The sequence below is a fragment of the Oncorhynchus kisutch genome, linkage group LG3 (genome assembly GCF_002021735.2).
Source record: "Oncorhynchus kisutch isolate 150728-3 linkage group LG3, Okis_V2, whole genome shotgun sequence".
In the NCBI taxonomy this organism is placed as follows: domain Eukaryota; kingdom Metazoa; phylum Chordata; class Actinopteri; order Salmoniformes; family Salmonidae; genus Oncorhynchus; species Oncorhynchus kisutch.
The window spans coordinates 68,147,125-68,209,287 of record NC_034176.2 but is presented as its reverse complement, the minus strand read 5'-3'; the positions used below and the strand labels follow the sequence as shown (position 1 = coordinate 68,209,287).

At 42.4% G+C, this 62,163-nt stretch overlaps 3 protein-coding genes and 1 long non-coding RNA gene across 5 annotated transcripts in view; 1 reads left to right on the top strand and 3 right to left on the bottom strand.

Moving 5' to 3' along the window:
- Positions 1-1,562: 1,562 nt before the first annotated feature.
- Positions 1,563-19,009, bottom strand: LOC116359552 (uncharacterized). The gene is made up of 3 exons (XR_004206697.1): positions 18,188-19,009; positions 5,182-5,294; positions 1,563-2,609 (listed from the first exon to the last, which is right to left on the bottom strand). It is a non-coding gene; the product is annotated as an uncharacterized LOC116359552 (long non-coding RNA).
- Positions 19,010-19,109: 100 nt separating this feature from the next.
- LOC109880924 (forkhead box protein F1) lies at positions 19,110-22,973 on the top strand. The gene is made up of 2 exons (XM_020473103.2): positions 19,110-20,434; positions 21,764-22,973. Exons 1-2 carry the CDS (start codon positions 19,462-19,464, stop codon positions 21,925-21,927), a joined length of 1,137 nt encoding a protein of 378 aa, XP_020328692.1. The 5' UTR covers positions 19,110-19,461; the 3' UTR covers positions 21,928-22,973.
- A 2,693-nt stretch (positions 22,974-25,666) lies between these two features.
- Positions 25,667-34,635, bottom strand: LOC109880927 (methenyltetrahydrofolate synthase domain-containing protein). Of its 2 annotated transcripts, none has more exons than XM_031812342.1 (8): positions 34,397-34,635; positions 34,140-34,243; positions 29,812-29,925; positions 29,529-29,642; positions 28,449-28,539; positions 28,217-28,329; positions 27,959-28,084; positions 25,667-26,974 (listed from the first exon to the last, which is right to left on the bottom strand). In XM_031812342.1, the coding sequence occupies exons 1-8, from the start codon at positions 34,422-34,424 to the stop codon at positions 26,057-26,059; spliced, it is 1,608 nt and encodes a 535-aa protein (XP_031668202.1). In that variant the 5' UTR covers positions 34,425-34,635; the 3' UTR covers positions 25,667-26,056. The 2 variants fall into 2 exon arrangements, with proteins under 2 accessions (XP_031668202.1, XP_031668212.1); XM_031812352.1 differs by lacking the exon at positions 29,812-29,925 and adding an exon at positions 29,982-30,095 and having other exon boundaries at positions 34,397-34,596.
- Positions 34,636-55,925: 21,290 nt separating this feature from the next.
- LOC109880928 (dynein regulatory complex subunit 4) overlaps positions 55,926-62,163 on the bottom strand; it is an 8,953-nt gene continuing 2,715 nt past the window's right edge. The window contains exons 3-11 of the mRNA XM_020473108.2: positions 61,232-61,429; positions 60,928-61,134; positions 60,729-60,783; positions 60,405-60,610; positions 59,889-60,056; positions 59,542-59,628; positions 57,980-58,189; positions 56,513-56,578; positions 55,926-56,300 (exon numbers count right to left, since the gene is read on the bottom strand). Of these exons, the coding sequence (XP_020328697.1) occupies positions 56,151-56,300; positions 56,513-56,578; positions 57,980-58,189; positions 59,542-59,628; positions 59,889-60,056; positions 60,405-60,610; positions 60,729-60,783; positions 60,928-61,134; positions 61,232-61,429 (1,347 nt within the window). The 3' untranslated portion in view covers positions 55,926-56,150. The remainder of the gene's footprint in view (positions 56,301-56,512; positions 56,579-57,979; positions 58,190-59,541; positions 59,629-59,888; positions 60,057-60,404; positions 60,611-60,728; positions 60,784-60,927; positions 61,135-61,231; positions 61,430-62,163) is intronic.

Sequence of the window (62,163 nt, the reverse complement as noted above, 5' to 3'; positions counted from 1 at the left end):
CAACCAGGCAAAAGCCCATGGTGGTATTTTAAAACATATGCATGTATGTTTTCTTATTCATATATTTTCAGTTATGTATTTTGCTTGTTCGGAGTTCACAAAATACAAACCTAAACTGAAATGAACAATAATTTGTGTTCAAATGAGTAATTACCTGTAAATGATTCACTTTATTTAGTACACAGTGTACATAAAAAAAGGCCAGTACTTTTCTGAGGGAATGCATTAATGATGTTATCTATAATTCCATATCACCAAATCTCTTTTTATGAAACCAACTCCTAGTCTGCCTGCCCACCTGCAATCTTCCCCACCTGTGGTACTTCAAGATATCACTCATTATAGTGGTTCGGAATTAGCAAGAATATTCTTTACCTCTTATCCCAGATGTTTATCCTCAACACCCTCCTCTCTCATTGGCTCGTTAAAAGTCATGTGATTAAGCAGTGTGATGCACCTACACCGACGATCCTACATGAAACATCTGCCACTTGACTGATTCCTGCATCAAATCAGCCATAGCAACAGAATGAGCTGGGGCTTTTAAAAGAGCCATTTTGTCCTAATACATGGCCCATTGCCAAATGGCCAATCATCAAATGAACCCTGCCTCCAGAAGAGAAACCTGGCAGGGACCTTGTGAATAGTGCCACAGTGCTCTCTCTGCTTTCTCCCTGTCTCCAGTCAGGACACACTCGGCATGTCCGCTATGGCACCACTGTGTTTACCTTTGGGGTATACAGACAGACGTAGGCCAGCCGGACAGGCAGAGCTTCAGGCCATAGCTGCCAACCTGGGTGAGAACAGGAGACCCAGGCTGCTGCCTCACAGAATATGGAGGGGGTTTTCCTACATAATATGTTGTAAACATTCCCTTGGGGAAAATAATGTTGTAACATTTCTAAGATAGAAGATTAAAATAGGTTTGGGCTTCGTGAAACGACTAGTGAAATAAAGAGCTACCATTACAGGGCAGTATTCCCTGTTGTTACTGTATGGATATAATATGTCATCGTGGTTGCATTTGTCTTCTCTCACAGAGACCCAAGTGTAGCCATAAACTCAGTGGTGGACAGACACACATTCTCCTGGTCACTAAGGTCCACTGTGGAAAAGAATACAAATATAAACACACTGTCTAACACATACACACACACACACACATTCAAAAAACACCAAACGATATGTTTTTTTACAGGACTCAAAAAATAAACACTTATCCCAAGTCTTTAATTATAATGAACTGTGGTGAGCCTGATTACTTAATAATATGGTGATGAACACAACTATCAATCAAACCGCCCGACAGCCCTTAGAATTCAGGAGAGACTGTCCAAAATAAGAGCTGCTGACTCTCTCATTGTGGCCGTGTGTGTGTGTGCGTGTGTGTGTGTGTGTGTGTGTGTGAGTGTGTGTGTGTGTGTGTGTGTGTGTGTGTGTGTGTGTGTGTGTGTGTGTGTGTGTGTGTGTGTGTGTGTGTGTGTGTGTGTGTGTGGAGACACTGGTCAGTGATGATGTTCTCCTCTCCAATATAAGGATGAAAGAAAGTAAAGGAGGATGGATTGTCAGCTCGGAGCACATATTTATTTACAGAGTAAAACTAACAGGGGCACTTGCTCAAAAACAACAATTGTGCAATCACACAAGCCCACGGTGTGGAAGGCTACAGTGTGATGGTAGGCCAGGACATTGTATTTTAATCACAGGCGTTGGCCACAGTTCCATACTCATTCCAGTTTCAACAGTTTCAAGAGCTCAATGTAAGTTCAAGATTTAAAAAACGATGTATTTGGGAGTGAAGATTTCTCCTTCAAAGTGTATTACAAGGGATTTTCCAGATATAATCTATATCTTGGAGTCAGAAATGTATTGCAATAAATTATTATTAAACAGAAAAATCACATACACATAATTTATGATTGTTGCACGAGACAAAGGAAAATACTAAATCTCTCCAAATTTCATTGGGCATAGCAAAAAAACTAAAATGACTGCAACACACAACAGAGAATTATGACAAAAATAATACAGGTTTGGTCTATTAGCAACATATTACACAGTGATAGCAAAAATAAGTTGTATCCACATACTGCAGTACACGGATCATTTCACTCAATGAGTTGGGGTACGAATCAGACTTCAATTACAGAATTACACTATTAATCTCATACCTTATGTTTTCATACAGTGCGCTATATTGTAGACTTACTCCCTGTTTTGGCTGATCTGTAGCTAGTCTCCCTACAGTAGTGAATAGGTTAAATAAACCCAGTGTAACGGTACAAGAGGTCAGTCACAGTGAGATGAATCAGGGCTCTGCTCTAATACTGCTGCTATTCTCTCTCACTTTGACACTTTTAGAAGACCGTGCCTTATTTCCTTCCTTGCGTGACTCCAGAAGGTAAACACACTGCTGGAGTGACTCATTACAATTCCTCACGTCGATGACCTGATACAAACACAGTCAGGGGTCAACTAGGAGGATTATGAGACGTTACAAGGTACAGTAAGCCCCCCCCCCCCAGTTGCGTTCTGGGCCCTGACACCCTCTGTTCTTCAAGGAATTCACGGCTTCCTGTGGCCAAACCCACACGCCTGCCCACTCCAGCCTACAGAGATAGAGAGAGAAAAACAGAACGTTAGAAAAAAATTGACATTTGGGGTGATGGATCACCCTCTTCGCCAGGCCACTCTTCGGCGAAACGGAAAGAATGCTGTCCTGATGAGCGTGTATCTCTTTTCTGCCCAGAGCTCCAGGGCCTGACGAGAGGGAGGGAGCAGCCGGAGGCGAGGAGGGGCATCTCTGGGCTCGGGTTCGACCGTCTGCGTGGCGTAAATGAGCTTCATCCTGTTTCATGTAGTGGTGAATTGATTTACGAGTAGTGAAAAGCCTGTTTACCACCACCTGCCAAGTTGCCATTTTGGGCGATTGGCTCTTTTGTAAAAAGGGATCTGGGAGACAGGCCTGATCAGCACTTTGCCCTCTGCTAAGCCCAGTGTTAGAGGGAGAGGAGGTGGAGATGGTAGTGGAGGGGGTTGTAGTGTTGGTGGTGGTGGTGGGGGGGGGGGGGTGATATGCTGCTGTTAGCAACTTCCCTTCAAAGGCCCCTATCTGAAAAAGGGCCAAACACAATCTAGCATCAATCTCTGTGCTGTCACCCTGCACTCTGCTGCCTTTCCAGCACCATTGTTATAGAGCAGACCAACGGAAAGAGGCCGGGAGCAGGTGGAAATAAAAAGCCCTTTGACGACTGGAGGGGAAAGATTCCTCCTGAGATCCTCACGACATTTACACAAGCCCCAGGGAGCAGGGACTGGCTGTCCACGCCAGTCTGGATACACACACACCGATTCATAGGTCTGGACAAACACACACACACAGCGACAGATATACTGTACTGTCCCAATTTCAGCCGCAAAACCTGTCTGCTTCACACTTTTCAACACCGTCTGATCTACTGCTCTCAACCAAAGCATTCATCACTGTTACCGTTGCAGGGTGTTGCAAAGTATCACGTGTTACTAAGCAAAGTTATATTTCAGACCTTCAGTTAACTGGATATACTCAGAATCATTCTGACATGCCTGTGCTGTGCCAAAATATTCACCACATTGTCTTTGCTGTGGTGAGAGGGAACAGTCTTTTAGAATGTATGTAGAATACCCCACACTGCTGCACAGATTCTTGAAGGTCTTTCAGTAGCAGTGGTCTAAGAACTCCCAGTGTTCCACGTGGTCTCAGTGACCTCTCTGGAGACCTTGACAGTATATACTGTTTATTCCTCACAGATAGTGGAAGGCACTTTGTTGTGGGCAGAAATTAGAGACTGTGAAGTCCTCTTCATGAAAGTCGTGGTATAACACACTCAGACATTCATCCACACGCAGGCAGCCAGCCAGTCCAGACTGCATTACTTCACTCAGGGGAAATTAAAGATGTAAGTTTTAGCAGAATTTGCCTCTCCCCCTGACTCCCCTTTTCTGACTCCAACCTCATCCCTCTCTCATCCCAATGCATCCCTCTCACCTCACCACTCTGTCTTTCTTGCGTATCCCCCTCTCTTCTGTTCCAGCTTCACCCTCCTCTCCCCTACCGCATCCTTCTCCTCCAATCGGGATCATGGGCTCAGGTCTGGCGGGATCCCCGTCACATGATGCCAGTGAAGTGTGATGCTTCGCTGGGACCCCCCTCTGTTCAGGAAATGCTCTTGGCCTTTTTCCCCACCCTAGCCTTCTGCTGTGTTACCATTCCAAAGCATTCCTGACTGATTCCGACCACTGCTGGGCCATGGGTTCCCACAGACAAGGAGGATCTGCTCCCCAACTCAAACAGTGGAGTGGAGGCAGGGGTATCATGTTGTGGGCTGCCAAGCCCGTTTATGGTAGAATAGAGAGGCCTAAGCTCCACAATAGGCAATTACCATCCCCACTTAGCCCACACCCCACAAACCACCTCCCCATAGTTTCAATTTGTGGTTTGTATGTAGGTGGGTTCTGCTCTCAGGGCGGATTAAATATAGCCGGGGACCATTTCAGAGGAAAACCGTAAGGGACTGACTTGGATTCGGGACTTGCATTGCAGAACGACGTCTCCTATTGTTGTGCACTGTTTGGGAATTCTTAATAGCTTTTTCCGAAGCGGCTCGCCACAGGAAAATCCCCCTTCAGAATGGGAGAGAGAGAGAGAGATGGTGGGCTGTGAGTAAACACGCATCATATAAATCTGAGTACGCTTCAATCAAAGTCCCATCAGCAACTATCAAAGCCTCTGTAACTAACCTGTAACCAGAGCTGGCTGTGGCCTGACTTCCCTCCCTCTCTCTGTTATGTCCTACTCTGACCGTTTCTTCTGGTTGAGTTCTCCCTGCTGATATATTCCCTGGCATCTGTAACAAACTGCCCTAGACTGGCCCTGTGTTGTGTGTGAGGCTGAGGGAAGGGAGACACCGAAGGAGGTTGCACACACAGTGACATTACCCATTCACTCTCTGCCCTGTGTGGGGCAGGCTGGGAGGCCTCCAGCAGCAATATAGTATAGAGCAGAGTAGAAGCATGCGGTGTAGAGCAGTGCAGGACTAAGCAGGGCGGTGGTGAGAGGGGAAAATGGTCCTCTCATAGCGGTTTCTCTGGTATTCCGCTGGAGGAGAGATTACATCCATACTCAATCTTTTCGATCCGTACCTCTCAATTATCATTAGCACTGTCTGACAGACGCAATCCCCCGGTGGAGGTCTGGTTGTCATAGGAACTGTTGCCATCACTGGAAAACCCTCTCTCTCATCCATCACAGAGGGCTGAAATGGGAAAAAGAAGAGTTGTGTTGGTTATATGAGCAAACTTTTAATAAACTGTACATGATACAGATATGATAAGAAACAGGGTTGTGAATTCATAAAAAATTCAAGCAAAAAAAGAAAATCTCCTCTCCTTTGGTGAGGCGATCAGGCAGCATGTGACCAAAGAGGAACCAGAGGTAGGCGATTGTCAGATAGAGGATTTCAGTAGCTTTCATTTAAATAAACTAGTATAGGATAAGGGACGCTTGATAAATCCCAGTGTCGTTTCATACAGTTGAACTGTTCTGTGGTTCATCAAAGACATTAAAGAAAGGTGTGTATTACATTAGCTTGAGGGCTATTGAGGATGATTATAATTTAGTTCAATGACTATGTCCTTTTAGACTGATTTTAAATGACCAAAATGGTCTGTTATAGTGGATGAGTCAGAAGAGATGCAGCTCTGGTAGAAAACATGGGCATCAATAGGGGGTTATAGCTGAGAGGTAATCAGACATTAGGCAGCACTCTGGTTTGGTTCAGCGCTATTTAGCTCTAGGAATGGCACACTAAGTTAATAATAGCATGCAGAAAATAATAAATGCCTTGTCAGATGTCTCACTGTTAAACGATCTTGATTAAAGCATGCAACTACTGTCCTGACTTGGCAATATTGTAAGGCAGACATAAGTAGAAAATAAACATTTGAAAAAATATATATGAAAAACGTTAAACATCAATGGGGACTAATGTCCTTTAATTACTTAGGCGACTATATCAGGTATAGTTTACAGATCGAGAAACTGGAGATAAACAAGAGTTGACAAAAACACTTGAAAATAAGTGCAATAATATACAAAACCCTACCACAATAGGAAAAAAATCCACAATGAAAAAATTGAAACGTTTCTGGTGTTTTTCTTTATCATAATGAGCTTCAAAAAGTCTCAAATTAAAAAAGAATAAGGACTAAAAGAATAAGGACTAAAAGAATAAGGACTAAAAGAATAAGGACTAAAAGAATAAGGACTAAAAGAATAAGGACTAAAAGAATAAGGACTAAAAGAATAAGGACTAAAAGAATAAGGACTAAAAGAATAAGGACTAAAAGAATAAGGACTAAAAGAATAAGGACTAAATTGTTGTTTTAGTGACCTTCTCCTTCCTTATGACGATTACATATTTGTTGTTTGTCTTATTTTGTCCTATAAACATGCTGTCAGTCTGTGGCTAAAACGTCAATCGCAGATATTTGACATGTTGGAACATTTTCCTTCTCGCAATGACCACATTTGGACAGTTTTGAGTTTGTAAAACTTCTGGAACTGACAACTCTTCAACACTCGTGTCCTTCAGTCATGTCGAATAATGTTGTGGTAGTGTAAGCCGAGTTTGTGTGATCAAAAAATAAGCCAGAAGGAATTTTACATATGCCTGTATTCATATTTTTATTCCCTTGAAAGCCGAAATTCCCTCTGAAAATACGGCTGTCAAAAATGATTCAAAGTTCAGAGAACATGAGGACTATGTTACGAATAAAATACGCAGTTGAAGCCTATTGAGAGGAATAAGTGGAGCGGTTTACGGATTGACAATACCTCAGGGACAGTTGGGTGAGGGTTGTTGTTTGGTTGGCGCGCCAAACTTTCCTGGGAAGCCCGGGGTTCTCACACAGCACCATCGCTGCGCGCACAAAATGACTCATCTCGTGTATTTGGGGTTTGCGGGTTCTCTATATTTAAGGATAACAATACAGAGTTTACTGTAGCTTAACGAGCATAAAAAGGAAATAAATTGCCAGTCTCAAATGAACCAAAACATTACGGATCTAAACAAACTGTGCGACTGAGTTCCAGGGGCTATTTAAAGAACGCATAGGGTGGTATATCTTCATGTAGCCTATTTTTAAAAATGTAAGAGTTCTTGTTTTGGTTTTAGTTTCTGGGTGATAATTAATCGAAAAGCCGGTTAATATTCTCTCTCATATTGATAATCATACGAATAGGCCTACCTAACTCACTCACACAAATCATAGGCTATAAACAAATACAATTAACATGATTAGCTATCAATTGTCGTGCAGAACAAACAAAATGTCAACCAGCTATAAAAAAATTAAAAAATAAATATGTTTTTAAAGATGATTAACTTTTCATTATCATGCAGGTTAACCTGCATTGAATGGGAATCATGTTTTGTTTGATAAAATGTAATATGACAATGCATATTTAATTATTGCATTATACAGTTAGTTATCCAAGAGACACTTCAGGTGAATGCAGCTGAAACGGCGAAATATACGTTGATAAGGAAAATGTCAGCACTGAACAGCGCATGAGGGCGAATGAGTGTCCAAAGCAAATCCAAAATCCAATGTCTCTCAATCATCAACAACAAATAACCACGCCTACAGAATACAAGGCCACAAATACTGAACGAATGTATTTTCCATCTCTCGAATACTGAAGTTTCAATTACATTTTGACTTCTAAAACGGGTCATACATTCTCCATTTTATGCGTCTGATCACAAAAACAATCCGTTGCATTTACTGATCAGTTAACTAAAGGTCCATTATCACAAGTTAATTATAATTCATGTCAGTAGCCTCAGTCAATAGTTCAAATAAATTGACAAATAGAGCTTTCATATAAATCTGTAAATGCAAGATTTTTCTATATGAGAATTTGCCCAGACACCGAACACACAACAGTGCATCATGAAATCCCTGTTTTTGTTCAAGACATGAATGATCAATGGACATGTCACACGCTGTAGTAAGCCACCATGGAGAATCCTCGTCTTGGACTCTTTTTGCATGTTAAGTCTTCTAAACAACGACATGGAGAGCAAGGCGAGATTATAGGATCATGACTGAAGTGTGTCAGATACGGGATGAATATGTACCCAATTGAACTGAAAGGGTCTGTTGTGTGCCATGTGCTTATTGGCTCCCTAATTCTAATCAGAAAAAAAATGTGTAGGGCCTTCTATCAACCAATCCCCATCTGCATGAACCAGTAACATCTTACAAATAAAATAGGTCCTGCTCATAGGCTAAATGGCAAGCGTATCGATATCTGAATACCTTTATCACCGACAACTTCACTAAGAAGATAATGCTATGGAATTAACAGAAAGCTGAAATGGCCTGAAACATCCCACTGGCCACACCACGTTATTTCAAAGTGGAAATGTGGGTAATTTATCGTTGAGATGTTGATCAATGAGATTTCAACTGTTATTCGCCCACTCAAAAAGACAGCCAGAAGTTTGTTGATTTCCCAATGTGTTATCACTATGCTTTAACCTATCTAAAAGCACAACCAAATTCTAAACGTCAAAACAATTTAAGATTTTTTTATTTAGTTGTCATCTAAATGTCGAGAGTTATAAGGTTATATGTTCAGTAATATGTCTCAGAGATAGAAAATTGGCTTTAAAGTTCTGAAACCTCATTGGTTTGAATGGTGTAAGCAATATTTTTTTCATCTAGTATTCTTTTGAACTTAACAACATGCATTGGGGGTATTTAAAGTACTATATAATTAGAGAACAGAACAAGGCTATGACAATCACTACATTTAGACAAAAATGCAGATAGAACCTTATCGTCCCAAGCTCTCCATGTGTTATCATTGCAGTTTCAACCATTTAAAATCACAACAGTTCAAATGGGAATACAATGTCATTTTTGTATTTATACAACTGCTTAAATCGTTATCATTGTGCTTCATCTAATAGCACAACCGAATGACCTGGATTGTATTTGAGATTACATTAAAAGTGCATAGTGCAAGTGATCAATGCTGTTTGAGATTTCGCACAGATATTTATATTGTGAAGTTCTCCACAGACCTGGGATCGTTTCATGCTATGAACATGCACGCTTTCTATGATTCCATAATAAGGACTTTTAGAGTTACAGTAACCTCAAAATGTGGCCATGGATGTGTTACCCATTTTAAGGTTGAATAAAAAATGTTAAATTAGTTTGTAAGATGGCCTTCATTTTAGGCTATTGACCATCTTACACAAGTCATATTGAATTGTATTAGGTTGGCAAGCAACCAAATATCAACATTTATAGGAGACATATATAATGCTGGGATAGCTTCAATTGAGACACTGGCTTAATCATATTCTTTCACTTTTATTTCAGTTGGAGATGTGAATTCAACAAAAGTGATATTGAATTGTGTTTGGTTGTCAACACAACTAGCTTAGATTTTTGGTTGAAATGGAGACGTGAATCCAACATATTCATTATTAACTTGAAGATTAAATTTGACATCAACCAAAGGCTTAAATCCTAGGCCTATTTATTGTCTATTTTTTGTGTTGAATTGAAACAATAGCTATTGATGACTTCACAAATGCAATATAGGCCTAAATAGTTTCATTGATGATGTATTATTTATAGAGTATGGTTACATTTCATTTGCTCTAATTACACCTCAGAAGGACTTCAATAGCAACAGTTTATATATTTAGTTAAGATATCTCTCAATAGCCATTCTCACTATAGCACATTGGTAGTAGTCAGTGGAAAATATCAAAGCTAAGCTGGGTTTGGTTAAAACACTGGATGGGAGATCTAATAGATCGCTGTAGACAGATCATCTCTCCTGTAGGAGGTGCTGCTCTAATAGATCGCTGTAGACAGATCATCTCTCCTGTAGGAGGTGCTGCTCTAATAGATCGCTGTAGACAGATCATCTCTCCTGTAGGAGGTGCTGCTCTAATAGATCGCTGTAGACAGATCATCTCTCCTGTAGGAGGTGCTGCTCTAATAGATCGCTGTAGACAGATCATCTCTCCTGTAGGAGGTGCTGCTCTAATAGATCGCTGTAGACAGATCATCTCTCCTGTAGGAGGTGCTGCTCTAATAGATCGCTGTAGACAGATCATCTCTCCTGTAGGAGGTGCTGCTCTAATAGATCGCTGTAGACAGATCATCTCTCCTGTAGGAGGTGCTGCTCTAATAGATCGCTGTAGACAGATCATCTCTCCTGTAGGAGGTGCTGCTCTAATAGGTCGCTGTAGACAGATCATCTCTCCTGTAGGAGGTGCTGCCCAGCCTATTGTTTTCTCTTTTTTTTCTGATGGTGGATATAATGGTGAAGATCTGTTGTTGTTCCAAAAGGTACAAATTCAACATAGACAAACCTTGTATAAAATATGTTGAAAATTGGTTACCATTATGACAATTATAGTAACCTGGTACCCCCTGTAAATAGCCACGTTATTGTTATGTTATTGTGTTACTTTGATAATTTTTTTACTTTATTTAGTAAATATTTTCTTTACTCTTCTTGAACTGGTTGGTTAAGGGCTTGTAAGTAAACATTTCACGGTAAGGTCTACACTTGTTGTATTTGGGGCATGTGACAAATAAAGTTAGATTTTTTTTTAAATTTGAATTATGTGGTTAAACTTTCAATCTCAAATCAACTGTTTATGATAATGACTTTTTGCAAATCCAATGTATTTTCCAGGTAGAGTCAATGTCACAATATGTTGACAAATGACTTTGAAATAAAGTTGACTCAACCAGTTTGTGTCCAGTGGGATATGGTGAATTCGTTTTCTTCGTGATAGATGTGTGCGCGTCCTGTTGTAGCCTATATACCGTGGGTAGTGTCCTCGGTATCGTGGGACACTGGAGTTACCGCGCCAAAAGGACTCCCCTCTCCCTCTTCTTCACTCACACCCGCGCGCGCCTTGGAGGCCCAGCGGAGAGATCTTGCCAAGTAAATTAAAAAGTCGTAGAACGCGATTCTATAGTGCTGTTGATTGCATGAAAGGGTGGGGCCCCTCAACTATACCGTTCAGATCAATGTAGAGGCCCAATGAGCGCAATCAGCGGTCTGCTAGCAATCCAGTCCTTTCTCATTCACATAAACACCACTTGAACAAAAATATACACGGCCACCTACCGCGCCAGAGAAAGTGATGAGGGGGGTGCACACACCTCGACATTATACTGTTTTCAATTAAAACGACAACGCTAGATGGCCTAAGCGACGCACGAGACAGAGATATCTAGTTTCAGACCATTGGAAATTGAAATCTGCAGTAATGTATATACTGATGATGCATTGTTCCGAAAATAGCCAAGAGTGTAAAAGGGAATCAACATTGAGTATATTTTACAAACATTGTTTGTAAAATATACTCATGTGTATATTTCATATTGTGCTTTGTAGATAAGACTAGTACTGAAAGGACAAATTGTTGTTGATATTACAACGATTTTCTTACATTTGGCTAGTCATAAAACAAAAGGAAAACAACTAATTATGCATACCTTTGGTGATTTCGTTGTTGGTTTTCAAATGGTACATTAACAAATAGGCTACACATGTGGGCACGGAACGTGTGAATTAGTATTTTCATTGTAATGTATCAAGATATCTGCACTCGTTCTTGAAAAACGAAATCCTTATAGGCCTTGGCCAAATGGTGCATTGTATAATGATTGTTCCCAGCACATGCCTATTAAAACAAAGACAACATTTTCAATTGTTGAACTGTTTTCCATACAGTGCATTACAGCAACATAATGTGCATGTTATACGTACCCTCCACGTATCCTGCTGGTATTGTCCACTGGATGCTCCTGTACGTAATTAGGCTACATAACGCCATTGCCTGACTGAGCTCATATGTGCATATTTTTCCTCTCTTTGTTACCATGTTTCCCTTTAACTACTCATTAAGAAATATATCGCATGTAAAAATAGGACAAAAGTATATATACCCATAGGCCTACATATTTGGCAATATGGATAGCCAGGTTTAAAACATGAATTTGCCTTGGCATTCTCACAGGACGCCCTGAGTTACTTAACATGCACAATATGTGAATTATTATAAATATAACAAATATGTGTATTATTTCATGTAAGATATAATATGTTGGTTTCAGGATTTCAGAATACAATTTTACCAAACTATTACTTCCATTTTTGTTCAAATTTAGATCTTATATTCATTTAATAACCTTTATTTACTCAGAACAATTTTGAGAATGATATATCTACATTTAGCGGCGCCTTCAGAAAGTATTCACAGCTTCCCTTGTTCCACATTTTGTTGTGTTACAGACTGAATTAAAAAAATATATAAATCGATATTTTTGGTTTGTTACTGGCCTATAGACACACACACAATACCCCATAACATCAAAGTGGAATTATGTTTTTGGACATTCTTTTAAATTATCGAAACATGAAAATGTAATGTCTTGAGTCAATAAGTATTCAACCCCTTTGTTATGGCAAGTCTAAATAAGTTCAACAGTAAAAATGTGCTTAACAAGTCACAAGTTGCATGGACTCTGTGTGCAATAATAGTGTTTAACATGATTTTGACTACCTCATCGCTGCACCCCACAGATACAAATATCTATAATGCCCCTCAGACGAGCAGTGAATTTCAAACACAGATTCAACCACAAAGACCAGGGCGGCTTACAAAGAAGATTGGTAGATGGGTAAAAAAATAATTACAAGTTGAATGGTGTATTAATACACCCAGTCACCAGAAAGATACAGGTGTCCTTCATAACTCAGTTGCCGGAGAGGTAGGAAACCGCTCAGGGATTTCACCATGAGGCCAATGGGGATTTTAAAACAGTTACAGAGTTTAATGTCTGTGACAGGAGAAAACTGAGGATGGATCAACAACATTGTAGCTACTCTACAATACTAACCTAATTGACAGAGTGAAAAGAAGGAAGCCTGTACAGAATAAAAAATCTTCCAAAACATGTATTCTGTTTGCAACAAGGCACTAAAGTAATACTGCAAAAAATGTGCTTAACTTTATGTCCGGAATATAGTGTTATGTTCAGGGAAAATACAATACAACACATTACTGAGTACCACTCTCCATATTTGCCAGCATATTGGTGGCAGAATCATGGTATGGTTGTCATTGTTAAGGACTGGGCAGTTTTTCAGGATAACAAAATAAACAGAATGGAGCTAAGCACAGGACAATAACCTAAATCACAAGGCCAAATCTACACTAGAGCTGCTTACCAAGACAGTGAATGTTCCTAAGTGGCCAAGTTACAGTTTTGACATCGGGTTTTTCTTTGTTTTGACTATTTTCTACATTGTCAAATAATAGTAAATGTTTAAACACACCTACTCTTTCAAGGGTTTTTCTTTATTTTACTACTTTTCTACATTGTAGAATAATAGTGAAGACATCAAAACTATGAAATAACACATATGGAATCATGTAGTAACAAATAAAAAATATATTTGAGATTTTTCAAAGTAGCCACCTTGATGACAGCTTTGCACACTCTTGGCATTCTCTCAACCAGCTTCATGAGGTAGTCATCTGGAATGCATTTCAATTAACAGATGTGCCTTGTTAAAAGTTAATTTGTGTAATTTTGTTCCTTCTTAATAATGTGTTTGAGCCAATCAGTTGTGTTGTGACAAGGTAGGGGTGGTATACAGAAGATTTCCTTATTTGGTAAAAGACCAAGTCCATATTATGGCAAGAACAGCTCAAATAATCAAAGAGAAATTACACTCCATCATTACTTTAAAACATGAAGGTCAGTCAATTTGGAACACTTCAAGAACTTTGTGCAGTCGCAAAAAAAAATCAAGTGCTATGATGAAACTGGCTCTCATGAGGACCGCCACAGGAAAGGAAGATCCAGAGTTACCTCTCTGCTGCAGAGGATAAATTCACTAGAGTTAACTGCACCTCAGATTGCAGCCCAAATAAATGCTTCACAGAGTTCAAGTAAGAGACACATCTCAACATCAACTGTTCAGAGGAGACAGTGTGAATCAGGCCTTCATGGTCAAATTGCTGAAAATAAACCACTACTAAAGGAGAGTGATGGAGTGCTGCATAAGATGACCTGGCCTCCACACTCACCCAACCTCAACCCAATTGAGATGGTTTGGGATGAGTTGGACAGCAGAGTGAAGGAAAAGCAGCCAACAAGTGCTCGGCATATGTGGGAACTCCTTCAAGACTGTTGAAAAAGCATTCTAGGTAAAGCTGTTTGAGAGAATGCCAAGAGTGTGCAAAGCTGTCATCAAGGCAAAGGGTGGCTACTTTGAAGAATCTAAAATATATTTTGATTTATTTAACACTTTTGGGGCCTACTACATATGTGTTATTTCATAGTTTGATGTCTTCACTATTACTCTACAATGTAGAAAATAGTAAAAAATAATTAAAAACCCTTGAATGAGTAGGTGTCCAAAATTTTGACTGGTACTGTATGTGAATATTTATTTTTACAAATGTTTGAATTTTTCTTCCACTTTGACAGAGTATTTTGTGTAGATCGTTGACAAAAAAATACAATTACATCAATTTTTATCTAACTTCGTAACAACAAAATGTGGAAAAAGTCATGGGGTGTGAATAATGACATTTGCATAGTACTAGCATTATGGGCTTTACATTAGGTTATTTTGTGTGATCACGTTGGTTAATTTACCAAGATGCAGGAGCCCATAGCCCAGCCCAGCCCAGAAATGGGTAAAATAAGAGAAAGGACAGAACTGCAAACCGTAATTGATATTCTGCAGTAAATCATTGAATAATAATATTTAGGCATGGCACAACTACACCATAATATTTTTTTGCAACATTATCCTATATTTAGCATCAAAACAAATGCATCTCTTGACTTTTAGAAAATGCTTTACTAAGTAAACAAGCATAATTCCAAATCATGCACTCAAGGTTCTCTTCTAAAATCCTGAGGCGTGCAAAGAAGCGACTTCAAGTGCATCCAGATCCAATGAACTTGCGGCTCTAAGGTGCAGTTATACATTTGATCGATCAATTGTCACAAAGCTCTCCAAACAACTCTGCTGCAGCCTTTTGGTGACCCTCTCCGTCTCCACTCCAACACTGAAGCGGGTAACACACTGATTTCTCAGTGTCGAGACCTTCATTTCAGTTTCTAAACAAACTCAGGACTAATATTGTTTATCAATTATATATTCCCAAATGGCCTATAAGACTAATTACAACAGTAGTTTGTTAAACGTCCAGTAGCTTATACAGTTTTTTTTTTTTTTGTTCTGGAGTCTCATTTTCCCATCACCAAGTTTTCTGAATGGTAAGGGCAGCTGCAAAAAAATAAAAAATATAAAGTTTAAACAAATCATCTTTATATATAAAAAAAAATGGGTAACAAAGTATGTGACATACTGAGGTTTCTCTCTTATAGCATTGTCGAGGAATCACCTCACAGTCACATTAACTAAAGACAGTAGCAGTTCTAATGTATAACTGGGTGAGTCTTGGACAAGCTATGATAGGCTATATGATATAAATTTAAGTAGGCTAATTCAAGGTTTAGGCTGAATTACAATCTCCCTCGCAGTAAATGCAAGATAGACTCCGAATGTGTCACCGTACGGTGCCCAGCTTCAGCAATATGCCTATTACCGTTGATCGAAATGTCCAGGCACAGAGTGTTGTAGTTGTATAACAAAGGTTGCTAAAATAAAGGCCATGTGTCTAAAACGTGTGATTGGGTGTGTGCATGTACAGAAAAACAATCTAAACCGCCCTCAACAATATAATGCATCATTACGTCCATGTAAAATAAACAAATAAAATATTAAGTTCATGTAAAATAAAAAACAAATGGGCCTTTGGGTCAGATTTCGTCGATTGGATAACAATGAGACCATTTGGAGAGGCTCTCTGTTGAGACAAAAACGCATACTGCTGGGTTGGCCGAATGATGTGGAATTCCTCCACCTAAGTGGTCGAACATTCCTGAGGATGCAACGCTGTCAAATATTTCATTGGAGGACGTCATGGAAAAAGTACATGAAATAAACTACGAGGGGCAAGTGGTGACCTCGGATTGCCGTAAAATGCCGACAAACACAATCCTCCAACAGTGACATTACAAGCGTAAATCTATAACATTGGAGTTAACCCTTTCCTCACGCTTTACAATACTTCCATGTAATCATTAGGCTGCCTAACATGGGTAAGGCGGTAAAGCATGTTATCTAAGAAACATATATTCCATAGAAGACAATGGCCAATGAAACTTCAGCCAATGTTCTATAATAACTTAATTATGCAATGTACTATGGAAAGAAATCAATAGAATTTAGAGGACACCATAACTCGTTAAAAACCACGCAGTAACAATAATTTGACTGACGGAAAATAGTCTATAATATCAACTGAGAGTCCAGAGGGACCCTTAATAATTATGCGTAGCTGTCAACAGCTTTTTACGGAGGGGTTTAACAACGCGCCAGTCATCGGCGCGTCCCCCTTCAAAGATCAATGGAGCAACTCGCGTCCCACTGGTTTGGGTAAACATTTAGGGATCAATTAGCCGTGGACATTAGTTTTTCAAAGTGCATGTCAAAGATGAGTGGCGGGGTTAAAGTGTGTGAGAGGGCCATTCGGCGTGGGGACGGGCACGACGTGTTGAAACAAGGCGTGATTCTCGGAATGAAGTCATCAACGGTAATTAAATGCAGGGGGAAAGAGAGGACGCAAGCGTTCCTGCCCCCTCTCTCTCTGCGCGCTGGGTGGTCCGCTCCGCTGATAAATGCGTGGGCCTCATTCCAAGCGAGCGCCCGGTGTAGGAACCGGTTAAAACAATACTACTACCTATGTACATTTCTTTACCTAGGTTCCAAACTCACCCGGCAACAGCAAATATCCCCATTGTACCTCTCGCATGCCCTGTGTAGTTTACAGCGGAGATTTTAATATGTTCTTATTTTCCTTTGGCAAAAACGTCACGAAGGAACCAAGCCAACAACGGCATTTACGGCGGTTTGTTGGAACACAGGCTGTCCTTCAAATACATGTAGGCCTGTACACGCTTCAGAACATCATCTTACGGTTTAATAGATAGGCCACATCAAAATGACCTGATTTTAGTTTTCGAAGTTTGATAAAAAATGAGTAGGCCTACATAGCCTACAATATTCTCCTGTAGACGCATATTTGCAGGAAAACTACATTTAATTGTAGAATATTTTAATTCCAAAGACTGTTCAAAAATCTTAGTAGCCTGTATAACAGTAGCCTGTATAACCTACTTTTATGACACCCAAAATGTATTAAGACATTTAGTATTTACAATTTGCCAAATTGTCTGTGACTGAATTGCGTTATTGCATATCCAATGTGTGCATTAATTACAGGATATCAATAGCATATAATAAAATTGTCTAACAACCCGGCAAACCAAAACAGCAGAACCACCACGAGCCAGCCCTGAGAGTGTACCCGCGCACCAGGAGCGCCTGAGTAAGGGTTGAGGGGCTGAGGGCCTGTGCGCTCTCCGGGGAACAATGAACAGTCTGCTGTCAACAGATTTAGTCTATGGACCGGCGGCTCTCCACTACACACGTACATATATCCTACCGGTTTAAGGCTTAAATTAATAGCCAAAAACTGGTTACATTTAGAATGGTGGATGAGGTGCAATGAAGGCTTGAAGACCTATAGTAAAAAGTGCTGCTTAAAACAATACATTTTCTAAACGTAGCCTAATTACTTATTTTCTTATTCACATTTTTTAAATGATAAGCCTACAAATTATGAGCCTAAGACAGTTCTTTGTTCATAAGGAATGCCCTTCGAACTTTTCAAAAAGGAAAATAAAGTAGACCTATGTGCTACATCGCTTAACTTTGTAACTCAGATGATATTTGTTACTATTTTTCTGTGACACTATAGTCTGGTTAGACTGCCCACCACATTACAATCAAATGACTAATTAGAGCATCATACGGCGTCCAATCTTATTCGCACTTCTAACTGCACAACAGGTCTAGTAAATCTTGATTGGAACTAAATTGAGACGACGGCCCGCAGCCATATCGCTGTCTTGTTTTAACTGACAAAAGTTTAAAGTGACTTACCTTGATTCGAGCACCATTCTGAGGGGAGAGAGTTTGGTGGGCGTCGATCTGAAGTCCTCATCCGAGTTTCAGTGCACATTATTCGGCTAGGCTCAGGGCGCTCTTACCCTCAGTTCTACTGTGTGAACATAATAATTATACATGATAGAAATCCCTTTCTGCATTTACGTTGAAAAGTCCTATCCATACACAAGGAGCTGTCTAAAACGGACATAATGCATCAGATTGAGTATGAGCTGATCTAGAGAGTCTTTTTGCTTGATTTTTTATTTAAAGAAGGCCAGGGAAAATGTTTACATTTTGCTGTATAAACATCCTGCCCATGTTCCTGTCTATCTTTTAAAGAAATCAGCAGCGTGGTCTTGAATAGAGACATTTTCTTTAAAATAAGCGTATTTTAAGCAACATTTTAAATATACTTCACACTTTAATAAGTCAAAGTCAGTGAAATGTGCTATGGTGAGGTTGGCCTGCTGTATCTGGCAAGTGGAAAACCCGTTTTATATATCACGGTGGTTGTGCATACAAGCTTACTAAAAACATACATTTTCAAAAAAATGTTTTGAAGAAATATATTTGAAGATAACATGTCCCAACGTTGCAAAGTTCAAGCATAGGCCTCTGTAGCCTGTTGTATTAGGCTACCATTTATATTCTGAAAAACACATATTCTAGTTGGCTATGTCCTATATTTGAAAATAAGTCCTGTTTCACGCCATTCGTTTTTTTTTAAATGATAATTTTCTGTTCAATAAAATGTAAATTTTGAGTGTTAAGAAAGACCCTCTTCTCTGATTCTGAGTTGGAAAAAAACTGCTCCCAGACAAACTAAAGCCAGGCAGATGTGTGTGAGTGGGAGGGGACTGGGCGGGCCCGGTGCGCCAATGACGTCCTGATGGTCAAGCGCTCGAGCTAGCAAGGCGCTGATGGCAACGGATAAGTAAAAGGCGAGCTCCTCCGGACGCACGAGAACACACCGACTGAAGTTGAAGTAGCTCCCGTCTCTCCCCTATTTCAATTTGGACAATCGCTACGGATTTCAGGGTTCACATTGGCTAAGGAATTTAGGCACCAAAAGGAAGAGCGCATTAACGCACGGTTTACAGAAATCCAGCTTTGCATTTGACCGTGCGTAGTTCCACAGCATCGAGATTATTGGTAACCATCTTAATCTTTTCTTTGATTATTTATACGAAGTTTCTAGTACTACTTCAAAACGAGGACGTGGATATTTTTGTCAAACTTTTTTTGCCATTGCGCTGATAGTCTAACTAATGACGGCAGAGGTCCAGCAGCCCCCAGCGCAGACTCCTGCCCAGAGCAGCCCGATGTCTGCCCCGGAGAAGCCCCATGGACAGACCACTGTGATGGAGACCGCCTCCTCCACCACCAAAACCAAAAAGACCAACGCGGGGATCCGCCGTCCGGAGAAACCCCCCTACTCTTACATTGCGCTGATAGTCATGGCTATCCAGAGCTCTCCCACCAAACGCCTGACGCTCAGTGAAATTTACCAGTTCCTCCAGAGCCGCTTCCCGTTTTTCAGAGGCTCTTACCAAGGATGGAAGAATTCCGTGCGTCACAACTTGTCCCTGAATGAGTGCTTCATAAAGCTGCCCAAGGGGCTCGGGCGGCCAGGGAAGGGCCACTACTGGACTATCGACCCAGCCAGTGAGTTCATGTTCGAGGAGGGATCCTTCCGCAGGAGGCCGCGGGGCTTCAGGCGTAAATGCCAGGCGCTGAAGCCCATGTACAGCATGATGAACGGCCTGGGATTCAACCACCTCCCCGAGTCCTATAATTTCCAGGGGAGCGGCGGGGGCCTGTCCTGTCCGCCCAACGGCTTGTCTTTGGACAGCGGAATTGGGATGATGAATGGACACTTGGCAGGCAACATGGAGGGGATGGGTCTGGCCGGGCACTCCATGTCCCACTTGTCGGCCAACAGTGGACATTCCTACATGGGAAGCTGCACAGGATCCACGGGGGGCGAGTACCCCCACCACGACAATTCAGGCTCGCCCCTCCTCACCAGCGGGGGAGTGATGGAGCCGCATCCCGTCTACTCAAGCTCGGCCTGGGCTCAAGCGCCTTCATCCTCTCTGAATAACGGAGGTTCTTACATCAAGCAGCAGCCACTGTCTCCCTGCAACCCCGGGGCGAACCCGCTGCAGCCCAGTTTACCCACGCATTCCCTAGACCAATATAATCTTCATCAGAACGGACACAGTAACACGGATTTGCAAGGTAAACTAACATCGCCAAATGATTACGCATGCCTTTTACAGTCAGTCATACCCAATAGCCTAAAGTATGTGCAAAATAAACACTAGGCCTATTCTATAGCTCACTATTTCCTTTGAACCAAATCAAAACCGTTTAATTTAAATTACAAACGAGGCAGCCTTCGCCTACTGCAATCAGTGCAGTGGGCAAAGATATGAACTGGGCATGCTCTGTGCATTTGTTTTCACATAGGCCTACAACAACTCCATTATGCCACAGTTTTTGGCGGATAATATTGGTTAGAATTGATGGTTCTGTTATCTTGGAAATTAGGAAATGGACGCAAGAAACCATGGTCTAATTATCCAGTAAGGAGGTTAAGTAATTCAGTTTCCTGTCCTCATTTAACTGGCCAAGGAGTGGGACAACTAACAAACAGCCGGTTTAACCCTCACTCTGTTTTCCTAATAAATTCCTGGAGGTGGTTTCAGGAAGCACTCGGACGGCACGTCTTCTGGGACTTGTGTTTAGAATGGTGCCAATCTAGAGACAAAAACAACAAGCGCGAGCCGGAGCCAGCCAACTCAAGTCCCGGAGGCACAGGGTCCTCCGGGATTCGCGTGCAAACAGGCCACTGTCAATTAGAACTATCCCACCCTCGAGCTCTCCAGACGGTTCTCAGCCTCAACAGTTCTATACGACAGCCCCAATCAGCGGGGTAGACAGACCGGGGTTTTCACAAATTAAATGAAAGATTGTCTACCCAAATTACAATTAATTGTTCCCGAAAGGCAATTTAGGACGAATTTAGCCTCTTCAACCATATTCTGAAAAGATTTAGGTAATACTAGTCCTACTTCAATCGATTTTTATATCATAGTATAGTAATATTACAATAATATAGGCTAAATAATACGATGCACAATATTACAATTCACCCTATAAATAACAAATTAGTCCAACATCAAAAAGCTCAGAAGTCACTTTTGAAAATAGGTATTTTTTCCCCCTTTTTTGTATTTGTATTTTTTACATTTTCTTTCTATAGACAAAGGTAAATGTGTGTTATTATTATGGATAATTTAGGGCTATATGCAATCACCCAGTGGCAATACTAGTTTATTATTTTTCCTTGTACCCACAAATAAGTACTTTTTAAACTAATTTGCTACCACCTTTTCTTTAAAATGCTGGCCTATATCCTTCTCGACTTATGGTTCTTAATAGCCCATTCAAAAAGACAACCATACTGTTTTTGGCAATTGACAGCAACACATTCACATTGGGTTGGCATGCTATATGGCATAAGATGAACTAATATATTCTTTACTCTTGTATCTGTATTCTTAGGTATTCCACGGTACCATTCCCAGTCTCCCAGTATGTGTGACCGGAAGGAGTTCGTCTTCTCCTTCAACGCGATGACGTCCTCAACGATGCATTCGCCCAGCAGCAGTTCCTACTATCATCACCAACAGGTCGCCTATCAGGACATCAAGCCCTGCGTCATGTGACAGCACTTACAGTGAATAACGGACATCACTGACTTGAGCCACTAAAGCCAAAGCGGCTGCAAGGCTGAGACGAGGAAGCAACCCAACCCTTGGAGGTAGGAGAGAAGGCAGGCCCTGGAGCGCTGTAAGAGAAGCAACAGTAACGCCAGAGAACCCATAAACTAAACAACTTTTCACACAAAAAAAAGGATTTGGTACAGAGACATAAATACGTGCAAATGCAGATTTAGTTCAACTTCAATGTTTATCTGTGTCAGAAACCAAAAAGGGTGTGGAAATACCACAGAACAACCTTGTGGTGTAGGCCTAAGCTGTGGGCTATTTTCAAGAAATGTCTGTGTGCCACACAAGAGGTAAAGCAGAGACCGGTTGACACTCACCTCATGCATCTCAACCCCAGCTGCCGCTTGGTACTATAACTCTGCAGGCGGATGACTACCACTTGAGAATATTTTACAATGTACAATAATGTGTATTATTTTTGTTATGCATTCAAACGATATACTGCGGGGACAATTTCATTGGTAATTTATCCGGGTTAGGCTACTCGGCTCCATCGAAATGATAGTTAGATTTTTATTAGATTTTCTGAGCCGTTTGGACTAAGCTATTAGGCTACACCACGCATTACACATTTTTAAATCAACAACAAGACGATCTGAATTAAGGAAAGATGAAGGCACTTTTTAAATAGTAAAGCGCAACTTCTTATTTATTCTGTGCATATTTTTAAATGTACACTTATAGCCACAATATTGAAGTATGCTTTATTGGCAATATTTGCCATGACGCGTTCTTATTTGTTTTAAAACGGAAATTGAAGATATAGATGTAAGCACTGTTAGTTACATGTCTATTTAGGATAAGTTACATGTCTATTTAGGTGTATATATCCGTGTAGACACCCGTTATTTTTCAGCACTGTATAAATTGTAAATGATGTTATGCTGAGTATTGGCATACTCGAGTGTCTTTAGATTAGTCTGTATATTACTACACACGATTTGTAAAATTAAACGTATTGGCATGCAGTTTGTTTAACTGGCTGAAATACCTATACAATTATTTCGACATTTGTCGAATGTTCTTTTTTTCCCCCATGATAAAAAACAAAACAATTATACATGCAGATACAGTTCAGTCTATTCTACTGTGTGGTGCAACAGGGAGGCCTTTACATATTTTTGGGGGGTGTTCTATTTAAGGTGTCATAACACAGTCCTTAATATTCAAATATTCTGGTCATCAACCAAATGTTTTCATGTGAAAATAGGCCACACACATTTAGGAATTGATTCGGGTTTAGACAAGAATAGGCCTATAGGTGAACACATCATGCATTAGTATATGCTACATCCATAGCCTAATGACGCTCATGTTAAAGGAATTAGCTAAAAACACAATAGCCTATGGTTGGATATAAAACAAGACATATTTGTTGGAGGTCGAAAACTCCTGCCCAATGTATAACTGTGTAATCGGAGTGTATGTTGCAATTAACCCTTAACAAATCAAAGCCAGCAGTTACGGGGGAGGGCGAATTCGCCTCGGAATCGGTTTCAAAGAGAGGGAGGAAAACGCGTGCCTACCGCCGAGAACCATTTATCCCACTCTTATAAAAGGCACAACGGGCTCGCAGACTACCTTTTCTCAAATACCGCATTCTGGATGGGAGGTTGTTTTTACTGGAATATAGTAGGCTGTAGAAAGTTTAGCCAATGCTAAATAACATTTAAATGGGAGTTTTTATTTTGATGTGTGGGTTGTCTTTTTTCAACCTTGAGATTATGGGCTTATTCTCATTACGTTATCTGGTTTGCAATTATTATAATTTTTTAAAAGTATCAACATGCTTGTAGGCCTTGCCCCCCCCCTCCCCCCCCAAAAAGACATAGCGAATCACACAAGGCTTAAATCAGTAAAGTAAAGACAACTAAAATAATATAGGCATAAGCACTTCTCGTGCATTATAAGACAGCACGGTCTTATTTCCATTTTTGAATCTAAAGGCTGGACTGCAGAAGAGCCGGCCAGGCTTGGAGCGACTGTTAAAAATATTAACATTTACGATCTGAAATGATGCCATTTTTACACGAAAACATGTTGATGCAATCTTTCAATTTGTTACTTTGGAAATGTCATATTGGACAGAATGTAGGCCTGTTTCAGCGCCGAATCTAACTTTAAATCGGCATGCTTCATTTGACTTAAATGGGTAATTTATGCACAAATCCATTATACGCAAATAGATAGAAGTGCACTGAATTCCCAAGCTATAAAGAGCACTTCAACACTATACTAGAACTAGTTAAGTAAAACATATTCGAATTAAACAATACAACAAATGTTGCATTCACTATCAAAACGTTTTGACTAATATTGAAATACTGCCTGTTCAAATGTACCGTTTAAACTATTAGTGTAAGAAAAAAGATTTAGACCTACTCATTCTAGAAGAAGCCCTTTTTTAAATATATGTCTGAAAAATGCCTCCAATAGTAAAGGAACAAAGTAAATCACACAATTATTATATTTGGCATTTCAACTGTCACTTCAACTTGATGTTAGTGTTTTTATTATATTAAAGTAACCACTTTAGCTGCACTATAACGTTTTTACCTACAAGAACAAATACAGTAATACAACTTAAGTGTTTTGGAAGTGAAGTATTGTTATAATTGCTTATTCTCAGTGATATTCTCACATTGGGCCCCATGCCCTGCTGTGTATATGTTAGAGTTTCTGTGTGTGACTATGTATGTATGGAGCTGTGTTATCTCACGAGGAGGTGACCACTCTCTGAACTCCAGTGGAATTCCCTTGTATGAGCACACAGGGGCAGCAGGCCCAGTCGCTCCACACTGCAGCGGAGGGACCACACATTAGCATGCTGATGACGTGAGCCGGGGCGCAGCACCTCTATGGGGCTGCGATTCCTGCTGGGGCTCCACAGCTGTTCCCCGGCCTGGGCTGGATGACAGCTCCATAAAAAGCCTGCCTGGGTTCTGGTCTGGAGAAGCAGGCATGCTATGTGCTTGTCCCTCAGCCTGAGTCTAAACTACTCTGAACTGTAGGACACCTATTTGGCCATGCCGAGCACTAGCACAGCAGCTATAAGTCACTGTGTTAGGCCAACCAGATGCACACAGGTCGTCACAGGGTTAGGGCACTGCAGGTAGCTGCAGATAGAACCTCAAACTCTGACCAAGCTAGGTTCAAACATCTAAGCCATCAGACATGTCATGCCAGCCATAATGTTTACCTGCTGGGGTTAGACAACATATCTTTAGCAATAAATAGCTCAGAGGTTAGCACATCCAGTATACTACAGCTAGTCCTCTTAACCCCTGCTCCCCACATACCACCCTCAGACAGACTAATTGGACGTGTCAGGCCCTCTGGTAGGCTATACCATGTGTAATGCCACAAGCTACCCACTAGCAAGAGGAGTGCTGAAAAACAGTTCAATACTGACAAGACATAAACATGGTCCTATGAGAGGCTTGGACACTTGATGAAGGGTTAACACACCAGCTCACCATCCATCTTAGTATACTATTTTCCTAATCCGTTTTATCTTTAGGTTCATATTTTCCCCAGATTGTTCGTCAGTAGGATAACTTACAATGGGAACACACAGTACTGACAGACTAGCGGTGTGTGGTGTGTACACAGGTCATCATTTGACAGTCATAGGTTGATCAGTCCTGGGTTTTGAGTTATAAAGAAGACAAAATGGTTAAAACTATGAACTCAAAGTATGGTTTATTTAGTACACAAAATATCCTGTGAATTCCGATGGCATTACATGTAGGGCATTAAACATTGCCCCTGCACAAAGAGACTAACAGGGAAACCTCCAACCTCTCCTTCCTTTGTGACTGACAGACAGGCCTGCCAGTGTGGATGAAACTTCCGTATAAGAACATTTCAAACGTAAATAGGGTTACGTGTTATCAATACCAACACTAAAAACCATAACGACAAACCAAACTCTGCTTAAGGCATTAAACATATTTTCACACTTCACATTGGTACAGTGAAGGTATCATCCTTCCCTTTCATGAAACACAGCCTTTTCTTTCTGCTGGCTTGGCTTCTGTACAGAGATGGACATAGAAGCAGGCAGTTACTCGTTATGGTTGAGCTCCTGCTTGGGGGAATCTGCCTCTGGTTCACTCGTACTCTCTCTACTTTCTCTAGCTGTATTTTGGGGGCCTGTATTTGGTCTGGGCCTCCGGTTGCTTGGACCTGGCCTCCTGCCTCCCCTCTGGCTCTTGGCCAGCTCAGCCTGCAGGTCGTGGCCGTTCAGGGAGAGCCCCTCCAGGGCAGCCAGGGCCTGGTCTGCAGCCTGGGGGTCTAAGTAGTCCAGGAAGGCCCGGTGCTGAGCACCCTGCCACGTGAGACGGATGGGGGCTGCCTCCCTCTCCCGGAGAGCAGTCTTCAGCTCGCTGACACGCAGCCCGGCAGGGATGCCCCCCAGGTACACTGTGGTCACAGTCAGGGGGGGCCTGCGCTCACGGGGCTCGCCACCTTCCTCCCTGCCCTCTTGCCTGACCCCATCCCTGTCCACCTCTCTTCCCCTCCCCCTGGCCCCCTCCCGGCCTCCTCCTCTGCCTCTTCCCCTACTTCCATCTCTGCCCCCCTCACGGAAGCCCCCATTGCGGAATCCCCTGACCCTCCTACCCCCCTCTCTGCCTCCCTCCTGGCCTCCCTCCCCGTCACCATCCCTACCCCCCTCTCTGTCCCCCTCCCTCCTCACTCTTGGTGGGCGTCGTCTGGGTTTCTGCTCAGTCTCCTCTCTGGACTCCCCGTTGGGGTCCCTCTCAGAGTCCTCTTGGGTGTCCCGTCTAGGCCTGCGCCTGGGCTCACGCCGGGGTCTATCACCCTCTGACCTGGGCTCTCTGTCCCTCCGGGGCTCCCTCCTGGCCCTCTCCCTGGGCGGCGGGGGAGGGTGGGTCCCCAGGGTCACGTCCTTCCCTTGCTCCTCCTCCAAGGCCCGGAGCTTCTTCAGCACGGGGATCTTCTCCAGCATCTCAGCGTTCAGCTGCAGGTATACAACAGGACAGGCTCAGGGCTGCTCAAGGTCATATCACAGCAGGGCTGCTCAAGGTCAGCAAAGGCACTGGGTTAAGGGCAGCCCAGCTCTGGGTCATGCCAAGAAGAATGGAGTTTAGTAAAGTGATGGGGTATAAACAATCAAGAAAGCTGATGTTTGGTGCCTGCTCATGCTGTTTTAGGTGACCATGCAAATGTTCAGTGCATGCTAGATTCCACGACTAGACTACTCAACAAACCTCAAAGGGCACAACAACCAACACAACAGTACTCCATAACAACACATCCATGCTTACAGTACATGAATGCAGAGGAAACAGACTGACAGAGTCTTCAGGAGCGCTGATAACCTCTCTGACCGTATCATCTTTATTGTGGGGGGATATTCCACTTCCCTAGTAAGCTATATAAAGACAGCTCTCTGATTTCCCAGGGCAGAGTGTGTCTGCTATAAGGCTTTGATGGCGACTGCTCCTGTACAGGATATAATGTGCTATTGTTTTTACCTTGGCCCCGGTGCCCTCTCTTTAACTGGGCCTTGCACAGCCAGGCTGGCCCAGTGGAGAGGCCTTTGATGAACAGACATGGCCTTCCTGTCTACGAGGTCAGCATGGGTCCTCAGGACGGGCATGGTTGTCTTAAGGGACCCCAGAGGTAGTGTGCGTGTGTGTGTGTGTGTGTAATGGGTATACTTCTATGGGAAGGTGACCAAACAAAACTCAAGCAACACGGTTTGAGGTGCAGCCAAAAGTCACTGGAAAACTACAGAAGATGGGCACAACATTGGCCTCATTTTAAAAACTGTTTTCTAGCTCAAATCATTGAGGTTTCAGCCACTCAGCAACTAATAGCAGTCGTATGAGTAAAACCAGCAGCTGTAGCTAGCAGCAGAAACAGTAGTTTGAACAACTGCATAGGCAATGGAATGAATCATATTGAACGACAGTAAACTGGGTGAGATTTAGTGTTGTACCTTAGTCCAGATGATGCCCTGGGGCTTGGGGCGTTGGCAGTCTGTCTTGATGACTCTGGTCGGGGTGAGGATGTAGTCCACAGTGATGTCATGGCTCTCAATCAGATCCTCTGGGATGTCAACAACCTGCAGAAATACACAGACATCAAGCACAGATACACATGGCAAAATAATAGGAATCTGGAGCATGAAGCAACACTTATTCAGGTTAAAATCAAACACAGTGTGTGACTTCATGTTGTGGGATAACAGGCTAACCTGGCAGTCATGGACGATGGTAACCACCACAGTGGATTCCGTCACAGCCCCCATGCAGAGCATCATGGCATACTCCATGTCAGCAAAGCCCTCTCCTTTACCTATCCGGTAACCTGAGGAGAAAGGAGAGATGAGATTAATCCTAACAGTATGGGTGTTGGTGCTGAGCCGGAACATTCCTGGACCAGGGTAGGTGTCCACTGCCCATAGAGTTCTTTCTGCGGGCTCTCACCTTTCTCAGACACGGCCACAGAGCCAACCACCAGAAGATCCACCTGAACCTTGGAATCCAGGCCCACAGGGACGCTGAACTCCTTCACTCCCTGGTGAAGAAACAAAGAAAAGGAAAAAGAAAAGGAAGACAGAAAAAGGAAGAAAGAAAAGGTGAGAACAGGTGCACCAGATCACAGGAAACATTGGATTCAAACATTTTACGTTTGAAACCCGACACTCCAACTAGTCTGGGAACAAAGAATTTGATCTTCTATGGTGGATTCACCAAGTTGTATAGAGTGACAGCGTGTTCATGGGGATAATGAATGGGAAGTGATGAATGAAGGAGGTAAAGTGAGATGTTGAATCCATGTGCACTGGGGCTGGATGGAGAGGGATATGTTAGGCGGCGTCGGGGTGGGTGTTGGGGGTGAAGTAGTGTTGAGCGATTAGTGCTTTTTGAGGTTTGTTCAGTTTATTACTTCAATTCTTTATAAACATGAAATGCACTACGCATTACGTGCGTTGAATGCTGTAACAGAACACAACTACTAAAAGTCCCATGATGGTAGGGACTGCTTTTCACTTATTGACATGACTTTACTTTAATATTGCAGCTGTGTGTCCATTTGTTTTATTTGATGACTTTATTATTAAATTCCAAGTCATCATCTCATCTCTATAGAGCTGCTGCCTATGCTGTCTGACAAAATCATTATCTCAGCAGGTCTTCCAAGTAAATAAAGCACAAAGCAACTGCTCTCTATGTATCCCTTCTTGGTCGCGCATTCTTCTCTCTCTTACATAGCAGGCATAAAAGAATCAGACCGGAAAAGTAGACGCACAATGGATTATGTTCATAGTTAAATACAATCAAGTTCTGTACTAAACTATGTTGGAAACTACAACGTTGCACAGTTTGGGCTGGATCTGATTTATCTCTAGAGAAACTGCAGTGCAATGAGCTCACAGAAGAAAAAAACAGGACAAAATTTTATTCAAATAATTGAACTGAAGTCAATTAGTTGTTTAAAAAAAGATTAAAAAAAGAAAACATGTAATTGAATTGCTCAGCACTAGTGAGAAGGGACTGACTCGCCTGCGAGGTGGAGCACACTCTCAGTTCTTCTTTGCTTGCTCCCTCAGGCGGGACAATCTTATTGAAGAGTCCTGTGCGAAGGCGAGGGGTCGGCACCAGCAGGGTTTTCCTCGCCTAGAAGCCAGAGTTTAGTAAGATAAGAGAATATAAACCATAGACAGATGAGTAAAGGGCATCTAATACAAATAACCTAATTGCAGCACTCCATGGTTATGATCTGGTGATGAGACAACACTACTGAACCAATGGCCCAGGCTCATGGCGGCCTGTGACCCAGGGCTACCTGCAGCACGGCCAGCCTCGCCCCCTCCAGCGGCTTGTCAGGGTCCACCTTCACCTCGTCAGTCTCATTGAATACCTGCAGCTCCGACACCTTGGCGCAGGCAGTGTGGGCACCCTGGGGGCAGAAAGGGGGAGAGGGGGTAAGGAGAGAGGATGTGAGTGCACACTTACATCCAGGGTGATGTAGCGTGCCTGCTGCTGGGGTCGGTCTGGGTTCACTTTGACCGTCTGGCTGGACTTGAACTCCTGCAGGGCTGAGAGACGGTCACAGGCCGGGACCGCACCCTGACCGCATAGACAACCACATACAGCAAGACAAGCACGCATCCACACACACACACAAAGGATAAGGGGTTCAAAAGCATGTGTGTCAAAAATAGGTTTTCTGAAAATAGAGATTTTACCACAGGTCAAAGACAAAAGGTACTATGATAGCTACAAGCTTACAATATGACATATCTAATAAGGTAGTTAGGCTAGCTATAGCCTGAAGAACCCAAGTTGAATTGCATAGAATTCTACTTCGGCAGAAATGAGCGTTTGCATCAGGAAATCTTCCTCTCACAACTCTACATACCGGTTGTCTGTGTGGTTGGTCCTTTGCAGGTAGGAATGTGAGACAAAACATCTACAGAGTAGCGTTATCAACCTGACCTTCAGTGTGCTAGTCGTCTGTATATCGTTTGTATTTTCAATACTGATGCAATTTGCACGTGGCAAAACACTTGTACAATAACGGAACGACAAACACTTACAGATAATTGTGAGAAAACATGCCTCAGTTGACTGAAGGTACGGCAAATAGGTCTGGCAGCACAACCGATTAGTAAACATACTGAACATTTAGAAATTATGTGACTAAACTGAATAAAAAGGAACAATACTATGAAATAAAAGATAAACGACAAAGAATGATAGTAAAAAGCTTTGGAGCACCTTAAATTACATTAAGCAAAAAGGCAAACTCAGCTCCATCATTCATTGAATCAGATGGCTCATTCATTACAAAACCCACTGATATTGGCAACTACTTTTTTTCTTTTCATTGGCAAGATTAGCAAATGCTACACATCCAAGTATAACTGACCAAATTATGAAAGCCAAGCATTGTAATTTTGAACTCGGCAAGGTGAGTGTGGAAGAGGTCAAAAAATTGTTGTCTATCAACAATGACAAGCCACCGAGGTCTGACAACTTGGATGGAACATTACTGAGGATAATAGTGGACAATATAGCCATTCCTATTTGCCATATCTTCAATCTAAGCCTACTACAAAGTGTGTGCCCTCAGGCCTGGACAGAAGCAGAAGTCAGTAAAGCCCCCATTACTTGCTCAAATAGCTGACCAATCAGCCTTTTACAAACCCTTAGTAAACTTTGGAAAAATTGTGTTTGACCAGATACAATGCTATTTTACAGGAAACAATTGACAACAGACTTTCAGCATGATTATAGGGAATTACATTCAACAAGCACAGCACTTACACAAATGACAGATGATTGGCTGAGAAGAAATGATAAAAAGATTGTGGGACTGTTTTGTTAGACTTCAGTGTGGCTTTTGACCATATCGATCAGTCTGCTGCCAGAAAAACATATGCGTATATACACTTCAGCTACTACAGCGACTGAAATGACTGCAACACTGAAAGAGCTGTGGTTAGTTTCAGAATGGGTAGAAAGGAATTAGTTAGTCCTAAATATTTCAAAAAACTAAAAGCATTGTATTTGAAACAAAAAAATAAACCACATCTAAACCTTGTAATGAATAATATGGAAATTGAGCAAGTGGAACTTACTAAACTGCTTGGAGTTACCCTGGATTGTAAACTGTCATGGTCAAAACATGTTGATACAACAGTAGCTAAGATGGGGAGAAGTCTATCCATAATAAAGCTCTTCTCTGCCTTCTTAACAGCACGATCAAAAAGGCAGGTCCTACAGGACCTCATTTTGTCACACTTGGACTACTGTTCAGTCGTGTGGTCAGGTGACAATTGGCTCAGAACAGGGCAGCAAGGATGGCCCTTAAATGTACACGAAGAGCTAACATTAATAACATGCATGTCAATCTCATGGCTCAAAGTAGAGAGATTGGCTTCCACACTATTTGTTTTTGTAAGAAGTGTTGACAAGCTGAATGCACCGAGCTGTCTGTTTAAACTACTATCACACAGCCCAGACACACATGCATACCCCACAAGACATGCCACCAGAGGGCTCTTCACAATCCCCATATCCAGAACAGACTATGGGAGGCACACAGTACTATATAGAGCCATGACTACATGAAACTCTATTCCACATTAGGTAACTGATGCAAGCAGCAGAATAAGATGTTTAAAAATAATAAGACACCTTATGAAACAGTGGGTACTGTGAAGAGACACGCACTGACACGCACACTACACACACGTACATTGTAATAATGTTGTATGTGGTATTATACATTTTTTATTTTAGATATGTAGTGGTGTAATAATGTTATAAAACCCTCTTAGGCCTCACCCCCCCCATATCTGAGATATATACTGCAGCCCTCATCCTCCACATACAACACCTGTTCTGCCAGTCACATTCTGTTAAAAGTTCCCAAAGCGCACACATCCCTGGGTCATTCCTCTTGTTGAATCCATGTGCACTGGGGCTGGATGGAGAGGGATATGTTAGGCGGCGTCGGGGTGGGTGTTGGGGGTGAAGTAGTGTTGAGCGATTAGTGCTTTTTGAGGTTTGTTCAGTTTATTACTTCAATTCTTTATAAACATGAAATGCACTACGCATTACGTGCGTTGAATGCTGTAACAGAACACAACTACTAAAAGTCCCATGATGGTAGGGACTGCTTTTCACTTATTGACATGACTTTACTTTAATATTGCAGCTGTGTGTCCATTTGTTTTATTTGATGACTTTATTATTAAATTCCAAGTCATCATCTCATCTCTATAGAGCTGCTGCCTATGCTGTCTGACAAAATCATTATCTCAGCAGGTCTTCCAAGTAAATAAAGCACGAAGCAACTGCTCTCTATGTATCCCTTCTTGGTCGCGCATTCTTCTCTCTCTTACATAGCAGGCATAAAAGAATCAGACCGGACAAGTAGATGCACAATGCATTATGTTCATTGTATTTAACTATGAAGTTCTGTACTAAACTATGTTGGAAACTACAACGTTGCACAGTTTGGGCTGGATCTGATTTATCTCTAGAGAAATTGCAGTGCAATGAGCTCACAGAAGAAAAAAAAACAGGACAAAATGTAATTCAAATAATTGAACTGGGTCATTCCTCTTTTCAGTTCACTGCAGCTAGCGACTGGAACGACTTGCAACAAACACTCAATCTCTTCATTCAAAGACTCAATCATGGACACTCTTACTGACAGTGGTGGTTGCTTTGTGTGATGTATTGTTGTCTCTACCTACTTGCCTTTTTTTGCTGTCGTCTGTGCCAAATAATGCTTGTACCCTGTTTCATGCTACTACCATGATGTGTTGCTACCATGTGTTATCATAGGATGGCAGCAACACGTCTTAGGTCTCTCTTTATGTAGTGTCGTCTCCCTTGTCGTGATGTGTGTTTTGTCCTATATATATATTTTTAAAATTACTTTTAAAATTTAAAAATTATCCCAGCCACCATACCCGCAGGAGGCCTTTTGCCAGGCCATCATTGTAAATAAGAATTTGTTCTTCACTGACTTGCCTAGATAAAAAAAATAAACACATTTTTAAATATGATGTACTGTGTTAATGTTCTGTTTTGTGTGTGATGTAAGTGCCTTAATGTGTTTGGACCCCAGGAAGAGTAACTGCTGCCTTGGCAGAAGCTAATGGGGATCCCTAATAAATACAAAGCATATTCGGTTACATTCGCCTATTGTTAACATATTATGCAAAAAGTCGGGTAAACAACACTTTCCTGTTGATACCTGATCTCAACCTCCTACAGCCGAAAGGACCAACAGCATGTACAACCGGTAATGTGTAAATAGTATTTACATTGTCTTGTAGAGACTACGGAGTCTTTTCTACAGCTACTTTCAGACTGGTGTCATGGAGTAACCATGGTAGCAGTCTGATGTTTAGGTAAGGCTAGCTAGAGACATTTATTAGTGCAGACCAATGGCTGTGGAGAGCGCACAATGAACATTTTACAATACTTTTCAAAATGGCTATATGGGACCTTACCAGCAGCACATGCAAAATATAAATTTAAACTACAGACACACATGGTTTCAAACTTGATATTTTGACAAATACTAAGAGGGTTAGCTTTAGGAATAATTCAATCAAATTGCAGTACACTGAACCTCCAGAAATGCCCTACCTTAAAATTGGGGATTCTGTTGTGCACAGGCCTTGGAAAGTTTGCAAGATTCTTAGCTTCAATGTAATCCCAAACTTTCTCTCGGATGTCCCATTTCGTGGCCCCTAAACAGAAAACAATTCACATGCTTGATGAAATGACAGTTTTGAAGAAAGGGTAATGTAAATCCCAACTTCATAACGGCAACTGCTAGGCTACCATCCATTGGCATGCGTTAGCATTAGTGACTTTTCGCTAAACACGCAGCAATCATTTACCCGGATTAATCGTAATAACGGCCTCCATTGTCCTCTCGTCGAAGATGTAGAAAATTCTCACAAATCACTGACGATTAGTCAAACTATCACAAAGTGACCACAGATTGATTTGCGCACGTGGGAGTTCTGTAACATTGTAGCAACAGCTGCTTGTCAGGGATGTTTTTTTCTGTATGGTAGCTCGGAAAGACCAAACCTTACACCGTCAAAAGCAAACGTGGGGTGCATTCATTAAGCAGATTATGTTACAAAACGTGTAACGCAAGCAACCGTAACTAACGGGGAAGGACATTCCTAAATTTGTGTTAAAGAAACTAACGTTTTAGAACATTTTACAACTGTTTGGACTAAAGATTGCACATGTCGATTCTCCACTGACAAATCGCACACTGCACAGTGCTTGAGACATAGATTTAGCCTTTCAGAAGTGTCTAATTACAATGTTTTATTACTAAGCAGAAGGACAATCGTCTCATCAGTCACACTTAATTATTTTATGGACATATGAACACAGCAAGATAAAAATAAACTACATAAATGTTAAACAATTGCTAAATAAAATATTTAAAAAAATATCAAACCATTAAAGAAAATCTGGAATATTAAAATGGCCAAAATGACACAAAATATGGAAAAGGCAAAGAAAGCCTCATATACTGTAACCTAATAGCAGACTGGAGTGGAGGGCAACATGGACACTCCTAGAACAACATTTGACATAGTGAACATTCAGTTCTACTGGTCACTCTGTGCGTCTTTGTGTCCAGCAGTCTGCAGTCCTTTGGGGAAGTCTTCTCTCCAGAACTGGGTTCTTCTTCTCTGAGACACTGCCCAGCCCGAGGTTGGCCTGGATCTGTAGTGAGTGTCGGCCAATCAAACACACTCTCTCCATTAGGGTTTACTACAGGAACAGAGAAACAACCCATTGGCATCATATGAGCTGGTGCACTTATGAATACTTCATTGTACATAGTGTATTCAGACCACTTCACTTTTTCCACATTGTTAAATCTATTCCGAATAAGGATGTAATGTAAGACACCAAATCCTCAATCTACACACAATACCCCATAATGACAAAGCAAAAACAGATGTTTTCATTTTTGCAAATGTATTAAAAATACAGACATACCTTATTTTCATAAGTATTCACACCCTTGCTATGAGACTCACAATTTAGCTCAGGTGCATCCTTGAAATGTTTCTACAACTTGGAGTCCACCTGTGGTAAATTCAATTGATTGGACATGATTTGGAAAGGCACACACATTTGACAGTGCATGTCAGAGCAAAAACCAAACCATGAGGTTGAAGGAGTTGTCTGCAGAACTCTGAGATGGGATTGTGTCAAGGTACAGATTGAGGGAAGGGTAGCAAAACAATTCTGCAGCATTCATGGTTTCCAAGAACACAGTGGCCTCCATTCTTAAATGGAAGAAGTTTGGAACCACCAAGACTCTAGAGCTGGCTGCCCGGCCAAACTGAGCAATCAGGGGAGAAGGACCTTGGTCAGGGAGGTGACCAAGAACCCGATGGTCACTCTGACAGAGCCCCTCTGTGGATATGGGAAAACCTTCCAGAAGGGCAACCATCTCTGCAGCACCACCAATTAGGCCTTTAATGGTAGTGGCCAGACAGAAGCCACTCGTCAGTAAAAAGGCACATGACAACCCGCTTGGAGTTTGCCAAAACGCACCTAAAAAGATTCAGACAAAAAAAAAAAAAAAAGATTTATGGTCTGATGACACCAAGATGGAACTATTTGACCTGAATGCCAAGCATCACGTCTGGAGGAAACCTGGCACCGTCCCTACGGCGAAGCATCGTGATGGCAGCATCATGCTGTGGGGATGTTCTTCAGAGGCAGGGAGACTAGTCAGGATCGAGGGATCGAAGGACAGACAAAAAAAAGAGATCCTTGATACCTGCTCCAGAGCGCTTAGGACCTCAGACTGGGGTGAAGGTTCACCATGCAACAGGACAACAACCCTAAGCACACAGCCAAGACAACGCAGGAGTGGCTTCGGGACAAGTCTCTGAATGTCCTTGAGTGGCTGCTTTCACACAGCCTACCCCAGTAGTCTGCTGATGTGACCATGGAGGGGCGCTGCTGGAACTCATAGTAGTAGATTAAGCAAACTGAATCTTGCATAGACAGACACGTGTGTAATGTATCTGTGAATATCAACAGACCATGTCTGTCAACTAAAAAGTCTCAATCATTTAGATATACTATCTTGAAATTATTTATTCATAATTATCAAAATGTCTTCCAGGAGGTTTCTAAAGAGAAGAAATTTAAAAAAAAATATGGCATCTGATTGGTATAGTTCCCAGTGTATGCCTCACCTCTACACCCCCTGGGACCACAATCAGTAGATCTCCATAAGCTCCAAGAAGGCATCTCTGATCCCCACGGGGTCCTTCATGTCACCAAAGTACTCCTCTAAGATGATCCCCAGGGCAGAGTGTGGCAGATGCTACCAGGGAGATACAGGGTTTAAAATACAGCTCATGGACCAGACTGCTAGATGTTTCATTATAAAGCTGCCACCAGGGTTGGGGAGAAACTGATTACAAAACAAAAAATTGTGTATTAAGTGTCACTAGTGGATTTTCAATATACCATGTATGTATACATAAACATTGTATATACAGTACTGGTCACAAGATTGGACCCACCTACTCATTCAAGGGTTTCTTTATGTTTACTATTTTCTACATTGTAGAATATTAGTGGACATCAAAACTATGAAATTACACATATGGAATCATGTAGTAACCAAAAAAAGTGCCAAAACAAAATGAGATTTTTCAAAGTACCACCCTTTGCCTTGACAGCTTTGCACACTCAGCATTTTCTCAACCAGCTTCATAAGGAAAGCTTTTCCAACAGTTTTGAAGGAGTTCACACATATGCTGAGCACTTGTTACCTGCTTTTCCTTCACTCTGTGGTCCAACTCATCCCAAACCATCTCAATTGGGTTTAGGTTGGGTGATTGTGGAGGACAGGTCATCTGCTGCAGCACTCCATCACTCTCCTTGGTCAAATAGCCCTTCCACAGCCTGGAGGTGTGTTTTGGATCATTGTCCTATTGAAAATCAAAATGATAGTGGGACTAAGCACAAACCAGATGGGATGGTGTATTGCTGCAGAATGCTGTGGTAGCCATACTGGTTAAGTGTGCCTTGAATTCAAAATAAATCACAGACAATGTCACCACCAATGCACCCTCACACCTCCTCCATGCGTCATGGTGGGAACCACACACGTGGAGATCATCCTTTCACCTACTCTGCATCTCACAAAGACACACCGGTTGGAATTAAAAATCTCCAATTTGGACTCAGACCAAAGGACAGATTTCCACCAGTCTAATGTCCATTACTTGTGTTTTTTGGCCCAAGCAAGTCTCTTCTTCTTGGTGTCCTTTAGTAGTGGTTTCTTTGCAGCAATTCGACCATGGAGGCCTGATTCATAGAGTCTCCTCTGAACAGTTGATGTTGAGATGTGTCTGTTACTTGAACTCTGAAGCATTTATTTGGGATGCAATTCCTGAGGCTGGTAACTCTAATGAACTCCACAGCAGAGGTAACCATGCGTCTTCCTTTCCTGTGGCGATCCTCACGAGAGCCAGTTTCATAATGACAATGTTTTTTGCAACTGCACTTGAAGAAATGTCCAAAGTTCTTAATTTCCAGGATTAACTGACCTTCATGTCTTAAAGTAATAATGGACTGTTTCTCGTTGCTTGTTTGAGCCGTTCTTGACATATGTCAATTTGCCTGTTAATAAAAATGCATTCCAGGGGACTACCTCATGAAGCTGGTTGAGAGAATGCCAAGAGTGGGCAAAGCTGTTATCAAGGCAAAGTGTGGCTATTTAAAGAATCTCATATAGAACATATTTTGATTTGTTTAACACTTTTTTGGTTACTACATGATTCCATGTGTTATTTCATAGTTTTGATGTCTTCACTATTATTATTCAATGCAGAAAATAGTCAAAATAAAGAAAAACCCTTGAATGAGTAGGTGTCCAAACTTTTGACTGGTACTGTATATTTCCCAGAGTATACAGACTTGTTTTGTAGATCCTTTAGAATACTCAATTTATCCATGTCAAGCAGCTGCAAAACTTGTATTTTTCTACAAATCACAATCTTTGGTCTGCCTATTATCCGACAAACGTCATTTATATTTTGCATAAAGCCTACCCACTGTTCTATATTAACCAATCAAGTAACAGTCTTGTGTGACAATCAAAGGAGGAACTCTAGGATCTCCTCTTAAATCAACAGGTTGATAATATTCTGTTATCATCCCAGTGTGTATTTTCCTGTGTACATCACGGTATTAAAAAAGTGGAAGTGAAGTTCCGATTGTTCATTCACCAGCAAAAATATTGTAATCAGATTACAGATACTTTTTAAAAGCTAAATTATTCCTTTGTGGATTACTTTTAAATTCAGAAAGGATGCTTTTGAAAGAAAATACAGACACCTTTCTGATGTCATTCAAATCAGCATTGAAAAAAGATGCAAGTTTAAGTTAGTTCCACCTGAGCAAGTCTGACCACAAGTCAGAGACCACCATGATGACACACCAAATGCATTGATGGATCCTTTACTTCGTCTTCTAGTGCCTCTTAAGGAGAAAGTAATCAAAAAGCAACTGAAAGTAATCTGATTACGTCACTGAGTTTGGGCAATCCAAAAGTTACATTACTGATTACAGTTTTGGACAGGAAACTAGTAACTCTAAAAACATACATTTAGAAAGTAACCTACCCAACCCTGTCTGCCACTATACTTCACTAACCAGTTTCTGAAGCATAAACGCCAAGATCATAATCATGTTTTCACTGGTCATGTCAAGATCCCATCTAGGAAACAGGAAAAACTGGTAAAAAATAAAATGATAAAAGTACATTTACCTGTAAATTATATGACAGTTTTCATATCTTCATGCAGGGACATACATGTGGGAGCATCCAGCCATACTCATGGTTGTTGATCCCTAGGATGCTGGGGAAGCCCAAGAAGCTCTTGGTCTGCAGGACTTCCTCCAGGTTGGTAGGGATGACTGTCCCATCCCTGTGCACAGACACAGGGATGGGACAGTGGAGAGAAAGGATGGGCCCCAGAATGGAAGTCACAAACAGCCATGTTGTTGCATTCAACAGCCCTATACAGTATAAGTTAGCTAAAGCAGAAACAGCCTGGCATTCAGATACATACACCCCACATACTGTAGGGTGAGTGTGAGGCTCAGAACAAACCTACCAGTGCAGGTGTAGCCACCTCTCTGTCCTGTGGGCTGAGGGCACTGAGGCAGGTCATGAGCTCTGCAGAGTCATCACTGAGACAGCCTGCTCTCTGTGCCACCAGCTGGAAGGAGGAGAGATTGAAACCAGAGCATTTGAATGACTGTATTTACAACACTTTACATTGTACCAGAATAATAATGACAGTCATAAAAACAACTGAAGGTTTTACCAGTTCTGATATTGTATATGAAACCATGTATGGGATCCTTGAGACTTGCTGTTATGATCAGCACACAGTGAAACAGCAGATCACCTGTGCAGCAGGTTTGGGGTCATCCTGGATGAACATAGAGACGAGGCGTTCTCCACTCTGACTGATGGCCTTGTGGAACAGTCCTGATGACAGACAGAACCATGGTTCAGTGGCCAAAGTTAGCCTACATACAGATAGCCAGTATATCTTTCTGTATCAGCAAATATCTGTTTTCCTAGATGCACAGTACACAGACGCAAAAAGACAGCAACATCACCAGCAGACTCTATAAAAATGGTGACAGATCCTGGGTCTCCCCTGAAACTGCTGATGGTCTCGTGCACCCAGCGCAGGGCACACACCTGGTCCAGAACACCCACGTTCCGGGGTACTGGCCATCTCCAGTGCTGGCCACACAGATATTAGATCAGATATGCCAGGGTTGTGTTCAGTAGACACCAAACAGGAGAAGATATTACTGACCTGAATTTGTGCATTGATCATATTGACCAAATGCCGTACATATGGAAATGTACCTGAGGAACCCTGGGATACCCAAACAGTATTGGAGGATGACCACCACAACGTCCCCGAAGGCAGCCAATGAGGAGCCATCACAGAGTGAAGCCCCTCCCATGAGGACCACCAAACCAAAGACATGTTTGTCTACTCTTAAGGTAGATGAGAGCCATGAGAATGTACTTATCTCACTGGTAGTTTCCTTGGGTCCCCAGGTTTGACTGGTGTGTAGATATTCAGGTAAAGGGAGTCCTCTGAGGTGGTTAGGACAGGGAACCGACCTCCGTACAGGTCCCCCATCTGTCTAGTGTGGTTCATGTTCTGCAGACACCTATGTGTTAGGAGGACAAGAAAGGTGACATTTTCTTACACTATCAATACAAAAATGAATGGCAGAATGTTAATCAAAATACACATGATTCAGAGTTCCCCATTAAACAGTATAGGCTGTTTGTCTCCCTGCCTGTCTGAGACATTACTGCTTAGGCTCATACAGTGGTGGGTAAGCCTTGGCGTCTCTCAGTCCCTGCCACACCCGGGGAGGCTGGGGGGCCTGGAACTTCAGCGGCCCGACAAGGGGGCTCAGGGGATCCCCAGGTAGGCAGCCACCTTCCTCTGGCTCTCTCTCACTCTGACCAGTCTGCCCTCCAGCTGACCATATCTAGTATGAAGCTGGATGAGGCTCTCTGTACCCTGGAAAAGATTTATATGTTATAGAAAAGGGAATGTAGTAGTCTGTCAAAGGATGCATTAATTGGGAAAGTAGCGATTTACAGCCATTTACAAGCATACCAAATTTTTTAATAATATATATGAAATGCATTGATTAGCTGTAAACAAAAAGCTATATAGCTTTTTGTTTACAGCGAATCAATGCATTTCATAGTTGTTAAATGTGAATGAAACAGGACATACATTCTTACCTGCGACTGTATGGAAACTCACAAACAGGCTCAGACTAATCCATACGAGTAGGACTCTTCTGCCCTAACCCATCATAGTGGTGCCAGAGAGATTATCCATTCACATCTGTAGAATATCAAACCACATGAAGATCTATTTCAGCAGTTGCCGATTTACATAAATCTCTATACATTAATGCACATTACATCCATATCCAGTGAGTAACCAAATATCAATACATTAGAGAGAAAAGTATACCCTCCAGCTAAAGGAATATGAACCGTATGGAGCCCCAATTCAGTTAAATGCCTTCAGTAAATCTGTGGAAGACTGAGGATTGAGCTGCTCTTTATATCACAGGCTGGCATTGGAAACTCCAATGCAAGCTGTTACGGATTTTCTAAAAAGCCAGCCGAGTTGATTCAGTCATGATCAAATGTCAAACAGCAGTTTGAAAAGGGGGAGTCCTCTGAAAGAACATCCTGGTTCATTTTAATCTGCTATAGCTGCCTGGACATGCACTATGAAATTAGATGTCATGCTACCAACTCCACTTATTTATCTTGGGTCTACATTTCTGCCGAGTTCAGTGTGTGCAGAACATCAATAAATGACATGATATCAGGCAATCAAATATGAGTAAATTACCTTCAGCTTGGCTCAGGACAGGCCTAGACCTTGAGCTAACCTGGACAGAGATTACATTGAACTAACAGCACCATCATTGACACTACAGTAATCTAAAGTGCTGAAGTTACAGCAGGCTGTAATGTACATTTTAATAGTCCCTGGTGTCACGTATATTCCCTCTCCAACGCTCTAGGTCACCAGGCTGCTCATTACTACGCACACCTGTCACCATCGTTTCGCGCACCAGCGACTCATCAGACTCACCTGGACTTCATCACCTTCCTGATTATCTTCCCTATGTTCGGTCACTTCCTTTGGTTCTTTCCCTAGGCGTTATTTTTTTATCCTGTTTCAGTGTTTCATGTCTGTACAGTACTCGTGTTTCTTGTTTTGTTCTATGTTCATTTATTTATTTATTTATTTAATACACTTCCTGAACTTGCTTCCCGACTCCCAGTGTACTCATTACACCTGGTTTTAATGGTATGTGGAATAAGCAATACATCAAATAAATTATGTGATTACAGTAAACTAGTTGAATGCAATCAACCCACAATGAAACAGTTTATAGGCTAGGCTATAATAGTATTATAATAGTCAACTTACATTTTCAACTACCATGCATTACAGTAAAAGAGAGGCAGCTACTTCAAATCATTTGCAAAATAAAATAAGTATCTTGGCTCACCAGTGAAAGCTGCTCTCCAATTGATAACTCGGTGCAATATCAGGGATTGACATGATTAAAGTCTGCTGTTTAGAAATGCCATAACCTGACAATCTTTCAATACGAAGGAACCAGAAATATCAGTTTTAGTCTACTGGAATCCTGTGCAGTTTGGTTGTTTTCAGTAAAAAGAAAAGAAAAGGCGCATGCCCAATGAGGCAACCGAGGAGGATCAATTGGACCGATTTGATGTAAATCCCTGACTGTTGCCTAGGGATAGTCACGTGTGTCCACTAGAGAGTTCCTGCACCCAGATGCCGTTACCATGGAGGTAGGATAGACTGAGGCAGTTGTACTAAGTGCCGACAGAGGCAGCTTCAGGCTAGCAGGCTCGTGTAAAATGGATGTCTATATTCCCTTTAAGTAAATCAAGATGCAATCCACAACAGAAAAACACACCCACCACGAAACTTCTACCCCCAAGCCATGAGACTGCTAAATAGTTAACCAAATAGATGCCAGGACAATCTACATTGACCCTTTTTGCACTAACTCTTTTAACTCATCACATAGGCTGCTGCTACTGTTTATTATCTATCCTGTTACTTATATGTACATATCTACCTCACTTACCTCGTAACCCTGCACATATTTGATGTATTCAATATTTTATCAGGGAATAATACTGTGACCAAGGTCTCTTTTACAGATGAGCCCGGAATTACATACATTACAGAAAATACACGCATCAAAATATAAATCCAAAATAGAAGCAGAAAGAAAAACATGGTCATAATAACAAACAGCAATCAGTAAAAAGGTCCTCAGTCAGTGTTGATTGAAGACATTTGGTCAAGAGGCAGCACAACATCACATTTAACAACATTTTGAAGATTGTTTCACAGATAAGGTGCAAAAAAACTCAAAGCTGATTTACCTAACTCAGTAGAGACCAAAGGAATTCCCAGAGTTAGCCATCCTTGAGCTCGGGTGTGGTAACTCATGTGTCTACAGTTTAGTAATGATGTTACAATGGGACTTTTTTGTAAAAAGGCTTTATAAATGGAAACATATCAATGTGTCAACCTATGTGACATCAAAGAGGGCCAACCAACTTTCTGGTAGAGAATGCAGAGATGACATCACAGAGGGGCAACCAACTTTCTGGTAGAGAATGCAGAGATGACATCACAGAGGGCCAACCAACTTTCTGGTAGAGAATGCAGAGATGACATCACAGAGGGGCAACCAACTTTCTGGTAGAGAATGCAGAGATGACATCACAGAGGGCCAACCAACTTTCTGGTAGAGAATGCAGAGATGACATCACAGAGGGCCAACCAACTTTCTGGTAGAGAATGCAGAGTACTAAAATTGTCACCCGTAATAAAGAGTAGTGTGCTAGAATAAACTGCATCTAATGGCTTTAATGAAGTGGCAGCTACGTTCTTATTGATGATGTGGCCATAGTCGAGGACTGATAGGAACTTTGACTGAATAATCTGCGTTCAACTATTAAGCGAGAGGCAGGACCTATTTCTATAGAATAACCACATATTGAGAATAACTCCTCAATATGCTTTTTAAAATACAGCATTTCATCTATCCAGATGCCCTGATATTTGTAAGCACGGCTCGATCAATATGGGCACCGTCCAAAGTACATATGCTTGAATCATCAGTTATTTTTATGCGCTCTTGAGAACAGCATATACTTAGTTGTACCTGCATTCACAGGTAGATCGCCATGCACAATGCCAAGCGTCGGCTGGAGTGTTGTAAAGCTCGCCACCATTGGACTCTGGAGCAGTGGAAATGCATTCTCTGGAGTGATTAATCATGCTTCACCATCTGGCATTCCAAAGGACTCATCTGAGTTTGGAGGATGCTTGGAGAACGCTACCTGCACGAATGCATAGTGCCAACTGTAAAGTTTGGGGCTGTGTTTCATGGTTGGTTCGGGCTAGGCCTCTTAGTGAAGGGAAATCTTAACGCGACAGCATACAATGATATTCTAGGCGATTTTGTGCTTTCAAATTCGTGGCAACAGTTTGGGGAAGGCCCTTTCCTGTTTCAGCATGACAATGCCCCCATGCACAAAGTAAGGTCCATACAGAAATGGTTTGTCGAGATCGGTTTGGAAGAACTTGAATGCTCTGCACAGAGTTCTGACTTCAACCAACTGATTTAACACCTTTGGGATGAATTGGAACGCCGACTGCGAGCCCGGCCTAATCGCCCAACATCAGTGCCGGACCTCCCTAAAGATCTTGTTGCTGAATGGAAGCAAGTCCCCGCAGCAATGTTCCAACATCTAGTGGATAGCATTCTCAAAATAGTGGAGGCTGTTATAGTAGCTAAGGGGGAACCAACTCCATATTAATGCACATGATTTTGGAATGAGCTGTTCGACAAGCAGGTTCCCACATACTTTTGGTCATGTAGTTTATTTTACTGGTTTGTGACTCACTGACACTGCCCCCGGTTAGAGAGGAATAAAGTAGCCCAAGAGTTAACACACAGGAACTTTAATCACACACAATCATTTTAATCACACACAGGAGAAGATGAACATGGGTATGTACATGGGTATGGTTCTGTAAAGGTACAGAAACAGAGAGACAATGAATGTACACATGGAATGCAATGAATGGAGCAGGATGAATGTATGCATATCAATTGGCCCACATCAGTGAATAACAATAGAACTGCAATAGCACAATAGGTAAGGACTGTATCTAATAGCCAGGTATTAAATAATTGCACAATAATAACAACAGCAGTTAATGTAAACATATTACATAATACCCTACAATGTGGATATAAAAATGGGCAACATAAATAGTAGCGGTATGTGGGTAAAATATGTGGCTGTCCATGGTTCTGATTTCTGTGTGCGTGTGTGGATACGTCCATGCGCTTTCATCCAAGTAGAAAACATGTTGACTCACCCTACATGTAGAGAAACGCCAAAGCCATCCTCCTCTCTTTCATGTTGATGAAACGGTCTGTCATGCAGTCCTAGGCTACCTGCCTAAAATGCTTGCTCGCTAGCCTAACTTCCATTCATGGGCAACGTTAGTTAGTTAGTTAACATTAGCCTTCTACATCTAGCTACATATATAGCTTTTGATAACACGTGTATTTTGTGGTTGTGACCCAGAAACTCATGACCATTTATTTCGGGATTGTTCTTATGTCAGAACATTTTTGAAGTGAGTTCGAATATTTTATTTTAAAAGAAATATTACTATTAATGTTAATCTGAGAGACTCTGATATTGTTTAATTTTGATCCAAATAATATGGACCCTGATTTAACTTTCATTGTTCATTTGTTTATCTTTCATGGAAGATTCATTATCCATAAAAGGAAGTGGGCAGAGAACAAACCTCTCTTCACATTATTTAAGATAGAATTTAAATATTATTTTGAAATGATCAGTAAATGTAAAAACAAAAAGCAATACGCACCATAAAGGTATTTAACAAATGTTAAATGAATATTGATATGTAATACCCCTGTCTGTTAGGTGTATGTACTCGTTTGTATATTTCAGTTTTTTGTATTTGTTGTGTTCATAAAAAACATCTAGCTACATATTAAACTTCCATCCTCTCTGGCCAGGGGCACAACAACAATGTATGAATGAATGGTTGGATCAGAATTGCTGTTATAATCATTGGCCAGTACGGAGAATTAAGTAAAACCACTAACATTGAGTGGCTGCTGCCAACACACTGACTCAACTCCAGCCACTTTAATAATGGGAACTGATGGGAAATGATGTAAAATATATCACGAGCCACTTTAAACAATGCTACCTAATATAATGTTTACATACCCTACATTATTCATCTCATATGTATACGTATATACTGTACTCTATATCATCTACTGCATCTTTATGTAATACATGTATCACTAACCACTTTAACTATGCCACTTTGTTTACATACTCATCTCATATGTATATACTGTACTCGATACAATCTACTGTATCTTGCCTATGGCGCTCTGTACCATCACTCATTCATATATCTTTATGTACATATTCTTTATCCCCTTAGACTTGTGTGTATAAGACAGTAGTTTTGGAATTGTTAGTTAGATTACTTGGTTATTACTGCATTGTCGGAACTAGAAGCACAAGCATTTCGCTACACTCGCATTAACATCTGCTAACCATGTGTATGTGACAAATAAAATTTGATTTGAAGTCCAAATCCATATCTCCAACCATGGCTAATTTTGGAAAGGGTCACTTTTAGCTAGCTGGCTAGCCACCAGAGGACAACAACACAACGAGATGCAAAAATGTAAGTTTCTGTCAATGATGTATGCTCTCAATAGAATTTGAAAGGAGTGACGCCAAATCCAAGATGGCTTCCCTTTACACTTTTTGGGGGGAAGCCAGGACCATTAACAGTTGAGCTCGCTCAATTTAGCTCAACGCTGACTGGCTAATTATGTATACTTTTTTTTGTCAATGGAGGCCAGATGCTCGCAGGCTTCCCTTGACTTCAATGCTACGAGAAGCAACAATGTCAGACTTGTTTTAACCAGACAGCATCAGACAGATTGTAACGGTTTTCTTTAGGTGAAGTAGAGGCGGACCAAAATGCAGCGTGGTTATTCATTGTACTTTAATAAAGAAACTGTACACGAATAAACTAACAAAACAACAAACGTGCGAAAACCTAAAACAGTCCTATCTGGTGCAAAACACAGAGACAGGAACAATCACCCACAAACACACAGTGAAACCCAGGCTACCTAAATATGGTTCCCAATCAGAGACAATGACTAACACCTGCCTCTGATTGAGAACCATATCAGGCCAGACATAGAAATAGACACAAGACATCCAACATAGAATGCCCACTCAGATCACACCCTGACCAACCAAAACATAGAAACATACAAAGCAAACTATGGTCAGGGTGTGACACAGATGACGTACACGTAGAGAGACAGATTGGCTGTTTTGCTCACTCGGATGCTTTCTCCTGTGAGATGCGTCCAGCCTCTTGCGAATTGAAGGAAATTATGAAACACAGAGAGATGAAAGATAAATAACTGAATGTATTTTTTTCCTTTGTCAATTTTTTGGGGAAGCCTGGCTTCCCTTGGCTCCATGAATACAAGCCACTGCACTAAAGGTAATAACAGCCAATACTAATAACAACTTCAGCATATAACATTGTACTTAGCTACGTAGTTATATACAAAGCCAAGCTAATCAACAACAACAACTTACTCTGTTTTCACGCATTCTATCCACATATGTCCACCCACACAGACTGGAATAACATGTTCAGTAATGGCAATATTTACTCTGTTGGAGAGTGTGGGTCAGGCTGACTAGCCAATCAGGACCTGGAGAGACTGCAAGACTAGAGCGTGCACAAGGGTGAGACATGGCTATTGTCCGATTGGCTGAAGCTATGAGCTGGGAGATTGGTCTCCCAAGTGAAGGGGAGAAACGGTGAGGATGGGTGAGAAACAGCGCGGCTCCAGAAAAGCAAATAAACAAATGCTCACACAAACAGTGATATATCGCCCTGTAGCGCCCTGTAGCGCCCTCGGCAGGGGGATTCTGTAACAGACACAGCAGGACAGAGGGCTTAAAGTGACCATGCGGGTTGCACGTTAGAGTAGGGCCAGCCCACTATAACAAGTCAGGTGCCGGGGGGAGGGCCCCCGTGTCCAGGGCCGGGGAGAAGAGCAGGCCCAGTGGTGGCGGCTCCCCAACTGAGGCAGGCCAGACCCCAGTAGCGGAGAGCAGATGCGGTGGTGGCTCCCCCACAGAGGCGGGCTGTGCCCCAGCAGAAGAGAGCAGGCACGGCGGCAGACATTCCCTAATTGAGGCAGGCAAGTCCCCCAGTGCAGGAACCAGAGGAGGACCAGATCAGGAGGCAGTGCTGGTGAGTCCAGGGCAGATGGTGGATCAGCTCGGACCCCAGGAGCAGGAATAGGTAGTACTCCTGGGACAGGACACTGGAGTGCGAAGTCTGAGTGGTCGGCCCCAGTGAGGTCTGGTGTGTCCCCCACAATCACGTCGGGGGTTGAGTCCAGCGGCAGCAGGACCTGGATTGGAGCTGGGTCAGGTGGTGTACGTTGGGCAGGGACATCCTGGACACAGAACAGGACCCAGGGCTGTGGCTGGGTCAGGTGAAGCTGTATTGTCAGTAGCTGGTGAGGGTTCTGTGGCTGGGTCCCCCCATGGGCCCAGGTCATGGCTGGACCGGTCATCCGGGTAAGCATTAGACAGGTCCAGTGCTGCTGGAGGGTCCCTGAGTGCAGGGACAGGCAGAGAGTCAGACTCGTCAGGTACGTAGCTTTGACTGGTGATGATCTGGCGGCGGTGAGGAATAGGATCCAGTCAGCATCACAGGCACACTACCGTGTGGCGATGCTGCTAGAATCACATAGGCCATCTGAGCCGGCGAGAGGGTTCCACAGACTCCACAGCAGTGGAGGGGGGATTGGGAATTAATTATTGTGTGGGCTCAGTTTCCGTAGAAGGCAACTGCTGAGTACCAGCGGGGGCCAAGGACATGACATGTCCCTGCCCAGTCTCAGTCAAAGCTATACACCCTGGCCCATCTACTGTTGTTAGCCCCAATTCTGACTTGTGCGTTGATATCTGCTTCACTGATTTCTGCTCACGTAAAAGTCTCGGTGTACTGTACGTTAACACTAGAAGCTTATTACTTAAAATGGATAAATTGAAGGTGTGGGTTCACAGCTTCAATCCAGATGTGTTGGTCATTACTGAGACATGGTTAAGGAAGAGTGTTTGAAAACTGACGTTAACCTTTCTGGTTATAACCTTTTTCGGCAAGACAGATCTTCCAAAGGTGGGGGTGTGGCAATCTTTACCAAGGATCACTTTCAGTGCTCGGTTGTCTCCACCAAGTCTGTCCCCAAACAATTTGATTTGCTGGTTTTAAGCATTAAACTTTTAAATAGCTCTTTGTTGACTGTTGCTGGGTGCTATCGTCCTCCATCAGCACCGGCCTGTACCCTACCTGCCCTAAACTCTCTCCTGGCCCCTTACACTAAGTCTGAATTTGTCCTGCTAGGTGACCTAAGCCGGGACATGCTTAAACCACCTGACCAAGTCCTAAAGCAATGGGACCCCCTAAATCTTTCTCAGATTATTCCGAATCCCACAAGGTATGACTCCAAACACCCAGAAAAGGCTACTCTCCTCAATGTTATCCTCACAAATAATCCTGATAGGTATCAGTCTGGTGTTTTCTGTAATGACTTTAGTTATCACTGTTTTACAGCCTGTGTTCGTAATGGCTGCTCAGTGAAACGACCTGTCCTGATTTGTCATAGACGCTTGCTAAACAATTTTAATGAGCAAGCCTTCCTTCATGAACTGGCCTCTGTAAAATGGTATAGAATCAGCTTGATCCTCTCTGTTGAAGACACTTGGACCTTCTTTTTCAGTGGTATTGTTAACAATCACACCCCAATAAAGAAAATTTGAATTAAAACAAGTTCAGTCCCTGGTTTGACCTTGATCTTGCAGAGTTACTCCACCTCAAGAATTGCATTTGGCGAGCGGCTTGGCACACGAATACTCAGGCTGACTGGCTCTTGTTCAGGCAAATGAGAAATAAGTGTGCTCAGGCTACTGGAAGGCCAAAGTTAGTTACTTTAAGGAGCAGTTCCCTCTCTGTGGGTTTAACCCCAAGAAGTTCTGCGAAACGATTAAAGATCTTGAAAATAAACCCTCCTCCTCACAGCTGCCCATGTCCCTCAATGTTGATGATGTGGTTGTTACTGACAAGAAGCACATGGCTGAGCTCTTTAATCACCTCTTCATTAAGTCAGGATTCCTACTTGACTCAGGCATGCCTCCTTGCCCGTCCAACATTTCCTAATCTCCCATCCCTTCTACTGCAACTATCCCCGATGCCTCTCCCTCTTTTTCCCCTGCCCCGCTACAAAGTTTCTCCCTGCGGGCAGTCACTGAGTCCGAGGTGCTAAAGGAGCTCCTTAAACTTGGTCCGAAAGAACCATCTGGGTCAGATAGTTTAGACCCTTTCTTCTTTGAGGTTGCTGCCCCTATCATCGCCAAACCTATCTCCAACCTTTTAACCTGTCTCTCCTTTCTGGGGTGGTTCCCATTGCTTGGAAGGCAGCCACGGTTTGTCCTTTATTTAAAGGGGGAGATCCTAACTGTTATAGGCCTATTTCTATTTATCAAAAGTGTTGGAAAAACTTGTCAATAATCAACTGACTGGCTTTCTTGATGTCTATAGTATTCTCTATAGTAATCTGGTTTCCGCTCAGGTTATGGACATGTCACTGCAACCTTGGTAAGGTCCTTAATGATGTCACCATTGCCCTTGAATCTAAGCAATATTGTGCTGCTATTTTTGTTGACTTGGCCAAAGCTTTTGATACGGTAGACCATTCCATTCTTGTGCGCTGGCTAAGGAGTATTGGTGTCTCTGAGGGGTCTTTGGCCTGGTTTGTTAACTACCCCTCTCAAAGAATGCAGTGTATAAAGTCAGAAAAACTGCTGTCTCAACCACTGCCTGTCACCAAGGGAGTACCCCGAGGCTCGATCCTAGGCCCACGCTCTTCTCAATCTACATCAACAACATAGCTCAGGCAGTAGGAAGCTCTCTCATTCATTTGTATGCAGATGATGCAGTATTAGAGTCAGCTGGCCCCTCCCCAGATTTTGTGTTAAATGGTCTACAACAAAGATTTCTTAGTGTAAAACAAGTTTTCTCTACCCTTAACCTTGTTCTGAACACCTCCAAAGCAAAGGTCATGTGGTTTGGTAAGAAGAATGCACCTCTTCCCATAGGTGCTATTACTACATCTGAGGGTTTAGAGCTTGAGGTAGTCACCTCATACAAGTACTTTGGAATATGGCTAGATGGTGCACTGTCCTTCTCTCAGCACATATTAAAGCTGCAGGCTAAAGTTAAATCTAGACTTGGTTTCCTCTATCGTAATCACTCCTCTTTCACCCCAGCTGCCAAACTAACCCTGATTCAGATGACCATCCTACCCATGCTAGATTAAGGAGACATAATTTCTAGAATGGCAAGTAAGGGTGGTCTCGAGCGGCTAGATGTTCTTTACCATTCAGCCATCATATTTGCCACCAATGCTCCTTATAGGACACATCACTGCACTCTATACTCCTCTGTAAACTGGTAATCTCTGTATCCCCGTCGCAAGACCCACTGGTTGATGCTTAAATATAAATCCCTTTCAGGCCTCACTCCCCCATCTGATATATCTATTACAGTCCTCATCCTCCACATACAACACCCGTTCTGCCAGTCACAGTCTGTTAAAAGTCCCCAAAGCACACACATCCCTGGATCGCTCCTCTTTTCAGTTTGTTGCAGCTAGCGATTGGAACGGGCTGCAACAATCACTCAAACCCAACAGTTTTATCTCAATCTCTTAATTTAAAGACTTAATCATGGACACTCTTACTGAGTTGTGGCTGCTTTGTGTGATGTATTGTTGTCTCTACCTTCTTGCCCTTTGTGGGTCAGTTTGTTATATCTGGAGTACTTCTCCTGTCCTATTTGGTGTCCTGTGTGAATCTAAGTGATGGTTCTCTAATTCTCTCCTTCTCTCTTTCTTTCTCTCTCTCGGAGGACCTGAGCCCTAGGACCATGCCCCAGGACTACCTGACATGATGACTCCTTGCTGTCCCCAGTCCACCTGGCCATGCTACTGTTCCAGTTTCAACTGACCTGAGCCCTAGGACCATGCCCCAGGACTACCTGACATGATGACTCCTTGCTGTCCCCAGTCCACCTGGCCATGCTGCTGCTCCAGTTTCAACTTCCACCTGACTGTGCTGCTGCTCCAGTTTCAACTGTTCTGCCTTATTATTATTCGACCATGCTGGTCATTTATGAACATTTGAACATCTTGGCCATGTTCTGTTATAATCTCCACCCGGCACAGCCAGAAGAGGACTGGCCACCCCACATAGCCTGGTTCCTCTCTAGGTTTCTTCCTAGGTTTTGGCCTTTCTAGGGAGTTTTTCCTAGCCACCGTGCTTCTACACCTGCATTGCTTGCTGTTTGGGGTTTTAGGCTGGGTTTCTGTACAGCACTTTGAGATATCAGCTGATGTACGAAGGGCTATATAAATACATTTGATTTGATTTGATTTGTGCTGTTGTTTGTGCCCAATAATGTTTGTGCCATGTTCTCTGCTACCATGTTGTGTAGCTACCATGTTGTTGTTATGTTGTGTTGCTGCCATGCTATGTTGTCTTAGGTCTCTCTTTATGTAGTGTTGTGTTGTCTCTCGTTGTTATGTTGTGTTGCTAGCATGATGCGTTGTCATGTGTTGCTGCCTTGCTATGTTGTTGTCTTAGGTCTCTCTTTATGAAGTGTTGTCTCTCGTTGTTGTTATGTTGTGTTGCTGCCATGCTATGTTGTCTTAGGTCTCTCTTTATGTAGTGTTGTCTCTCGTTGTTATGTTGTGTTGCTAGCATGATGCGCTGTCATGTGTTGCTGCCTTGCTATGTTGTTGTCTTAGGTCTCTCTTTATGAAGTGTTGTCTCTCGTTGTTGTTATGTTGTGTTGCTAGCATGATGCGTTGTCATGTTGCTGCCTTGCTATGTTGTTGTCTTAGGTCTCTCTTTATGAAGTGTTGTCTCTCGTTGTTGTTATGTTGTGTTGCTAGCATGATGCGTTGTCATGTGTTGCTGCCTTGCTATGTTGTTGTCTCCGGTCTCTCTTTATGAAGTGTTGTCTCTCGTTGTTATGTTGTGTTGCTAGCATGATGTGTTGTCATGTGTTGCTGCCTTGCTATGTTGTTGTCTCCGGTCTCTCTTTATGAAGTGTTGTCTCTCGTTGTTATGTTGTGTTGCTAGCATGATGTGTTGTCATGTGTTGCTGCCTTGCTATGTTGTTGTCTCCGGTCTCTCTTTATGAAGTGTTGTCTCTCGTTGTTGTTATGTTGTGTTGCTAGCATGATGTGTTGTCATGTGTTGCTGCCTTGCTATGTTGTTGTCTCCGGTCTCTCTTTATGAAGTGTTGTCTCTCGTTGTTATGTTGTGTTGCTAGCATGATGTGTTGTCATGTGTTGCTGCCTTGCTATGTTGTTGTCTCCGGTCTCTCTTTATGAAGTGTTGTCTCTCGTTGTTATGTTGTGTTGCTAGCATGATGTGTTGTCATGTGTTGCTGCCTTGCTATGTTGTTGTCTCCGGTCTCTCTTTATGAAGTGTTGTTTTGTCTCTTGTTGTGATGTGTTTTGTCCTTTGTTTATATAGTATTTTTAATCCCAGGCCCCCGTCCCACAGCAGGCCGTTTGCCTTTTGGTAGACCGTCATTGTAAATAATAATTTGTTCTTAACTGACTTGCCTAGTTAAATTAAGGTTAAAATATATATATATATATATATATATATAAATATCTGGCAATGGTGCCTGTTCCGAAGAGACAACCCCTTACATAATGCTAAGAAGACTGTATATTCTGTTTAACACGGGAAAAATGGGCCTCCTGCACACCATATCCAGCGATGTCCACGGTGCTGCAACCCCCGGCACTCGAAAGCAGAAGACAAATCCATGCGCTGGGTTGCTGGGGATGCGGCCCCACCTGATGCTGAGCAGCATCTTACAGGTGGAGGAGAGAGGACATAGGGTCCATGTTGCACCGTCGTCAGGCGGGGGGTTCCTATAGTCTCCAGAGAGAAGGTATAATCCAAATGGTAGTTGTCCACTGGATACCCCGGAACAATACTCCACTGGACCGCAGGTGGGCAGTGTGGAAAGTACCCTGTGTAGTCTCTGTGGGCCACCATATTGTAGTGTTGTCAGCAAAAGTCACAAATCCGGCGAGGCAAAGGACCATGAAAGAGAGCGACCCGGCTCTACATATTTACTGGTTTGAAACTCCGCCCCTGACACCACCCCTGGTTAGAGGGGAATAAAGCAGGAACTTTAATCACACACAGGAGAAGATGAACATGGGTATGTACATGGGTATGGTTCTGTAAAGGTACAGAAACAGAGAGACAATGAATGTACACATGGAATGCAATGAATGGAGCAGGATGAATGTATGCATATCAAATGAGGGACAAGAGTAAATAAAAATGGAACCGAACTGCAATAGCACAATAGGTAAGGACTGTATCTAATAACCAGGTATTATAACCAGTTATTATTATTATGTTATTAATAGTACAATAATAACAGAAGAGTTAATATTAACATATTACCTAATACCACACAAATGGGCTATACATTCAGGAAAAACTTATGGGTTAATGATTAAGCAACAGGGGGGTAGAGAGCTCCAGCAAAAATTCATCAAGCATACCAGCCCCAGTGGATTTTTTAAAACATTCCTCTTAAGCAAGGCATCTAGCACATCACAGATAGTAAATTGTTGAAATGAAAACAAAGATTCACTTGAAGTTGATGGGTTAACCATCGAGTCAGCTAGAGACTGGCAGAGGGAAGAGCAGTTGATTGACCAGGGTCAATCACTGTTTTTCTCAATTAAAAAGCCTGCCGAGATAAAATGATTAAAGCATCACTTATCCTATTCTTCTGTTATGATGCCAGTGTCAGACAGAACTTGCTTAGGCAAGGAAGAGGAATTTGTGCACTTTTGTCCATCTACAGTTTTCCGAAAATGTAGAAGGATCACCAGAGTTTGAGCTTAAAAAGTAGCTTGATTTAACTTTCTTTTGAGATAATTGAGTGCTTATACGTTTTGTTCTATGAGATATCAGTCAGTTAACGTGACCTTTATGAATTAAGAAGCCTTTGGGTGTCGTTTTTATTATTTTTATTACATACACCGTAAATGCTTAAAAATTCACAAAAGTGATGTTAGCTGATGACGATTATCTTGTAGAACAAAACATATAAGAAAGATCTCCTAAGCCTGTGTTTACCACAGCCCTTATTTTGGCGTTCATCCAAAAAACCTACAAACATTTTCCCATAGGCTTTGCTCAACGCACCATGCTGGAATTAGTGCCTACAAAAAGACACCATTACTATTGCTCTCTATAGCAGGCTGCTCAGAAAAATAACTTTGTTGGCAGTAAGACTCAGGAAATCCTGTTTGAGTTGGGATTTGATAGTCCTGATGATATGCTGATCTACCCTGGTGTCTATGTTGCAGGTTTTTGCCCGCCCTTCACATTTAGTGAGATGACTGAACAAACAAACATGGATCTCATCTCGGCATAAAAACATATATAATTGTTGTTCCTTCACCATGTGTGAGTGTATACACATACAGCAGCTGAGATACGTTTTAAAAGATGTTTATTTGAAAATGTTTACAATGTATTGGAAAAAGACAAGTTCCTCTTCGCAAACAGAGAGTTGCTGTTGATCTTCAGTAGTATTTCTATCAAACGTTACAATAAAGAGAGAGTGAGATAGAAAGAAGAGTCACATTAGCACTGCAGTAAGTGATAGTCTGTGTGGGTCAGGGGAGTATTTGTGTCTCTGAGCCCAGCCTGGGAGCCTCTCATGTGGGGACAGACACCAGGCCTGCAGGTCCCTGGCCCAGGGAGTGTCCAGCCACACTGCTCTCCAGGGGCTTGAAGCCCAGCTCCTCCATAGGGATCCCAAAGGCCTGCAGCTTGGCCTCATAGGTTCTCAGCAGGTCATTATGGGCCTGCCCATCAGACAGATGTTAACATTTTTATTGAGAGTAACAGTATATTGACAGATGCTATTATCACTTTTGCCTATAAAGATGAGAATGTATTGATTTTGTATTGGTTAGTTATTCTATTACATAGTTATAATACTGTTGTTTTCCGCTTAATGTACAAAACTAAATAGGGTTCAGACACAAAATGCATTGTATTCAGCCAACATCCTCACCTTACAAACCCGCGCCAACTCATACTGCAAGTCTTTGATCGCAATGTTCTTGGAGTCCAAAACTTCCTGCAAGGACAAAACAAATAGAGTTGTTTGGCTGCAGAATAGTCTACTGTACGCTTCCTCCAGTAACTACACTCACAGGCAAGGTTTACAATTTGATGTGGTTGAGGCCACTTGATAATCAGCTTCTAGGACAGTAGAGTAGAGAAACCTGATAGCAAGGACTTAGCAACAGCAAACATAGTCGCACGATGGAACGAAGATCACATTTTTCTGTTAAGAACACCTCTCTGTTTTAATCTTGAATGACAACTTGGCTTGTAGCCAGTATCCACCACAAAGCAGGTCTGATGAGGTGTGGTGCTAGTTGTTTTCACAACTCTACTGTTAGCTCAACACGAGAGTAGGGTACTAGTGTAGCTTCTTTGGTATGATGGAACTGTGTAGTCTTGTGTAGTCAGGGTGGTTAGGGTTAAGGTTGTGGTCAGGGTTGAACCAGGATGTGGACATGAAGCTAGGGTTAGGATTGTATTTGAGAGTTAGGGCTGAACCAGGATGTGGACATGAAGCTAGGGTTAGGATTGTATTTGAGAGTTAGGGCTGAACCAGGATGTGGACATGAAGCTAGGGTTAGGATTGTGGTTGAGAGTTAGGGCTGAACCAGGATGTGGTCATGAAGCTAGGGTTAGGGTTGTGGTTGAGAGTTAGGGCTGAACCAGGATGTGGTCATGAAGCTAGGGTTAGGGTTGAGAGTTAGGGCTGAACCAGGATGTGGACATGAAGCTAGGGTTAGGGTTGAGAGTTAGGGCTGAACCAGGATGTGGACATGAAGCTAGGGTTAGGATTGTGGTTGAGAGTTAGGGCTGAACCAGGATGTGGACATGAAGCTAGGGTTAGGATTGTGGTTGAGAGTTAGGGCTGAACCAGGATGTGGTCATGAAGCTAGGGTTAGGGTTGTGGTTGAGAGTTAGGGCTGAACCAGGATGTGGTCATGAAGCTAGGGTTAGGGTTGAGAGTTAGGGCTGAACCAGGATGTGGACATGAAGCTAGGGTTAGGATTGTGGTTGAGAGTTAGGGCTGAACCAGGATGTGGACATGAAGCTAGGGTTAGGATTGTGGTTGAGAGTTAGGGCTGAACCAGGATGTGGTCATGAAGCTAGGGTTAGGGTTGTGGTTGAGAGTTAGGGCTGAACCAGGATGTGGTCATGAAGCTAGGGTTAGGGTTGTGGTTGAGAGTTAGGGCTGAACCAGGATGTGGTCATGAAGCTAGGGTTAGGGTTGAGAGTTAGGGCTGAACCAGGATGTGGACATGAAGCTAGGGTTAGGATTGTGGTTGAGAGTTAGGGCTGAACCAGGATGTGGTCATGAAGCTAGGGTTAGGGTTCTGGTTGAGAGTTAGGTCTGAACCAGGATGTGGACATGAAGCTAGGGTTAGGGTTAGGTATCCCAGGGAGGGTAGCATACCTCCAGTTTGCGTGTGACCACGCCGAGGGCGGTGTGGTCCAAGTTGGAGGCAGACAGCACCTCGTTGAGCTGAGCCTCCTTCTTCTCCAGGGTGTTGGTCAGAGCCCCCAGTTTCCTCTCCAACAGGAGGTTCTTAAAGCCACTCTTCTGCTGCACCTCCTGGATGGCCTGGGTGAACTTCTTATACAGGTCATCACGCTCCACCTGGACCTGTACCACACAGACAAAAGGATTGGCTCAGCTCAGTTAGAAACACAGATCAGTAAGGCATGGATCAATTTGATAGAATTACATTTGATTCAATTCTGTTCCATTTTTGGGGTGTGTGAGTGCATAACAGAGGGACAGTCCTTCAATAGTAGCCATTGTATGGGTGAAAAGTGTCCAGTTACTAGGAGGTTTTTAGTCAACCTAATAAACAGTCTGTGTTGTTAGTTTGTGCTGTGGTCTCATAAAAAGACTCATACACAGGGTAAAAGGGCAGAAGGACTCATCCTTGAACTCCACTGTAATCACCTCAAAGGAAACAATGGTCCAAAAACTCATTTTTTTAATAGATTGGAACACAGATTTCAGTGTAGACGCCTTTTCAGTTCTAACGCTTAATAACTGGCACTGTGTTCATGAGAGTTTCTCAGATTCTTCTCTGTCCCAAATTTGAAAAGGCTAAACTCTCTGTTGTTTGACATGGGTCCTCAGATCCTCAAAAGGTTTTACATCTGCACCATCGAGAGCACTGGTTGTATCACTGCCTGGTACGGCAACTGCTCAGCCTCCGACCGCGAGGCACTACAGATGGTAGTGCGTACGGCCCAGTGAATCACTGGGACCAAGCTTCCTGTCATCCAGGACCTCTATACCAGGCAGTGTCAGAGGAAGGCCCTAAAAATGGTCAAAGACCAGCCACCTTAGTCATAGACTGTTCTCTCTGCTACAGCACGGCAAGCGGTACCAGAGCGCCAAGTTGAGGTCCAAGAGGCTTCTTAACAGCTTCTACCCCCAAGCCATAAGACTCCTGAACAGTTAATCGAAGGGCTACCCAGAACCCTCTTTTACACTGCTGCTACTCTCTGTTCATAATCTATGCATAGTCACTTTAACTCTTTAACTCAGTCACTTTAACCTACTTGTACATACTACCTCAATTACCTCGACTAACCGGTGCTCCCGCACAGTAACTCTGTACCGGTACCCCCTGTATATAGCCTCCACAGTAACTCTGTACAGGTACCCCCTGTATACAGCCTCCACAGTAACTCTGTACCGGTACCCCCTGTATACAGCCTCGCTTGTTATTTTACTGCTGCTGTTTCATTATTTGTTACTTATCTATTTTTTACTTAACTTGTTTTTTTCTTAACTTCTTAAAGCACTGTTGGTTAGGGGCTCGTAAGTAAGCATTTCACTGTAAGGTGTTGTATTCGGCGCATGTGACAAATAACATTTGGTTTGATTCAATCAAGTGACAACAATTTATGCAACATGTGAGGACAAAAGCCTTTGTCATAACAAACCAGAGTTTGTGTATGTGTGTGTGTGTGTGTGTAATTGTAGCTTCTCACCTTACTAAACCTCTGTTCCAGCACTTCGTGTTCCCACTTCAGGTCTTTCATCTCCTTGTCTGCGACCTTCAGATGTGCTTTGGCCCCCTGTCAAGACAGGCACCATCACTACTGTTTACTTTCACCAAGTACCCTACTACATTTCTATTCACTCTCAGATACACCCAACACAAACCATTCATCATAGAACATTTGAGAGAATTTTACTTTTCCATGTTGCTATATGAATATTTTTTATGCATATCTGTCATACTGCTTCATTGTTGCTTTTTGCTATAAATCTTCTGTATAATTACCATATAACCAGATATCATGTATTCTATTCTGTGTTTGTGTGTGTAACCTACCGCCAGTGAGGTCTTGTCCTTCTCATAGTTGGCCAGTTGTTTCTGCAGCTCGGTCACCTCCTCCTTGGCCCTCTGCAGGGGCTCCGTCAGGCGCTTGTTCTGCAGCAGCACCTCTGCCATGTCCTTCTCCAGACGCTCCTCCTTCCTCTTCATCTCCTCCATTTGTTCCTGACAGACACACACAGGCCATGTAAACAACTGGTTACTAGCTTGTATTGGATTGATGTGTCAGTGTATCAAACAGTTTGCCCTCCAGGGCTCTAAACCCTGGCCACTGTCAGTCAGGGACACCACACAGTGAACCCTTCTGCTAAAGATCAGGACCTATCAGCAATCATACACCTCTATGTTATCGTCTTCTAATACACAAGTGAGTTGATGAGGCCTAAGTTAGGTTTGACGATACTGTACGTTGAGGAATTTCTAATCCTCAGCCAGTTGATTGGGCCTAGGTTATTGTTATTGAGCAGAACAAATACCTTGGTCATTAGCTGATATTGTTGTAGTATTGCTAACCTTGAGTGAGTTGATGAGGGCCAGGTTGTTGAGGGTGATGTCATTGTAGTAGTTCTTGATGTCGCTGAAAGCCTTCTCGTGGTTCTTCATCAGCGTGTTGATCTGGCTGTTCTTCCTCTCCTCGATCTCGTGGATCTCGGTCTTCCTCCTCAGGTCCTGCTCCTGACGCAGCATCTGCATCTTCTTCTCATACTTGGCCTCAATTTCTACTCAGCAGGTCAGTCAAATGGCAATAGACAGAGAGAGATGGCTATGGTTCATATTTTAGGTATATGTACGCATGTGAGTACAGTTTAACGGCAACACAGGCACAGCTATAATCACCTCGCACTTGTCTCTCAAAGTCATTTCTCGTTTTGGTAATTTCCTGGTCGTTTTTCTGTTGAAACAGAAATTGAAAGAATTGACAATCAATGCAATATCACCATAGACGTGTGAGGAAAGCAAATGTGATAAAAAGGCAGAACATTGATCTGGGTGGTGAGAAGCTCATATTGACAGAGAGAGCGAGGACGCCATGCACCAGTTTGAGGCCCTTGATGAGGTTCTCGTTGGAGAGCTCCTGCTCCTTAATGTCCACTTTAAGGGTACGCATGCCCTTGCAGAGCTCGTTCTCCAGCTCGGCGTGCTCTTGCTGCATCAGCTTGTTAGAGACCACGCCCTCTCCCTTCAGCTCTGAGATGCTGTTCTGGTGCTCATACAGCAGATGCTTCACTTTCTGCTTGTACACCTGAGGAACAGAACAGTAACAGGAAGGACCCTGATAAATATTATAATGTGGTTAAACACTGTTTTTGTGTCTGCTACTGTATGTGTGTGTGTTATACCTTGATCTCTACTTGGTGGCGCTCCTCAGCCTCTTCCATCTCCCGGTCTCTGTTCCTCAGGTCTGCCTTCCTCTCGTCCAGGTGTCTCTTGGTGATCTCCCAGAAGGTGTGGATCTTGTCCCTCTCCAGCTGGAAGTAGTTCCTCTCCTCCCTCTCCCTGTCCAGCTCCTCCCGCAGCCGCACAATGTGCTCCTCCAGCTGACACAGAGAGCATCATCATGTAGATTCAGATAAATATATGCTATGCAGCATAACCCATGGATTATCAAGCAAATGGTTGATTTGATACACTCTATCGACAGGACAGAACAGCAGCCTCTGTAAGACGCAGGGTGGGGGCCTATGCATATATGTAAACAATAGCTGGTGCACGATATCTAAGGAAGTCTCAAGGTTTTGCTCGCCTGAGGTAGAGTTTCTAATAATAAGCTGTAGACCACACTGTCTACCTAGAGAGTTTTCATCTGTATTTTTCGTAGCTGTCTACATACCATCACAGACCAATGCTGGCACTAAAACCGGACTCAATGAGCTGTATTCCGCCATAAGCAAACAGGAAAACGCTGATCCACAGGCGGCACTCCTAGTGGCCCGGGGACTTTAATGCAGGGAAACGTAAATCAGTTTTACTTCATTTCTATCAGCATGTTAAATGTGCAACCAGAGGGAACAAAATTCTAGACCACATTTACTCCACACACAGAAACACGTACAAAGTTCTCCATCGCCCTCCATTTGGCAAATCTGGCTATAACTCTATCCTCCTGATTCCTGCTTACAAGCCAAAATTAAAGCAGGAAGCACCAGGATTAGCGCCATGGATTACAAGCAACATTCGCACTGAGCTAAAGGGTAGAGCTGCCACTTTCAAGGAGCGGGACTCTAACCCAGAAGCTTATAGGAAATCCCGCTATGCCCTCCGATGAACCATC

Excerpts from the sequence above, each read along its gene's own strand:
- LOC109880924 (XM_020473103.2), top strand. The coding sequence starts at position 19,462 with ATGACGGCAGAGGTCCAGCAGCCCCCAGCGCAGACTCCTGCCCAGAGC. Across the intron at positions 20,435-21,763 it reads CAGTAACACGGATTTGCAAG|GTATTCCACGGTACCATTCC; the intron begins GTAAACTAACAT and ends CTGTATTCTTAG.
- LOC109880927 (XM_031812342.1), bottom strand. The coding sequence starts at position 34,424 with ATGGAGGCCGTTATTACGATTAATCCGG. Across the intron at positions 34,244-34,396 it reads CGTTATTACGATTAATCCGG|GGGCCACGAAATGGGACATC; the intron begins GTAAATGATTGC and ends TTTTCTGTTTAG. Across the intron at positions 28,330-28,448 it reads TGTGGCCGTGTCTGAGAAAG|GTTACCGGATAGGTAAAGGA; the intron begins GTGAGAGCCCGC and ends CTTTCTCCTCAG.